The sequence below is a fragment of the Cornus florida genome, unplaced genomic scaffold (assembly GCF_030987335.1).
Source record: "Cornus florida cultivar Cherokee Brave unplaced genomic scaffold, ASM3098733v1 CherokeeBrave_3.0.0_Hap2_Chr04, whole genome shotgun sequence".
Taxonomy (NCBI): Eukaryota; Viridiplantae; Streptophyta; class Magnoliopsida; order Cornales; family Cornaceae; genus Cornus; species Cornus florida.
The window spans coordinates 2,928,155-3,000,243 of NW_026775574.1; the positions used below are offsets into that span (position 1 = coordinate 2,928,155).

Here is a 72,089-nt window from a genome sequence, read left to right on the forward strand (position 1 = left end):
TGAATTTGCATAAATTTATCTTTAACTTTTTTAATTAATTATTTTTTTAAAAAAAATTAGTAGAAATTTTCTTGAAAAATTAATTAATTTTTTAATTTTTAATGAATATATTACATGAAAAGAAGGTTTTTTTTTCAAAAGTATTTTCTTAATTTTTCATCAATATATTGTATGAAAACAATGATAATTTTTTACCATAAAAATATTTAAATTTTTTATAGTACGTTTTATTATAAATAACAAAGTTTTAATAATGAGTTAATCAATTTACAAAATGGTAGTTACAAATCTATTTATCTATTTTTTAATTTTTTTTTTAAATTGACACTAAAAATAAAATTAAGGTAAATAGTATAATTAATATTTACATAAGAGAAAAGATAATAAAAATAATTTCATAAGAAATAAAAATTTTAATGAAAAAGGGTAAAATAGTCTTTTGTGATTGATTTGTCCTTAATTGCAACAAATCAATAGTTCAGAGGGACAGTTTTTAGTAAGGGGTTATTTGTAAAAGCGTAATAGTTTAGGGTTTTTTTTTTTTTTTTTTACACTTAACCCTATACATAATATTCTAAATTAATTTTTCAGAACAATAAAACTAGGGGTACACACGGTCTGGTTTGGATCGGATTGAGAGTTTTTTTGAGACCAAATCATTTATATGGTTTCACTATTTTTAAAATCAGACCAAACCATAATGCCTATTGAACCAAACCAAACCAAACCATGAAAAATCGGTTTGGTTCGGTTCGGTTCGGTTTGTTGTTTCAGTTGATTTCCTTTTCTTTTTTTTTCTTTTTTAATTCAGAGGGGCAAAGTTTAAAAAAATAAATTAAAATAAAAAAATTCAACTAACATTGATATAACACGCAAAAAGAATAATTTTAAGAAGAAAAAAGGAAAGAAAATTGAGATATATATGAAAGGAAAAAAAATTGAGATATATTTGAAAAGAGAAATTTGACTTTTAAAAAAACAAATTTAAGGAATTTAAAGAACAAAAGAAATAAAAAGTTAAGATAATTTTATAAATTAAAAATTTAGGGGGGCACGTGAGATGTGAGAACTTTACTTGATTTAGGTTTAGGGTATGAGATATATATATATATATAACATAGTAATGGTTCGGTCCAAGCCGGTATAGTCTATCAGGACCCTAAACCAAGACTAGATCAAAAAATTACGGTTTTATAATTTTGAGTCCAGAACCGGACTAAACCGTTATACAACTAGTCCAAATTGTCCAATTCAGTCCAATCCGGTCCAGTTTTTCGATTTATCAAATTTTTTGAACACCCCTAAATAAAACCAGCCTATTATAAAAAAAAAATGAAACAGAAGCAATTTAAAATGTAACCTCCAGTATTGGTAAAACTCAGTTATGTCGCGGGCGTAACTTCAAATGAATAATTGCATTTAAGAGAATTCGATCTTGAGATGTAATGTTTCATGAGGCATTAAGTAGTCTGAGACTGCATCTTTGAAGCCAATTCCTTAGAGTTATGTCACGCACCAAATAGAGGGGGAAAAGGTAACTAACCAAAACTGAAGGAGATTTTGATATATTTTTATGCACTTTGAAAAATGAAAAACGGGATGTGGTGTGATAGCCTAGTGGTAGGGCATGTGATGCTTGTCACCAGTTGCCTAGGTTCAAATTCCCATTTCATCAAATATAAGTTGCTTTAACTTTCCCCCAAAAATAAAAAATAAAAAAATAAAAATTATGACCAGAAGAAAAAGGTGGATCTAAGTTACATTAAGTTGGCATGTTAATTTTTTACAAATTAAAGCAATTTTATTCTAACGAACCCAAAAATTATGAGAAAATAATATTAAATTAATTTAATTGAAATTGACGAATAATAATAATTATTTTTTTCTTCATAAATGTCTATCGTGGCCAGCAATTCTTATGCATATATATGTAGTTTTTTTTTTTAAGAAAAAAAAAAAAATTGTAGTCGAGTAGAGTCAATGTTAAGTCAAATCTACCTCCATGTGGGATGCTTACAGTTTCCTACCATGTGATTGCATTTATAACATGGACATAGTGTGAGGAGACGCTCAAAAGACCCAGTTCTTAAACTTCTATAAATCTCTTTCTTGAGTTTTTGAAAACTACTTACAAAAAAATTATATTTTATAGTAATTATTAAAATAAAAAAAAATTATATTTCATAATTTGAAAGCCCATAAATGGAGAGTCGGGCCCAAACAATATGCACATCCACATGACTCAAGTGACTTTAGGGAGGTCCCCTAATGAAAAAATGGTTTTAATAAAATATATTAGTAAAATAAAATAAATAAAATAAAAAAATGAGGAGGAGAAGGAGAAAGAAGAGGAGGAGCATAACCAACCTAAAATATAAGTAACAAATTATGAAATAAATATACCGAGGAGTCACACAAGCCAAAATAGGAGCGAGCAGTATTAAGAGAGATACATAATATTAGTAACACTTAATATTAAAAAAAAAAAACATATTTAAAAAAAAAAATGATATTGTTTACATTTTCCTACATGAAATGATTACTTTAAAAAGCTCTATAATTTACAACTCTTTTTATTCTTAATTCTGTAGATTTCAAATCATTTTGCTCAATATTAGGTCCATTTTAATAATTGCCATTCATAATAAATGTCAAGTATAATTTGTCATTAACTATGATTTTTTATTTTTTATTTTATTTTTTATTTTTATTTGTCATTAATTCAATGAATGAACAATCGTTTGTGAATTTGAGGATTCGTAACTTGAATTCATGGAAGGATTTGCTCTTAGAGCGCCAATTAGCATAAGATCGAGCAACACGAAAAACAATTGAACATCGCAACCCTTCCTTTCAAATAATATTTTTCAATACTAAAACAGAAAAATAAAGTGAAGATTAAAAAAAAAAAAAGATTAATATTTAATATTATTTGAATAAATTGATTATTCTCAATTTGAGAATTAAATATTACTCCACTTGTTTTATGATTTCCAAACAACAGACCAAAAAAAAAAAAAAAAACAAATGAGTTCAAATTTTTTTAATGAGACTATCACTTCTCAATTGAAATTATATTTTCAAATTTGATGGTTCCAACTTTAATTATTATAATTGGTAATAGTTGGTTCTTATAATTTTTAATTATTATTAACTGATTTATGTAGTTAGAGTCTGACGTCATTAAAGTTCTTGACGTTTTATTCAAGAACTTGCATTTTAGGGTTTGTTGCATAACCTCAACCACCAACCACCACCACCACAACCACAACCACAACCGACCCAATTTCCTCACTACCACCACCTTACGCGTTGTCAGGAACTTGCAAATTGTTGATAATCATGCCCTTTTAGGGTGTTGATGATGGATTCTGCACAATTCAGATCTGATCTGACTTCCTGAACAAAAAGAAGAAAAGGTGATCCTATAGGCACCAGTGTGTTACCGGTAGAGTAGGCTCCGACAAATAAGTTAGTGTACAGAGTAATCTCTCTGGAGAAATTAAGAAATTGAGTTAGGATCTATTGCATACCTTAAAACGTCGATTAGCCCCTTTCTTTGTAGGGCTTAGGTCATGATGTAACGTAGAGTTACAATCATCTTAATCCTTATCGTAATCTGTAGGTTTAATCCTTATCGTAATTCATAGAGCCTAACTCAATCTTATGAGATAACGCATTTAATTTAACGAACTTCCCGTATCCATGGGTATTTAAATATACATCCATCAGTTGCCCTCCGTTTCGGAGGATTGCTTGTCAAACCACCGGAACGTTAATTCCCAAATATTACATAATAATAGATATTTAGAATTATGGAGCTGTTCACCTGATATTTCTACAATAAGTTAGTTTAATTATTAGATAGTAGAGCCTTGTCCATTAGCCTGACTCATATTGCCACTTCGCGAACACAGTCGGGGGTCGAGCTCGTATATGTGGCAAGTCTTCCTGTTGGCAGCCTACCTTTCGGCACATAGGCAACTCATGTGGGGTTGCCGGTGAGGTTATCCTATTTGAGGACTGACTCCTAATCCCATTCTCTGACTGACATGTCTTCTACAATTCCACCTTGTAGAAGTAAATTCCTACGCAAAATAGCCCGCTGGAAGTTGATTGCCCTCACGAAGCAGATTTTTATTAGAACTCCACCATAAATCTCTTCCTTATCTGTTTACGTTTTTCTTCTATAAATCAAGATGGCTTGAGTAGAATTCATTCAAATTATTTGCATCTTCCAGAAAGCCAAGTAGTACCAGTCGTAATGATGTGGTAAGTTCCATGCCCTTGTTTTCCTCCTTCTTCTATTTAATTCGTTGTTATTTCTTCCTCCAACTTAGTATACCAAGACCAAAGTTAGAAAATTTTATAGGTCACCGTGAGGCTAGGCTCTTGTATACAGTAACGTGTGTTATTGTCAGTATGTTTCACCCGGAATCCAATACCAAGTCAGACGAGGAATACCACCAGTCTTATTCGTCTCCGTCAAAGACACATTTGGTACAGGATATAGCAGGCTCCCTTATCACACAAGATCTGGATCAGATCAGGTGAACTTATTCAATTCTAGACAGTGTTGCTCTCAGACTTCCTTCACTTGATGATAAAGTATCATTTTGTGATACACCCAAATTTTCACGTGTAGGTTGGCCAGGCCCATACCTGAAAATACGGGAATATCAAAATAATTTAGTATTTAAACAAACACAAAATACAAGAAGAATAAAAAGAATGAATAAATCGCTGAATGAAATTCTATTAATAAAATAAAACCTCCTTTACAAAAATAAATTTCATGAATTTAAAATTCTCAAATACAACTCGGGAATCTTATAAGTCAAGGACCCTTAAATCATAAACTATTAATCACCAGACATCTAAAAATAAATAACAATACTAAAAAGTAAACAAGATGAGTAGATGAATGACAGTCTCCTAGTTGCGGATACAACCTCGAGACTTGAACTTCTAATAACTTAAAAAATAAATCGTGGGTTAGACCCACGAGTAAGTTCCTTTACCAAACCTCTAAAAACCAATAAATAAAACATCTCTAACCAAAATCATCCTAATTAAAATTTTAACCTTTAATATAAGATGATACATATATATTATATTTATAAATATATAAAGAATATGTTCATTAATATATTTCTTGAAATCCAAGATCATAAATAATGATAAGACTACCTCCATATTTAAACTAACCATCAAGGACATTCCACTTTTAAAAGAAAACTCTTTTAAACCTAAATTCTATATTTAAATAGTTATTTAACCATTTAAATAATAAATAATAATCCAAGAAATATTTTCCTTCAATCCAAATCCCAATCTCCACCAATGTATGATTTTATTTATAAATATCACCTAACAAAGATTTATATTTTGGCAACTCATCCATGCCTTCACTAATATTATTTTATCAATACTATAAAATAATATATTATCTTTTAAATATTAGTTTATTATAATATAAGAATATTTATCACCTCCAATTTATAAACACAATATCCATAGATATATATTTAATCATCTAATTTACCTAGCAATTTATTTATAATTTGGCAAATCATCCATGCCTCCACAAATATTTATTTATGTTTTGGCAAATCAACCATATCTTTAGAAGTATATTTATTTATACGATAGCAACTCAACCATGCCTCTACAAGTAATACATTTATATTTTGGCAAATCAACCATACCTATTAAATGATAATCTGTTTATGTCTTGGCAACTCATCCATGCCTCCAAAAGTATGTTTTTTTTTATCCATACTATTAATCAGCAATTCATCCATACTTCTCATGTATGTATTTTATTCATACAATTAATAAGACAATTTATTTATGCCTTTAGCAACTCATCCATGTCTCCAATTTAATCATGTACCAAATTTTATAATTAACTATGAAATAAATCATACATAGGCACTCTAAGTTATAAACATATAATTAATTTAAATAAATAACTTATTATGATTTCATCAACACCACCATCACATATATAAACATGATAAATATCAATGAACAATTTATTAGTTGATTAGGGTATATTTATTTATTTATGTGTTGCAGTATAACACGTAGGCATATATAACACGTATGTTACACAATTTAGCAATGTCCAAATAACACGTTACACGTTAAATATAAATATTAAGAATTATTTGGTCAACACCCAACCAATACAAATTATCCAAATTGGTTAAAACAATTATGGGATATATATATATATATATATATATATATATATATATATATATATATATATATATATATAATTCGTATTATCTTCCAACCCAGTTTTGACAAGGTAAACATCCGCTTCACGAAATTTTTGTGAAATAAAAAATTGTAGATAATCGAATTTCCATTCAACCCGGGACTTGAGCCGTTTTGGCACTCGAGGAAAGAGATACAGACAGAATACTAAAACGGGAATTGGAGAAAGTTTCCTAATTGAAGAATGATTCTTTCTTTTCTTCTAATCAATTTCTTTACATGCATTTATCCTATGTTTAGGTGATTAACATGCCAATTTAATCTATAAATTTTGATACCCAAGGTGATAAACTTATGGGTTTTAAGAGGAGATTTTGAAAAGAACTTGCCTGAAGGTTTCGAAACGAAACCAACGCCTCAACCTTAGTTGTCTCTTCCAAATCCGATGTCCTCTTTCTCTGATCCGTCATCCTCTTTGTTAGACTTCCCTTCTTCTTTTTCTCTGCCTCTCTTATATTTTTCTAACGTGAAAAACCTTTTAACAATATAACTTTATGTGTATATTTATACATATTAATACCCTAATCCTATTCCTAATATGATTACCCAAATAAAAATAAAAATAATCTTAAATAAAATATATACACATATATTATATTATATATATTTAATTATTTATTATATATATATATATATATATATATATATATTCCTCACATAATAAAAAAAAATAATATATATTGCCAATTCAAATCCTCCTCCATGTAGAACTCTAGTTATATTAATATACATGACACATAAATATAAATAAATAAATAATATATATTACCAATTCAAATCCTCCTCCATGTAGGACTCCAACTATATTAATATACATAAAATATATAAATATAACTATATATATTATGTAATATATATTTATAAATCCTTTTTAACTATACTTACCATATATATGCATAAAGTCCTATACATATGTACTTACTATAAATATATAATTCTCTCTCTCTCTCTCTCTCTCTCTATATATATATATATATATATATATATATATATATATATACTCATGCTTAAATCCATGGGCCTATAAACCATCCCTAATCCTTTAAGGCTTCTTTCTCCAGCCCAATACCCAAATCCTTTGGCCCAAATAATCCAAGCCTAATCCATTAAATTTAAACAAATAATTAAATAAATAAACACTTAATATTAAAACAACTAAATACATGTAGCACATAATCAAATAAGAATTAACAACCAAGTCATACCATACAAATAAAAATTAACACGCCAACAAATCAATCAACAATCAAGCACATCATCATACCAATAAATCAAATAAACAAGTAAAAAATAATTAATTTAAAATAAATAAATTCATTAAATTAATTTAAAGGTAATTAATTCAATTAAATAATTCCTTTAAAATATAGGGGTATTACACCTTTTACCCAACTGAGATTTGTTTTTATGAGTCTGGTTTCATTACCGGTTTGCGTTTTTCAATCCCTCTTTTTATTAGGGAACTACTACGTCACCTTAATCTTGCTTTGACTCAACTCTCCTCGAATGCCTGCAGAACAATGATAGGCTGCTTAGTTCTGTGGCGAGCTTGTTGTAATACCTTGCTAACTATCCAGGAGTTTCTTCATTGCTACATTTCCAAAAGGGGTGACTGGTTGTACTTCTCCCCACGGGGTAGAATTCTTATCTTTGGAATTCCCCCCTAAGCATAAACCATGGAAAGGTCGTTTCTTTTTCGTTTCTGGTGATGGCCGGGAGTTCTTTCCTTATGAAAGTGCTTTCCTTCGAATAGGGACTTCAATTCTTCGTGCGTGGTGTAGTCAGAATTCCACTGGTGAGTTGTCCATAATAATACCCTCGTTTTTTTTTTTTTTTTTTTTTTTTTTTTTTTTTTTTTATAAAAATAAGTTCTTAATAGAGTTGTTGTCCTCTCAGGTTTTAAAGAGATTGACATTTCATCTGATGATCTCCAGCGAATAAAGGAAGCCTTTAATCACTCAGTGAGGGAATAGTCTTCACTCGTGAAGCCTCAGACTTTATTTACCCATGATCTTGGTCCTCAGCCTGTTGGCAAGCCCTCTGTAACTATACCCCGAAAACTTAATAAGATGCTTCTAACTCAGTTCAAATAAGGCTCAACTGACCTCCCACCTATTTCCCCAGCTAAGAAGAAAAAAGAGAAGTCCACTATTACAGCACAAGGAGTCTTACCTATTCAAGTTGTTTCTCCACATGTATCCGACTCATAACTCCCTCATAAGTTGGTGGAAGAGACTAGGCCACTCCTTACTGAAGTAGGGATACTCCCCTTATCGTGTCTAGCAGCGAAATGAGGGGAACATTACACCAATATCTTGGCTTTTATTCGCTTCTAACACCAAGTCAATTTACAGGTGGAGTGTGATAAACATGAGGCCGCTTTACAAGCAGAGCGAGCCTGTCATGCATCCTATATGCAAGAGCTCAACAAGGAGATGTCCCAGAAACTGATAGTGGAGAGATCCAATGCAGTTGATGAGTTTAAAGCCTCACCCACCTTCAAGGAGATTATGTCGAAGGCCTACATTGATGGCTTTGAAGATTTCGGAATCGTGCTGTTTCTGAATTTTCAGACCAAGACTTCTCTGCCATTCAACTGGATGAAGTGAGTGACTCTGAGTAGGATAAATGTGTAGCTATTCATTTATTTGCTTCCATTTTTCTCGTTGTGGTTGAGACTTTTCTTTCTTTGCAATTGGTTTCCATTTATATTTACATGGTTGATGAGTAGGATGGACAGTTATGTTTTGCCATTACGATTGTTGCATTATGTTATTTTATTCTTGATTTTATTGAGATCTTTAGTCAGCTTGTCCCTTTAATAAGGGAAGTAGATTAATACGAGTTTCACTCAGCTCGTCTCTTTTAATAAGGAAAGTAGATTAAGACGAGCTTCACTAAGCTCACCTATAATACCCCTAATTTTAAAAGAATAGTCTCGGTATTTATTTATTTATTTTAATTGTATTTTTAATTGTTTAATTGATTATTTGACTAATTGCTTATGTGTTTAAAGGAATTAAGTGTTACTTGATTAATTAGCTATTTGTCTAGATGTTATTTGTATTATTTGTTCATTAAATTGTGTGCTTAAATGATTTGTTTGATTAATTATAATTAATTGTAGATTAAATGTTTAAATATTTTATTTTATTTTATAGTTATGGTTAGTAGTATTGGGCCAACCAATTAAGTCCCATGGACTACTTGGATAGGAGGTTTAATGGGTATAGATAATTACTCACGGATAGTTGTATATATATATATAAAAGGAAAGTAATTTATTAATTAATATTATACTAACTTTAGTATTAATAAATAATCTGATGTATATATTTTATATATTTATATAATAAGGATATACATAGATTTTATACGTATCATGTTTTAAGTTACCTTTTAATATTATGGTAACTTTAGTATTAATAAATAATTTGATGTATATATTTTATTTATTTAATAAGGATATACATAGATTATATACGCAACATATTTTAAGTTACCTTTTTAATTACACATATATAGTTGTATATGTATATATATAGATATATATGTATATACATATATATATATAAAAAAAAATAATTTATTAATATTATGGTAACTTTAGTATTAATAAATAATCTGGTGTATATATATTATTTATTTAATAAGGATATACATAGATTATATACGTAACATTTTTTTAAGTTACCTTTTAATATTATGGTAACTTTAATATTAGTAAATAATCTGATGTATATATTTTATTTATTTAATAACTATATACATAGATTACATACGTAACATACTTTAAGTTACATTTTTAATATTTAAATTTTATTATTTTCTTTATTGAGTTGACTTGATTGGGAAAAGGAGTAGGGTTATTATTTAGTTGATAAATATATAACTATAGGTTTGTAAAAGGGGGTTAGAAATATATCACGTAATATATTTTAGAGAGAGAAAGTTAGAGAGAGAAGGAGGAAGAGGAAGGAAGGAGGAGAAGAACCTTTAGAGAAGAAGATCAAAGAAGAAGAAATTTAACTTTCGATCCAAAAATTTAAGGCAAGTTCTTCTTCTATCTCTCTCCCTTTGATTTGTGTTTCTATGCATGCCTAGAAGATTTTAGGATTCTTAAACACATAAGACTAAATAATTATGCATGTTTAATTGGATTAGAATATAGGTTTTATGAATTTGGTTCATATTTGTTCTCGTTGTATGAATTGATAAATTCGGTGATTTGATCTGGTTTTTTTTTTATGAATTTTTACATGTTTTAAATGATGTAATTTTATGTCTGTGTATTGATGGAACCTAGAAACATGCCTCAGAATCCTTAAACAATAAAGAATAAATTCACAGTAGAGTTTTTGGGTTGAATCGTGTAACAGTACTCGATCCATCGTTACAATGCTCGAGCCTTGGAAGCAAAGCTCGAGCCATAGGAGAAAAACTCGAGCTATTGATGTAAAGTTCGAGCCTTGCTTAGGAAATTTTTGTAAACAGCGTTAAATTGATCTTAATTGGTTTTGAAGGGTCCTGAACATTAAATAGGGACTAGGTAGGAGTTTAAATAAATTTTAAATAGACTAGATCATAACGATGCATGCTATTTAAATGTTTTAAAGAAATGAATGGATTTAATCTTTTAAATTGTTCTAGCAATTGAGATTAAATATTCATCATGAATTGAAATTAGAGAATGCTTATTTGGCTGTAAAATAAATATCAGCATATTTAAGATTCAGTTTGTGTAAGATACATGATGTAGGAAACTTAAAGAAGTTTATAAGTTATTCCTATTTTGTGATAGCATGATATTCTATTATTATGTTAATTTTTGGATTATTTGATGTATTATTTCATTTGTTACATCAATTGTTGGATTGTGTAGTTTAATGCACTGGTATGGGACGGTGGCATTCTAGGGACTGATTAACTTATCAGTTAAGTCCTACATATTTTGTATAAAGGAATGGATTAACTAAAATGTTAAGTCCTTCTTATATTCAAGTCAGGTCAGCTGAACAAGTTGAATGACTTATCGATGATTACTTTATACTGGATATGATGGATTATATATATATAATTATATGTCATGATATGAACTTGAGCCTCAAGATCAGTGGTTAGGGTGCGTATATTGCCAAGGATGTGTAGCTAGATATAGTATAGTTGTGTGCCTTGGTAGGTCTAGGTACTCATGCCCACTATATGTGCGTTTTACATATATATATATAATTATATGCCACTATTGGAAGATTGATTGTATCAAAATATTTTATTATTTATTGAAAATTTATTCTGAGGATTTATTGGATTATCATTTTAGTGTTCATTTCAGCATCTTTAATTATTTATTTTTTTAACCTCTTGTATTCTATATTCGATTATTACCGTTTTGTTTTTGATATCCTCGGGTATTCGGGCGTAGGCCTGGCTAACTCGTATTTTGGAAATCCGGGGGTATTACAGTTGGTATCAGAGCACTCCAGGTTCAAGTGTCCTTAGGAGTGTCTTTCGTTATGTGACTTCCGCGTTGCGTCTCTTAAAACTTAAAGCCCATATTAGGATTCGTTGTACTCTATTTACGGTTCATTAGGAGGAGCTGATGTCAATTATATTCTATAGGCACAGAATGGTTGGCACTAGGAAGAGGATGAGTGTAATGACCCGGTCATTTTTCCTTCTTTTCTTTTTTCGGTAATTTTTTTTTTCGTCTTTTATTTTGTCGTTTTCTTGTTTATTATTTTTCCTTGCATAACCTCACTTTTTGTGCTCGAATTTGATTCCGACTTTGCAAACATCCATGATATTTAATTTCTATGATATCTACATTTTTACTTTCGTAGGAAAGCATGGTAGATGTTTACGTTTCTTGTAAAGGGTATGGATGCATAACTTTTTGGTAATATTCTTGACTTTTGGGGTTTTAGTGTAATTATGCAAAGTAATTATTTTTCGTCTTAGGGACCATTTTGTAATTTAATTTGGAAGATATTTTCAAAAAGGACATTTTTGCAATTTCTGAAAAATGTGACAAGTGTCACATTCTCATGGTGCCACTTGTTGGCATTAGGGTGGGGAGACTTAGAAGCATAATCATGACACATGGAGGGTGGAGATTCAACCATTTGTTGGCCTAGGATAGGAGCAGTTGTTAGCATGGATGGTTGACAAGTGTAGGCTTAATATTAAGTATTGGAAGTTTACTTAGGACGATGACAAGTGTAGGTTTCACAATTGGCTGCATTGTATGTGTGTGAGAAGTAGTGCAAGAGCACCTAGTGAGTGGAGAATCCCACCACATTTAACTTAGGGTTTACACCTTTGTTTCATTTCATTTCTTTCCTCTCAAGAACCCTAACTTAGCCACCATTGGAGCAAAGCTTGACTTAGAGCTTTGACTTCATTTTTGATACCTTTCCACTCACCCTAGACCATTAAGCTTGGAATACTTTAGTTTCCTCTCACTCTTCTCTACAAAACCCTTGTTTGATTTTTCATTTTTAAGCTTGGTTGCCTTGGATTATAGAGATATAATTCTCTATTGAGGTAGGGGATGTTCTAATTTATTTTCTAAGTGAATAAATTGATTTAGTAGTGATATACAAGTTATATGCATGTTCTATGTTAATTTAAGAAGTAAATGACTAATGATAGCTTGCATATAATTCAATTTGGACTTGGTATATGGCATGTCCATGACTTGAATCTTGTTATGTATTAATTTGGCATGATTTAAATGAGCTTTAAGATCTAGAGACTTAAGTAATTTAAATTGATTTTAATACAATTTGAACTTGATATATGGCATGGCCATAACTTACTTCTTGTTATATATTAAATTGGAACCATTTGAATAACTCTTGAAATCTAGGGAAATTAACCAGTTAGTCTACTTAATTTTTATCTTATTGATCTAATGATTTAGTCATGAAATTCATGGAGCTTTATTGTGTTTTTATCACATATCATGATTTATTGCTCAACTTGTTGATTTTGGAAACTTGGGATATTATCAAGAACATGACTTGGCTAGGACTTGGTTCTAGTACGGGAGATAGAGAGCTCCCTACACTATAGTGCGCACTAGGGGAAGGTACCCATGGGTTGATAGCCCTAAAGTGATCCCAAGAGTATGGTTTTAATTCGGGCAATATCCAAGTATCCACTTTAGTTTGATTTTGCACTTTAATTTCCAAATTGATAACTTTGTGAAATTGCATCTAATTGTGCTATGTTAAAAGTTCAAATGTCATTTTAATAGTATGGATTAAATTATATTGAATTGCAAGTACATTAAGTTAAGCTTATGCATGCTCACTCCCTACGAGTAAACTTGTTTACTCACCTCGAAGTTACCGAGTGTTTTTTAGGTAAAGAAACTTTAGTGTGGGATGCACAACACTCTTAAATTTGCTAGAATTCTTGGAGTATTGTTGGTGATATTGAATATGCACTTGTTAGTATATCATGATCCTTTTTGGTGTATTGTATAAAAACTTGTATTTATTGTCTAAGCTATGTAATGTGCACTTAAGTGCATCTTTTGATACTCTTAGGACGTGTGTATAATGAGACCAATGGCCAAACATGTTTAACTTAGCACTTGCACTCATTTGATATCATATTTTGCTTTAAAAATCTATTTAACCAACTTTGGAGGTTGGGTATATGAGATTCTTGTAATTGATGTGTATGAGGCCGTGAACCATTGTTTTATATTCAAATATTCATATTAGGGTTGTTGACATGTTCACATACTCAAATCTCATTGAAAATCAGTTTTAAACTTTCATTTTTGAACCAATCCATGAGGGGATTTGAAGCATGGGTTGAACCTTAACACATTTGGCATATAGCAGGCCTTACAGCAGCTTTTTGAGTCATTTCGGTTGTCCGAAATGTTGGTTCAGTCGACCAATGGCTATTGGGAACTTAATTGCACAGTAAAAACTCATATCTAGTAGCCTTTTTCACTGTTCAGGATCATTTCGGTCGACCGATGGCCTATTTCGGTCTACCGAAACAACCTTCCCTTAAAAATATGATTTCATCAAAATTTCTGTCCAGTTCGGTCGTCCGAAACTCCAGTTCGATCAACCGAAACAGCCCTCATACACACAGCCTTCCAGATTTTGTTTCAGCATTGATGTTCCAACTTTAAAGGGTCATAACTTCTTCATTTCTAAACCAAATAGGGTGATTCTTGAGCCTAAACTCAAGGATTTTGAGTTATCTTTCCAATGGCACTAATTCCATTCTTAGATTCAAATCATAGTGGGAGTTATTCATATTTTAGTGAGATAGGGTCAGTTTTTGCTTAAACCGAGAAATGACATTTTTAGGGAATTCTTGACCAAAGTTCTTAGAACCTCTTGGAATGTTGTGAAATGATTAGATTAGGTTGTATTCAACTTATTTGACTTGTTTAGAGTCAATTTCGCTCTTTATATTTGTGAATTGACCATTTTACCCTTAATTAACAGATTTTGTCCATTTTAACTCTCATTTCCTTTTTCGTTCTCCTTGAGTTCCGTGACCTCATAGAGGGTCACTCTTCTGTCTTATAGATGAATTATATCTCTAGAGACCTCATTTACATCTTTTGCTTCCTCATTTTGGACTCGTTACCGGGTCAACTTTCGGGTTATCATTGACCTACTGGGTGAAATAAAAACTTGGGTCACAACAAGTGGTATCAGAGCTCATAGGTTTGAAAACCTTAGGATGAAGGGTTTTGGGTGCATATCATGCTTTTGTTGGTGTACTTTGATTTATTCATATGCCTTGATAACATGTTTTAATATTATAATATGTTTACGTGCTTAGTTTGATATCATATCTATGTGCTTATGTGCTTAAGTACCTAGAAATTTTAAGTATCTATTTAGCATGTTATATATGCTTATCTGCTTTAGCATAACCGTATGTTACATACATTGACTTACTTCTTGCTTTGTTCATTCAATATGAATACAATGAAGCACAATACTCTTCTAATGATATGGGATGTATAAATAGAAGAAAAAAAGCTCTTTGGATGATATGTGATGATTCTATATGGTAGCAACACTAAATCCCGAAGTCCCTAACTCTATTTATAGAGTTCTGATGCAGCTATTCAAAAATATAACTGTTGTGTACGGAGTTTAAGGCAAAATAGCCGTTCAGATTCAAATCTGCGCAGGTTCGGTCAATCGAAATGAAATACCATTGTCTTTTAGTCGTCCGAAATAGTTCAAGGTTGGCTGACATTCCTGTTTCGGTAGACCGAAGTATTCTTTCCTTCGTTTTGGTCGTCCGAAACTCCTTCCTCCTTTGTTCCAAAACATTCTGTGAGAATTGGTCGTCCGAAATAGCTAGAAGTTGGATTTCATGAATTCATTTCAAAGTAAATGTCTTTACAATATTTATATGTTAATTTACTTTAAGTTTACAATGTAAATAAGGAAGTACTCCCTATTTGGATTCAATAAAATATACTAGAAAATTAAAATCCAACTAAATCAAAATGTAGAATTTTCACTTTTAGTACAAATTTGGATTTCCGACAGTTTTGGTAAAAATGAATCCTTATGTAGACCAATGTAGACTTGGTTAAAAATTCTAATAAAATCAGTTTAGGCTAGTTTAAGTATAAAGAGTTATTACCGGGAAAAATTATTTTGAAATAATCATTATTTTAAAAATCAATTTTTCACACTTAGCCAAAAACACAGTTTTTCATGACGCGCATTCTAGGGTCCTAATGTCCGTTACCAACTCATGGTAATGAAGGCTTCTCATGCTTTAATTGTTGACTAATATGAATTATATGATTGATGTGCATTGTCTCAACATTTCTAGCACAAGTGATGAGTTCTTTCAAAGCTTATGCAAGCTTGAACTAACTCACTCTTTAGCAAAGATTTCATGTGCAATTATATATGAATAAAGTGCATAGTCTATTGCTAATATTTATAGGAACATATAAATGATGATATGATATGCATAGTCCTATAGAGATGAACTTTATATAGATTCATAAATACTTTGACATTGAATCCTAAACACTCACCATCCTATCTACCATTTTCTTCACGCTTTGTCCATGATCGTGTAGGCTTTTAGGTAAACTAGTTTTTTTCCTTTCTTTGAGTTGCTTTCTTGCTCTTTGTAGTCCAAGCTATCTTTGGATGGACTTTGCATTTGGTTTTTTGCAACTTCATGTCTTTTTTGTCTCCTTTACTTTCCATAGATGTGATCTTGAGTAATGAAATACTTGAAATGATCTTCCGTGCTTTATTGAGGTCATTCTTTGAATGTGAATAATCTATATAACACTCAATGTAAACATTAGTCCTCAAACACCATTAATGGTTTATTATCATTAAAACCTCTAGATTGTCCTTGGATGGAGTCTTTAAGTCAACAATTTCCCCCTTTTTGATGATGACAAAACATTAATGTGTTCATAAGCAAATGAAATAGCATTTGAAAAATGCTCCCCTATCAAAGTGCATTCAATGAACATAATGCTATAAAATAGCATGTTTGTACATTTTTCATGAATTTTAGACATTTATATGCATACAAGATCATTTTAAGCTCTAAGAGATTTCTATAAATCTCCCCTGTTAACATGCTTCCATTAAAAGATATATATCATTTATTTGATATGTAAGCACAATAAGATAATGATATATATATATATATATATAATATCAAGTATTGGAATCACATCACACATATTTCTCCCCCTTTGTCATCTCAAAAAGGTGAGAGGTCTAGACAACTTCATTTAACATTTATCAATAAGTAGAGTGAAGTGATGGCATCAAAAATTGGCAATATAGTGGTAATGACTATAATATGATTTGGAGTGCAACATATAAGCAATTATATCATAAGATACCAATTTCATTGATATTATGAGTTCAATAGATCATTAAGGTTCATGACATATACAAAAGTATACATAAGACATAAACCAAATATGAAACATAAACTCAAATAGGTAAAAGTATACATAGTAAAGCGTAACCAAATAAAAATGAAGCATGGACTAGAATGAACCAAAAGGCAAAAACCTTGTAAGGCAAATCTAGGAATTTAAGTATGTTTCAATCCTAATATATTTTTCCCATTTGATATTTTCAAGAAGAAGGGAAAAATTTATCAAAATCATGAAAGTTCATTAGTATGAGTACGGTGACTAACAAGTCATTTTGTAGCATGCTTGACAATTTCTAAAATGAGCCAATTAAGTATAACAAGTCATGCAATGAACATTCATAAGAGATTATCAATAATCTCCCCCTATGAGTGTGCTTTCATTTGCATCATATATCATTTAATGGATATACCTCATAAAAAGTAATGATATATAAATTAAGTCTATTATACCAAAAGATCCTCTTTTACAAGCATATGGTTGAATGATAAAAATCACATGTGGCATGTAAAGCATAAGGCATATGCAAGTAGTGTCAATACTCAAGTTATGTGCAATAAATTTCCAATTATGCAAAAGCATATTTTCTTGGACATGTATGATAAGAAACAATTGGTACATGATTGTACATGTGAATGAGCTCAATATTTCTCTTTGCACATATTTCTTTAAGAAATGAAGTCAAGAGATCGCATGAAGTGTATAGAATGATGCCTTGATACCAAACTATCTTCTTTAAGAGATGTGGTGAGAGATTGGCTACATGACTCTTCATGTAAATAAACAAACTATTTCTTTTAAACACATTCTTTAAGAATTGATCAAGAAAAATCATATGAAGTTCTGAAGTGCTAAAAATGAATATATCAAATAAATTAACACTTGTGATATCTCTTTAGTCATCAAGATAGAATAAAGTATATCAAGTTGAAATGATGATTTTATGATGGTTTAGGTACCTAGTAGAATGACGCCAAGTGAGGACAGTAGACTAAATAAATCTTCATCAGTTAATTCTTAATCAAGAATTTATTCACGAGGGTGTGTCATTAGGAGGAGTTGCCGGTGTTGCATATGGAGGAAGAAACCAAGTCTCTTCACTTACATAAATAATATGAAATTTTCTAAAAGGTTACAATTTGCAATAATTAGTTATTGCTAGGAAATCTACGACTTGTTGGATGGATGAAAAAGTTCCATATTCTTTTGGAAGTTAGATAAGAAATCAGATTGATACTTACTTTTGTTAAAGAAATAGGGTGTGTCAAAGACAAGATGGTGAGACCGATCACCTATAAATAAAGAAAAGGTGTACGGTGTGTATGGAAAAGTCGTAGTTTGTTGACTTTTGTAGAGTTAAAATGATAGTTGACTTTTGATGAATAAAATTACTAGTTAACTTTCATTATCGGTAAGTCTATCACAGGTCAATGATGCATGGATTCAGTTGCAGAGTTCGCTTTAGAAGATGCTCCAATTTAAACAATAGGTACAAACGAAAGCTAGTGGTATCGGACTGACGATACTTTCTGCAGACAAATTGGATGGAGGATGCAAGGACTGAGATTCACAACTCTTAGTTCTCTAGTCATCCAGGTGGAAATACGATGCATCACGATATAAAGTAAATGTGTGGAGGACAGGAAGGAGGAGGGACACAGTGATTTTTCTCCAAGACTAATATTTATTAGATAGTAGAGATGGACCATCAGAGGAATATTAGATAGTAGAGATGGACCATCAGAGATCACTAGATCCTTGCAGCTATTTCCTATACTTAAGTGAAAATGAGAGAGCATTTTATGGATTCGGTTGAGGGATTGCTAATTTTACACAAGGGTTAGGATTCTGGATGGGATATTGGTTAACTAATTAAATTAGGTTAGCTTAATTTTTGTCTATTTCGAATTGGTAGGACTTCAGTTCATACAAATAGAACGGATCACGAGATGGTTTAGATGGATTACAATGGTGATTCACACTTTGCATCAAGTTTTGTCTGTTAGAAACGAAGGTGGAAATGGATGCTTTCAACAAACGATAGAATATTTAAATCTTTCGGTTAGTTATTGAGTTATCAGATGAATTTATAGCATGTGTAATAATAACACTTGTTATTACTAAGGTAGTTGAAAAGGTTAACTTTGAATATCGGAGCTGCCCCTGGAGAAGGTGTTACCTTACTCAGATGGAGTTTAAGGCATTGGAGGAGCATTTAGTAGTTTCTCTAAATAGTGATATGACGGTCGAGCAACTGAGATGGAAAGTTTATAATTTTTCTCGGTGCACTCAGACGGTTAGAAAGTACATCATGACATTAAATGTCAGTTTTGGTGAACAGGTACGGATAGGGATATGTATATGATTGCCCTAAGTGTAACACCGTCTAGAAAAGTGAAAAAGTTGATCATCGGATATCATAGGAATCTTTAGCCACTTTCTATAATGAATATGGAAGTAGGACTAAACAAGAGTGGATGGTCGGTGGGAATTATTGACATTGAATTGGAATTTCAATTTTCATATGGATTAAGAGTGGTGGAAAGATCGTTTGAGGACATTAATTGGAGTAATGTTCATTTTAGAACTTCATAGTAGTTCAATAGTACAGTGATAGTGGTGTTATAACATGTGAATGTCTATTATAGTGGATGCAAAGTGCTATTTCGAAGGAGCTTTATAAAGATTTTAGAGTAGCAGCTTTGCTTCATATCTTTAGACGGAGGAATTGATAGAGAGATTAAATTAGACCATAAAGGATATGTTTGAGGTGTATATCCTAGGTTTTCATGGATAATTGGAAGCATTTACTTCGCTTTTCAATTTTTTCTGTGGTAATGTTGGCACAAGGAGGTTGGAGTGTGACAACTTTGGAGGTTTTGTATCTTTCATAATGCAGACCTCTCATTTGTTGGTTTGAAATGGTAACTAAGGTTGTATAATCAAACCTTGATTGTATTTAAAAATATGTCTGAGAGAAATACTCTCCTTTATAATGAACTGCGTGCAGTTTAGAGGCGTCAGTAGTAGGATGTTGTAAATAGTCGAACTCGTATACTAGAGTTTTCTATCAGGGAGTAGTTTGCTCGTTATGCTTCCATATATGAAGCAAGATGATTTTTGGAGAAAGGTCAGTTTTACTTATTACATTGACTTTTAGAGGGTTGTGTTTATAAATTTAAGTAGTCGCCTCTGGATTAGCGTTACCAAATCATTAGCGCTGGGCGCCTAGGAGTTTTGTGCGTATATTGTATAGCACTTTGAGGAATATAGATCAATACCTTATCAAGTTGGGTGGATTACGTTGTTGTTCGATACAACCTATGAATCGTATAATTATTGTGTTTCTTAAATATAGGACCAATGTATCTTACTTGATACATTGGAGTTAGGTGAAGCCATCATAGTGAGGCTGCCTCTACTTGAGAAAATGAGGATGTAATTCGCTCACAGTTTCTAGAAATAATGGAATAAAGTAAGGGTGAATTCCGATGATAGAATTCCTTTTGTTAGGGGGGAAGAATGTAATCCCCTAATTTTAAAATGATAGTCTCGGTATTTATTTATTTGTTTTAATTATATTTTTAATTGTTTAATTGATTATTTGACTAATTGCTTATGTGTTTAATGGAATTAAGTGTTATTTGATTAATTGTCTATTTGTCTAGATGTTATTTGTATTATTTGTTTATTAAATTGTGTGCTTAAATGATGTGTTTGATTAATTATAATTAATTGTAGATTAAATGTTTAAATATTTTATTTTATTTTATGGTTATGGTTAGTAGTATTGAGCCAATCAATTAGGTTCCATGGACTACTTGGATATGAGGTTTAATGAGTATAGATAATTATCTATGGATAGTTGTACATATATATATGTGTGTGTGTGTATATATATATATATATATATATATAAGGAAAGTAATTTATTAATTAATATTATGGTAATTTTAGTATTAATAAATAATCTGATGTATATATTTTATATATTTATATAATAAGGATATACATAGATTTTATACGTATCATGTTTTACGTTACCTTTTAATATTATGGTAACTTTAGTATTAATAAATAATTTGATGTATATATTTTATTTATTTAATAAAGATATATATAGATTATATACGTAACATATTTCAAGTTACATTTTTAATTACACATGTATAGTTGTATATGTATACATATAGATATATATGTCTATATATAAAAGGAAAGTAATTTATTAATGTTATTGTAACTTTAGTATTAATAAATAATCTGATGTATATATTTTATTTATCTAATAAGGATATATATAGATTATATAAGTAACATGTTTTAAGTTACCTTTTAATATTATGGTAACTTTAATATTAATAAATAATATGATGTATGTATTTTATTTATTTAATAACGATATACATAGATTATATATGTAATATATTTTAAGTTACCTTTTTAATATTTTAATTTTATTATTTTCTTTATTAAGTTGACTCGATTGGGAAAAGGAGTAGGGTTATTATTTAGCTTATAAATATATAAATATAGGTTTGTAAAAGGGGGTTAGAAATATATCACGTAATATATTTTAGAGAGAGGAAGTTAGAGAGAGAAGGAGGAAGAGGAAGGAAGGAGGAGAAGAATCTTTAGAGAAGAACCTTTAGAGAAAAAGATTAAAGAAGAAAAAGTTTAATTTTCGATTCGAAAGTTTAAAGCAAGTTTTTCTTCTATCTCTCTCCATTTGATTTGTGTTTCTCTACATGCCTAGGAGATTCTAGGATTCTTAAACATATAAGACTAAATAATTATGCATGTTTAATTGGATTAGAATATAGGTTTTATGAATTTGGTTCATATTTGTTCTTATTGTATGAATTGATAAATTCGTGAATTTGACCTGGTTTCTTTATGAATTTTTACTTGTTTTAAATGATGTAATTTCATGTCTGTGTATTGATGAAACCTAGAAGCATGCATTTGAATCCTTAAACAATAAAGAATAAATTTACAGTAGGGTTTCTGGGTTGAATCGCGTAACAGTACTCGATCCTCCATTACAGTGCTCTAACCATAGGAGAAAAGCTCAAGCTATTGATGTAAAGCTCGAGCCATGGATCGAAAGCTCGAGCCTTGCTTGGGAAATTTTCGTAAACAACGTTAAATTGATCTTAATTGGTTTTAAAGGGTCCTAAACATTAAATAGGGACTAGGTAGGAGTTTAAATAAATTTTAAATAAACTTGATTATAATGATGCATGCTATTTAAATGTTTTAAATAAATGAATGGATTTAATCTTTTAAATTGTTCTAATAATTGAGATTAAATATTCAGCATGAATTGAAATGGGAGAATGCTTACTTGGTTGTAAAATAATTATCAGCATATTTAAGATTCAGTTTGTGTAGGATACAGGATGTAGGATGCTTAAAGAAGTTTATAAGTTATTCTTATTTTGTGATAGCATGATATTCTATTATTATATTAATTTTTGGATTATATGATGTATTATTTTATTTGTTACATCAATTGTTGGATTGTGTGGTTTAATGCACTGGTATGGGATGGTGACATTTTAGGGACAGATTAACTTATCAGTTAAGTCCTACTTATTTTGTATAAGGGAATGGATTAACTAAAATGTTAAGTCCTTTTTATATTCAAGTCAGGTCAGCTTAACAAGTTGAATGACTTATAAAGGATTACTTTATACTGGATAGGATGGATTATATATATATATGCCATGATATGAGCTTGAGCCTCAGGATTAGTGGTTAGGGTGCGTATATTACCAGGGATGTGTAGCTAAATATAGTGTTGTTGTGTGCCCTGATAGGTCTAGGTACTCATGTCCACTATATGTACATTTTGCATGTTGCCTACTATTCAGGTTGAGGCAACCCTATTGTCTAGTGAGGTTCCTTTAGTGTGTATTTATATATACGGACTACTAATTATTGTTGGACTGACTAGGATGTATACGTGTATCGGATCTTTGCTTGGACTGTAGTAGAGTAGAACTTGTTTGTGAGCCTGACTCACCATTATTTTTAAGGTGTTCTTCAGGTGTTGAGGATTGCTCGTGTTGAGCAGGGATTAGTCTACTTCACTCTTCCGAGTCTACTTAGGAGATTCATTTATGTTTCATCTTTTAGATGTTGACAGTCATTATGGTTACTTATTCAATTGTTATTTTGTTAGGGGTCTACATAGTATGGATTCCTGTATTGTATTGGAAAATTGATTGTATCAGAATATTTTATTATTTAATGAAAATTTATTCTGAAGATTTATTGGATTATCATTTTAGTGTTCATTTCAGCATCTTCATTTTTTTTTTTTTGAGCCTCTTGTATTCTGTGTTCGATTATTGCCGATTTGTTTTTGATATCCTCGGGTATTCGGGCGTGGGCCTGGCTAACCTGCATTCAGAAATCTGGGGGTATCACATCACCCTTTAACAATGGACGCAGATTAATACGAGCTTCACCCTGCTTACGCTTTAACAAGGGAAGTAGGTTACTATAAGCTTCACCCAGCTCACCCTTTCACAAAGGAAGTAGATTACTAGGAGCTTCACCCAGCTCACCCTTTAACAAGGGAAGTAGATTACTATGAGCTTCACCCAGCTCACCCTTTAACAAGGGAAGTAGATTACTATGAGCTTCACCAAGCTCACCCTTTAACAAGGGAAGTGGATTACTATGAGTTTCACCCAGCTCACCCTTTAACAAGGGAAGTGGATTATTATGAGCTTCACCCAGCTCACCCTTTAACAAGGGAAGTGGATTACTATGAGCTTCACCCAGCTCACCCTTTAACAAGGGAAGTGGATTACTATGAGTTTCACCCAGCTCATCTTTTAACAAGGGAAGTGGATTACTACGAGCTTCACCCAGCTCACCCTTTAACAAGGGAAGCAGATTACTACGAGCTTTACCCAGCTCACCCTTTAACAAGGGAAGTAGATTACTACGAGCTTTACTCAGCTCACTCTTTAACAAGGAAAGTAGATTAGTATGAATGTCACTTAGCTCATCCATTTAACATGAATATCTTAACATATCAAAATGATAATGAATTATTTGAAACAACTGATCTAAGTAGGGAATACTTTATTAAAAGTAAAGTTGATAACAAGGTTATTGAAGACACTTATTTGTAGAGAATAAAACAATTATTGAAACTAGAAGTATGAGCAAAAGCAAATAATAAACTTAGATTAAATTGAAATTGTTTATTGATAATATTTCTTCAGATGCTCAACATTCCATGGGTGAGGCGGTGGCTTTCCCTCTAAGTCCTCCAACCAGTATGTTTCTGGTCTCTGACATCGCGTAACTTTATAAGGCCCTTCCCATTTAGGACCTAGTTTCTCTATGGTTGAATCCTTGGTTGCTTGAGTAACTTTACGGAGTACTAAATCTCTTACTGAGAACCTCCTAGGCTTGACCCGAGCATTGTAATACTTGGAGACCTTCTGTTAATAGGCAGCCATCCTAATCTGGGCTTGGTCTCTCCTTTCTAAGATCAGGACCAAGCTTGCTTCAAACTCCCTTTCGTTCTGCTTGGGCTCGTAGTGCTCTGTCCTAAAGCTTGTTAGGCCAATCTCTATAGGGACTATTGCCTCATTTCCAAATGCTAAAAGAAAAGGGGTTTGCCTGTGGGAGTCTTTACAGTAGTACGGTAAGCCCATAATACACTTGGCGGCTGTTCAGGCCATTGTCCCTTTGAAGCGTCGAGTCGAGTCTTGATCATTTGAAGGATTGTTCTGTTAGTGACTTCGGCCTGTCCATTCGCCTGGGGATGTCCTGGCGATGAGAAATGAATTTGAATGCCGAGTTCAGAAAAAAAAAAATTTTGAAGTGAGAGTTGTCGAACTATTTTACATTGTCTGTGACAATCACTCTAGGAATCCCAAATCTGCAAACTATTGATTTCCACATGAAGTTCCTTATATTGTTCTTTGTGATCTTGACCAGAGGCTTAGCGTTTACCCATTTAGTGAAGTAATCAACCATAACAATATCATACTTAGTCTGCCCTTTACCCTTGACAAGAAGGCCTATCAAGTTCATTCCTCATTGAGCAAATGGCCATGGTCCTGACATAGGAGTCATCTTCTCTGACGGTTGTCTCGGGATGTTGGCAAATCGTTGACACTTGTCGCACTTTTTAATGAAGTTAAGTGCATCTTTCTGCATGGTAGGCCAATAATATCCTTGTCGGATGGCCTTGTTGGCAAGTGACCTACCCCCAACATGGTTTCCACAAACTCCTGGGTGGATCTCCTTCAAGATGTAGTCAGCTTCCTCACTAGAAAAACATCGTAAATACGGCATGGAAAAGCTTTTCTTGTAGAGCACGCCTTTTATAAGCGTATACCTAGCTACCCGCATCTGGACCTTTCGAGCTTCTGTTCAGTCTGTTGGTAACACCCCATCCTTGATATATCTGAATATACGATCTGCCCATTCCACACTCAGTACTGCTTGTTGCACTTCAATTTGTCTCTCCTGAGATATAAATGGTTCGTCCAAATATTCTAGTGATATAGTATTATTGATCTCAGGTTCTAATGCGGTAGCTAGCCGAGCTAAGGCGTTTGCATTCCCTTTCTCTTCTCTTGGTATTTAATGAATTGAGAATCTCTGGAAGTGATTCTTTAATTCCTCTACCTTCTGTAGGTAACTTTCATCTTCTCATCCCTTGCCTTATATTCCGCTCGAACCTATCCAGCGACCAACTGGAAGTCGGTGTACACCTTTAATTGCTCAACCCTTAGGGCACTTGCCATATTTAATCCTGCTATCAAGGCTTCGTACTCTGCCTTGTTGTTGGTTGCTTTGAAACCAAACCGAAGTGCGTACTGTATACTTTCTCCCTCTGAAGAGACAAGAACAAGCCTAGCTCTGCTAGCCTGAGCATTAGATGACCCATCCATGAACAATGTCTAGATTACTTCTGGGCCATCTGCTCGTTTGAACTTGGTTCTGTCAGAAGTTGGGGTTGCTTCTCCTTTTCTGGAGGGGTAAATTCAGCTAAGAAATCAGCAAACACTTGGGCCTTTATTGTTGTTTTTGGCTTGTACTGAATGTCAAACTCTTCTAACTCTACTGACCACTTCATCAATCGACCAGAGTTTTTTGGCTTGTGTAGGACCTGTCGGAGGGGTTGATATGTTAGCACCACTATCGTATGCGCTTAGAAATATAATCTCTGCTTCCTGACGGACAATTGAAGTAAATGCCAACTGTTCCATCCTTAGATAATTTTCCTCTGCACCCCTGAGTGCTCTGCTCATGAAGTACACTGGCTTTTGGACCCCTTCTTCTTCTCGTATCAGAGCTGAACTGACAACTGTTGTGGAGACCGCAAGGTATATGTATAGTTCTTCTCCTAGTATGGTTCGAGACAGTAGTGGGGGAGAACTAAGGTATTGCTTTAGTTTTTTGAATGCCTGCTCACATTTTGGGGTCCATTCAAAAGCCTTCTTTAGCACACGAAATAAAGGTAGGCATCTGGCAGTTGACCGAGAGATTAGCTTACTCAAGGCAGCAATCTTCTCTGTTAGTCATTGTAGATCATTGGTTGATCTTGGTGATCTCATGTCAATGACTGCTCGGATCTTTTCTGGATTGGCCTTAATTCCTCTTCTGCTGACCATATATCCTAAGAACTTTCCTAAGGAAACCCTAAAGGTACACTTACTAGGGTTAAGTTTCATCTTATGCCTCCTAAGCACCTCGAAGGTCTCCCGTAGTTCAGTCAAGTGGTTTTCAGTTTTTAAACTTTTCACCAACATGTCATTAACATATACCTCTATGTTTCTACCAATTTGATGCTTAAACATTGTATTCACCAGCCTCTGGTATGTGGCACCAGTGTTCTTGAGCCCAAAAGACATTACTTTATAACAGTACAAACCTCTATCAGTGATGAAGGCCATTTTTTTCTCTATCTGAGGTGTACATAGATATTTGGTTGTATCCAGAATATGCATCCATGAAACTTAGTAGTTCGTGTCCAGCCGTTCCCTCAACGAGCATATTGATTCTTAGGAGAGGAAAGCTGTCCTTCGGGAAAGCTTTGTTAAGTTCAGTGAAATCCACACATAGCATCCACTTTTCACTTGCCTTCTTCACTAGGACCACGTTTACCAGCCAGTCGGGGTAGCACACCTCTTGAATAAAATTGGCTTTTAAGAGCTTTTCCATTTTTTCTGATATAGCCTGATTCCTCTCTGGAGCAAAAGTCCTCCTCTTTTGTCTGGCAGGTTTAAAGTTAGGATTTACATTTAGGCAGTGCTCCATGATAGCTGGGTCTATACTTGGCATGTCTTCATGCGCCCATGCAAATACGTCTCGATTCTTCTTGAGAAATTAAGTAAGTTTATCTTTGACACCTGGGGGGAATAAAGACCATATACTCACTTTTTTCACGGGTACATCATCACCATGGCTGACCTCTTCTAACTTCTCTGTAGGTTCTGCTTTATGACAGTCTTGCCTATCTCTCACTTCCAGCCCTTCAATCATAAGTGCCTCTTGCGGTTTTGTTTTTCTAAGAGAGGCAATGTAACATTCTAGAGCCATTGTTTGGTCCCCTCTTAGTTCTCATATTCAGTTGGGAAACTCATCAGGAGATGGTAAATGGAACTGATTGTTTTTATGGCATTCAGGGTTGTCCTCCCTAGGATAATGTTGTATAATGATGGGCAATCCACCACTAGAAAGTCCACTATCAAAGTGACCTACTTTGGATTGGCTCCTGCAGTGACTAGAAGGGTAACTGCCCCCAGTGGATATACTTTGTCACTTGAAAATCCCACCAGTGGTGACTTAATGGGTCGGAGCTTCTCTCGGCCGATTTTTAATTTGTCGAACACCCTAAGAAATAGTATGTCAGCTGAGCTGCCATTGTCAATCAGTATTCGTCAAACAGTGAAATTAGCGATGACCATGGAAATTACCAGAGGGTCATTATGGGGTTGGTGAATTCCCTTGTCATCTTCTTCAGAAAAGGTTATGAACGATTCCTCAACTCACGGTAATTTTGTTGGAGGAATTGTCACTCCAACTTCACTCACCTTTGAAAAACTCCAAATTCTCCTGGCATGAGCCCTCTGAGCCGAACTCATCTCGCCACCACCAGCGAAGCCACCCGATATAACTCTGATCTCACCTATTGGTTGGTGTTGAGGAGGGGGATCATCTAGGCCCTCTCGGGCTCAGTTGGAGCCTCCTCTTCCATTCCTAGTCGTGAATCTGGGTAAATGACCCTTACGAACAAGGTTCTTGATCTGGTTTTTGAGATTGAAACAATCTTTTGTGTTATGTCCATGGTCTTGGTGGAACCTACAATATTTATCTCAAGACCTCTTTGTTGGATCAGCTTTTAACTTTAGTGGCCATTTCAATGATGTGTCATCTTGAATCTGTAGAAAGACCTGCTCTACAGATGTGTTTAGGGGGGTGTATTTATTATACCTGCCTAGGCTTTCTGGATGGCGAGACGATCTGTCAGCCTTACTACTTGAGAATTTCTTGTACTTCGATTCCTTTTCCTCCCTAGTGCTAGGTGCTGGCCTCTTTTTATCCGACCTTTTATCTTCACCATCTTTGTTTTTTCATGCATTCATAGCATCCTCAGTGTTCATATGCTTCCGCGCTCTAACCATCAACTCTGTCATGCTCGTAGGGGCTTCCTTTGACAAGGAGAACATGAACTTAGAGGTCTGTAGTCCTCCCATAAAGGCTGTGAGGGCAACCTTGTTGTCCACCTCTTCTACCTGTATCATTTCAATGTTAAAATGACTTATGTAATCACGAAGAGGCTCTCCTTTCTGCTACTTCACATTCAATAAATGCGTTGCTGGTTTCCTATGCCTCTGCCCAGCGATGAAGTGTCCTATGAATTGTTTGCTCAACTCTTCAAAGTTTTCGATAGAGTCTGGCTTTAATTTATTAAACCAAAGACGAGCCCAATCCTTTAGTATGGTAGGGAAAGCCCTGTATATAATCTCGTTCGGTACGGCTTGCAAACACATAAGAGCTTTGTAGGTCTCCAAATGGTTGAGAGGGTTCCGTGTCCCATCGAAGCTCTCAAGAGTTGGCATCTTGAATTTGCTAGGTAGAGGACAACTTATAACAGTTGGGCTAAAAGCTAGGTTGGTCTTCTGTATTATACTCACCGTCGCCTGGCCCTTCCCTTTCAATATTGCTTGCATGACGTCTTCAAACCTAACTCTCAAATCTTGCATCTGTACATCGAAATGAGTGACGTCCTCAGTCTTATCGCCAACACAAGCAGAGGTATCTCCACGGAGCCTGTTGGTATTCCGTTCAGGAGATCGATGGTGATGGCTCCTCTGTTAACCCCCTATTTGACTAAGCTCAGCGTGGTTGTCAATCCTACGGGAGTCATTGTACTTTACTGTTCCCCACCTCGTTGGGGGTGGCTAAACGTTGTAAAATCATCCAATTTTGCTGAACTAACTGGTTCATTCCCTCGTTCAAGCTTTGAACCTGTTGTTCCAATGCTGCGATGCGTTCCTAATCGTTTGGGAGGACGGGGTGTTGCCTTGTTGAATCCCCTTGATCAGAAGCCTACAACGCTTCGTCATCGTCAGCAGCCAGACCAGATTGCAATCGAAGCATGCTTTGTTTAGAGAACTAAAATCGTTCCCACAGACGGCGCCAATTGTTGATGATGGATTCTGCACAATCCGGATCTGATCTGACTTCCTGAACAAAGAGAAGAAAAGGTGATCCTATAGGCACCGGTGTGTAACCGATGGAGAAGGTTCCGACGAACAAGTCAGTGTACAAAGTAATCTCTCTGGAAAAATTAAGAAATTGAGTTAGGATCTATTGCATATCTTAAAACGTCGATTAGCCCCTTTCTTTATAGGGCTTAGGTCAGGATGTAACGTAGAGTTACGATCGTCTTAATCTTTATCGTAATCTATTGGCTTAATCCTTATCGTAATCCATAGAGCCTATTTCAATCTTATGAGCTAGCGCGTTTAATTTAACAAACTTCCCCTATCCACGGGTATTTAAATTATACATCCATCATAGGGTTTGTTATATTTTGAATTTAAGGACTTGTTTGGACAAGTCCCATTGTACTTCCTTTTTATTTTCCTTTTATGAAGCCTCTTTTGGGCTGTCTTTGTAAGGACTGGATCGCTCTCTGTGGCCCGTATGGATTCGGGCCTCTAATGCTGGACTTGGGTATGCCCCAATTACTTTTGTAAATTCTTTTCTGTATACATACTCAATTCTTAATTACCTTTAAAAAAAAAAAAATTGTAGGACAAAAAGAAGAAAGAAACTACTGCTGATTGGACATTAAAGAAAAAAGAAGGAAGAAGAATCATCTATTTTCATTCGGACCTGCAATGTCTTACCATGATAACCTAGATCGATAAAGATAGTAATTTTTTTTTCTTTTCCCAAGACAAAGATAGTAAGTTATTGTACCTTTAAATGGTCTCATATACCTCAAATGTTCATAATTTTTAGTATGTACTTGGTAGAAGGCACATGAGCCAACACTCTTGTTACCAGAACTCTCTTAATAGAATTATTCCTTCGTAATATACACACAATTAGATATGTGTATATATAGAAGTTACTCTTAATTTGGTTGCGAAGAGTATAAAGATAACTTTAAAAAAAAAAAAAAAAAAAGCTTATTTGACTTGTATAAATCTTTTCTTAATTTAGGAACACAAAACAATGTTGACTAGGGCTCTCTTGTGACTTGGGCACAAAAACGAAAATTGGACCACAAACGAATTTAATTTACTAGTCCACAATCAATTCCTTGTGATTTAACAAACAAGTATAAGTAGATCATGCAAAATTGGGCCTCCTGACCATACATAACATAACCACTACTATCGAGTTTTATTATTTTTTTATTTATGACAATACTCTATAACAAATTAATCGTAAAATATAATAATTCAGCATCGCTCACGCTTTCTGTTTCTACTTTAACATTGGAAACTGAACAAATCCAAAATGAAGAGAATTTTGCCACTATAATTAGCAGCCCAGTTAAGCAAACATTTCACATTCATGATCTACTCATTCCTCCTCCAAACACCGGCGGCAATTCCATTCCACGATTTTGTCTCTCCGCGTTTCCTTGCCATCCTAAACATCAAGAAAAGGCAATATACCCATCAACAATAATCCATGAAATTAAAAATATATCTAACTACAAATGTATATAGAGAGAGAGATTATATATATATATATATATATATATATATATATATATATATATACCAATGGTCATGTCGACTCCGCGGTTTTTGAGCTCGCGGTACTCTTGGCACAAGGCGCAAGACTCGCAGCAGCAGTGAACCAAGCAATCTCCACAGGGGTTTTCTTGCAGCATGTATTGGTGCCTCATTTTAGAACGGTAGCAGCATGAGAAACAGCACGCACAACCAGTCACAACTGCTATTAGCGTGTAAATCGCCCCACTCACGGCACAAGCTGCACACAAAACGTCACCCACCACATCAAGGTTAATATCAAACTTCTACATATAATATATATATATATAACATGCATATAAATGTATTACTCCCTTGGTTTCATAAAAAAATGTTATGTTTGGAGAGTCGTGCATATAAAAATTATCATGTTCACGATTTCTCAAACATAACCCTTTTTTTTTTTTTTTATGAGAAGGAGGAAGTATGGGCCAAGCTGCACACACCATTTGTTATTGTAGCTACTACTTACATGTTGAACCTCTGTCCACAATCTCTGCAACCCGTCCAAAAGTAACACATGGACACCAGCATGTCATGCAACCTGTAAAAGGACAAAAGTCAAATAGACTATATAAATATATATATATATTTATATATATATGAGCTTTAATCTCTTAAGACGGCACGTGTCATTCACGCCCCGCCTTGACTAGCAAGGTATTGAGAAGAAGAAGGCTTACAGTTCGGGACATCGTCGAAGCAGTCACAGAGACCGGTGGACCAAGGAACCTCGCTTTTGGGTTGATGGTGAATTGGTGCGTGTGTGTTGTTTGAATAGAAATGGTCAGTCGAGCTCACCGGAACACCGGTTGCCATGGGTTGATTAACACCGACGTAAAGTGGTGCTGACGGTGGCGGAGAAGAAGAGAATTTCTGAAAGTCATTTGGGTTGGAGGATTTCATGATGATTCTGCTGGGCAAAGAGGAGGAATAGAAAGAAAGAGAGAGAAACTGTCTGGGGGATAAATTAAGATAGAGATACTTTTGGGATACATGTATAGAGTTTGTGTCTTTATAATATATATAGGAAGTGTCAATGTTGTCAAGTCAAAGGAATTATATGTATAAAAATATTGTTAAAAAGAAAAATATAACGTAAACAAGTTGATATCTAGGAACAACACGGAACACCGGTATGGAAACAATGATACAATATATATATATTTTGATGTAATCTAGGTAGTGTCTTTATATATATATGTATTACGTTATATTTTTCTTTTTAACAATATTTTTATACATATAATATATTTATATATATATATATATATATATATCTATGTAACAGATTTTACTTATTTTATGCATATAATCATTGCTGAGATCATTAATTTGAAGCTGAGAGTTAGTTGTTCGTTATTTTTGTTTTATTAAATTTTATATTATTTTTAATTAAATTATAATATATGTCGAATTGCATTAAGTTTCACTCTTTTTATAAAAAAATTATAAAATCATCTCATTGTGTTTTGAAAAACATGTCCACGGACCCAACCATGTATAATAAAAAAATAAAATAATCAAATTGGTTTATTGGAATGAGGAATTTATAATAGTTCAAGTTTTAGGAATGAAAAATATGACTTCTATTAAATAACGTACCTTTATTAAATTGATGACTTGGTGAAGGGTGGTAGCAGTCCATTCTATTTATTCAATTTGTATTGAAATATATTAAAAAAACAAACAAAAAAACAGACAATGCTATATATGCTAAGGACTTTAATCGAAGTTCTTATATCTAACGTTTTATCTAAATGTAATTGTTTCTGCAGAAGACTTCTTAAAGTTTAAAACAAAATTTTTAAGTCCGTCAATTAAAAAAAAAATATATGTATAATAATTACTGTGCATATATTAGGAAAAATATTAGGAAGGAGTCGATGTTGATTGTTGACAAGTCAAGCGGCCTCATGGTCCATCACAACATTTACAGGAAACTTTCCTCACCGCGTGGTGGCAGCCAAAGCCTCAGCAGGGTGGGACTTTGTCGTTGTTGCGTGTCAGTGTCTAATTTTTACTAGTATATTGTTATTTGACTATGAGTTAGCGAGTATTAAAGTAACAAATTGTTTACTAAGAACTTTTTGACCCAAATAAATGATGAAGGTTCTTTAGTCTTCAAATGAGAATGGTGCGTGTATCTTAATCTTGTCAAAAAATATTAAAAAAAAAAAAAAAAAAAACTATTTCGGACTCCAAAGTTTTGAAAGAGAGAGAGAGATAGATTTTGAACAACAATAATACATAGTAAAGGTATTTTTAAAATTTTAATAAAATTATAAATAATTTGGAAAAAAAAAAAAAAAATAGTAAGGACGGTTTTTTTCCACTAAACTCTTAATACGTCAGTCACAAGTTTTGGTAATAAAAGCAAGTATAATTAGGAACGGACCTATGTATGCATTAGTGGGGTAATTGCCTCAACTGATTATTATTAAAAAAAAATTAGTATTATACTTTTTTTAATTTTCTGTTTTGTATTATATACCTATAAAATTTTACTATTGTCCCTCTCACTCACATAACTTCTCCCATAACGATCAACTTCTCCCATAATGACATAAATCATTTATTAAATGAGTCATTTTCCTTTGCTGAAATCCAATACATAAATAAAAAATGCAATGTTTTGGTAAATATATATATATATTTTTGGATCGAATTATTACATGTCCCAATTGATTCAACAACTATTGGATCATTAGATTTATAGTGTTATTAGTCTAGGGTTTATTTTTTTAACCATAGAGATTCTTTCGGGAGCAATATGTGCTAATGAGGCATAGGGATCATATTGGAATTCGGGACGTACCCATAGGAAACTTGGGCATTTATTACTTGGACTATATTTGCGATTTACTTACATACTCAAAAAAATAAAAATTTACAGGGTGCAAATTCTGTAATTTTGGATTCTATAGGCTCTCTTATAATTTGGATATGCTATTTTGGAGTCAATCAATAGGAATAGGGCTGCATAGTTATGGTTCATTTACATTATCGTCTAGTACGTTGAATTCAAGAAGAGCCGTGACGAATACAAATAGAGTACAGTGTATATAAAAAACTTTGTGTAAGCCGGCGAGAATCATTTGAATCAAGTAGTGTAGTGATTCACATGGTTCTCACAAACACCAAATATATATGGTTAAAATTAAAGGCCATTTTTCATCATTTCTTCACATGTACCTGCAGTAGCATTCAAGTAATGCTCTTTGATTTCACTTGTTTCAGCATGTGCTTTATAAATTGCTTATGCATAAAATAAGAAATGGTCTCTCCAACGCATAAATGGTTGGGAGGTCACGTTCTCATCATCTTTGGTAAAATCAAGTTCACCGTGTAGACATTCATAAATTGCTCTATCGTAGTTTTTAGCGGATAACCCCAACAGGAGACGACCATACTTCTTCAATCTAACTCTCTCAACTTAATTAGATGCCATGAGGCGGGCCTTGGAAAGTTTTAGCATAAGCAGTAGGAATTCTTAGATGTTCGAGACGTAGAACACGCAGGGCTTTGAACCCTAATACATTACCCACAATGGAAGTAAACATATTAGTAACAAAACTTAACCCAAATACATTACCCACAATGGAAGTAAACATATTAGTAACAAAACTTTCTTAAAAAAGGTCTAAGGGGTAAGCTCCATAAGCAATATATTGATTTTCTTCTCCAACAACGGGCCCGATATGGTAGCATCGCCCTTTGTAACAACCAAGGCTAGTAAGTCCATCGGTCCACATAGTTGTCCATGTACCGGTAGAAGATTCGACAACTACCACGGCCCCCACTTCTTTAAGTGGAATTCCAGGTTGAGGAGTGTAATACCCCTAATTTTAAAAGGGACAGTCCTGGAATTTAATAAATTGTTTAAATAGTATTTTTATTTAATTAATTGTTTAAATTGTATTTTATGTAATCAATTGGTTAAATTGCATTTGTTTATTTCTTTGGTGTGGTTTAATTGTTTTAAATTGTTTTAGGGCATTTAATTATTTATTTGCTTTAATTTAATTATTTTATTTTATTTATCTGAATTTAGGGTTTTATGTTTTTAGTTTAGCCGACACTGTTTTAAACCTAGAATATTCAATGGGCCAAGTTATTTATGGATTATGGTTAATGTTTAAGTCTATAAATATAATCGCATGTGGGTTTAGGGTTTTAGAAAATTCAATAAAACCTATTTACGTAACAGAGTTCTACAAAGAATAGTGAGATACAGAGAGAGAAAAGAGAGGAGGTTTAGACCAAGGTTGGACCAAGAAGGAGGAAGGAGAGGTGTTTTTGGGGTTGAACCAAGGCATTGGAGGAGCAGACTTGCAGTATAGGACACGAACATAGCTTACAGAGACGGTGAATTGAAATTTCAAATCTGAAATTCAAAGGCAAGTTCTGTTCTTCTCTCTCCCGTTAATTCGTGTTCTGTGCATGACTAGTTGGACTCCAGGGATTTAATAAATGCTAAAACGGTTGTAAATAAACATAATAACATGTTTTGTGCATATAGGAATTTATGTTTAATCTCGTGAATTAATTGTTTTGCATGATCTTACTATTCTGTTTTTGTTTCCTTCTATGGGTTACGATTAAGCTTTGATGGTTGAGATTAGGGATGCGACTTGATGCCTTGTAACTAATCTGGGACTGAGTTTGAACTCTAGAACAAATTCTTAGAACATGATTTAGTTGCACTAAATTAAACTGAAATAAATTTCTGTTGGAACTTGCTTAAAATTGGACAACAGAGGTTTTGTAATCGTAGCTTTAAAGCTTGTGTTCCATGCATGTTTTAGTTGAATATCAGTGGTTTAATATGTGCCTAGGACTGAGCTTGAACTTAGAACAAAGTTTTAGAAACACCTCAGAGGCTCTGTAATCACCGGAGCTAGAGAAGATGAAGCTAGAACGGGCAAAAGGCTACTGAAGGGGATTGAGCAGGCTCTAAAAAGCCTTAGAGCCGGCTCAAAGGCAAAGGAGCCGGCTCTATCTTTGTTTGGAGCCGGCTCAATGCTAATGGAGTTGGCTCCAAGTGGAAAATTGAGCAGGCTCAATGTTTAATTTGAGCCTGTTCTCTTTTATTGCGCACATATTTGGTTTTAAGGGGTTATTTGGCTGTGCAGTGTTTTCTGAAGCCGTTTAAAAGCTACTGTGAGATGTAATTAAATGTTAGGGACTTAAATAAATGTTTAAAACATTTAATACCATAATGGTTTAAGGGTAGGAGCAATGAACAGATCAAATAATGGCTATACGTTGCACTGTTTTTGCTAGGTTTATATAACTGAAACTTGGCAAAGTTTTTATATATAATTCAATTATATATAACCCTATATTGTTACTGTGTTATAAGTATGGTAAATTAATTATATTTATCTATACTTAGTTGGATTTAAATTGACATTTAACTTGTTTAATATGTATCAATTTATTGGCTGTTTTGGAGGATTCAAATGCTATGTCTTATTCTAACTGTTTAAACGATTGGAGCATGATATTTAGGTTCTGTAGTGAATACCTAATATTGATATATGTATGAATTTATACCAATGCATATACTGGAGGATGGTTGTTGATTATATAGTGTTGTTTTAATAACTATGCTATATGGAGAATTTGTATGTACCGGTATGGGACGGTGACATAATAGGTATGGATTAGTCAAACACTAAATCCTACCTAATTTGGATTAAGGTATGGATTAACCATATAAGTTAAGTCCATCACCTACTTGTGTCATATTAATCAAATAATTGAATGACTTAATATGGTTTCAGGATGGATTTGCTTTACATTTATCAAACCACTTTTCAAATGGTTGATATTTTGTAATAGGAGGACACGGACTTTAAATATTTATTATATGTGCCATGGTATGAGCTTGAGTCTCAGGACCATGGTTAGGGTGCGTATATTGCCTAGGATGGATAGTTGGACAGAGGTGTTGTTCCCTGGTAGGTCTAGATACACATGACCACAGTATGTGCGATTTGCATGGTATCTCTATTCAGGCTGAGACAAACCTTTTTGGACTAGTGAGCGTCCTATAGTGTGTACTTATACATATATGGACTACTCTAGATATTGTTGAGTCTTTCTAGTATGTATCTGCGTATCGGATTCCTGTTTGGATTGTAGTAGATCGGGACTTGCATGTGGGCCTGACCCACCCTTATATTTTTTAGGTACTCGTCAGTTCCAGGGTTAGAGTTTGATCGTGCAGAGCAGATACAGACTTCTATTCTACCGACAACGTGGGACTTCTTTCTAGATATTAGATTTGGATTTTATCTTCAGTTTTCTTCCATGCAGTTTAGGATTTTATTAGGGGTCCACTAGAGATGGATTCCCGAGTTGTTAAACTTATGGAGTTTGGATTGTCAAGGTTTAAATATTTATATTTGAGGATTTATTTTAGTTTCTTTCAGCTTAAATTTTATCTCTTTAATCACTTTTGTATTCCGTGTTCGTTTTAAAATATTAATTGTTTGATATCCCTCGGATTTGGGCCTGGGCCTGATCAACCCGTGTCTCGGATCCGAGGGGTATCACAAGGAGTTACTCGGAATGCTGCCAAGATATCAATATCTTTGGTTTCATAGTTAGGAGTATAATAAGTCAATTTGTACTCTTTAACACCAGCTTGGAATCCAACACTTGCTTTAGTCTCTGTTTGTGGTGACATAAATCCCTCCCCATAACTCATGAATTAAGAATTCTCATAACAACAAGATCTACTCGATATAAATTAGGCGTTAATGAAACCCTTCGCAGAAATTTTTCACAAAATTAGGCTGCGTTTAGTAACGAGAATCGTTTCTTGTTTTCTGTTATCCACCTTTAAAAAGGCAAAACGAAAACAAAAATCGCGTTCAATAAAATGTTTTTGTTTTTCTATAATAGAATACGTTTTCAATTTTTGTGAAGAAAAGAGAAAATATCAAAATGATATTTCTTATGTTTTCGGCACTGTAGCGCAGAAACGTTTTAAATATTGTTACTGCACAGGTATTATTCATTTCAAATAAAATTCATATTATTTGTGTTATATACTAAGTTGCATATTAAATTTTAATAAAAATATATATTTTAAATATAGAATAAATTAAATATTGTATATTATTTTTTGTTTGATACAAATATATTTTAATATATAATATATTAAATAATAATGTAAATTATTTTTTATGACAAAATAATTTTTGACATAGAATATAATGTTATTAAATTATTAAGCAATAGATATTTTATATTATTATATATCATATCTATATTATATTATATGTAAATATCAAATTATAATTCATTTACTATATTATAACACAATATATATTTTATTACATATAAGATATATTATTTAATATTTTCTATTCATAATAAATTATCATATGCTAAATATATTATATATCACATAATAAATGTTTACATCATGTATATACATGTATTTATTTACATAATTGGTGGGAATGTTTGTCTTTGTATATCTAATTTTGTACTTATGTTGTATTGGGTATTTTTAAGATTTATAATTTTAAATTAGATTTTCTAGATTTATGGTTTTTTGATATTAATGGAAACAAGTGTCGTGCTTGAGTGGTTGGGTTACTCTCTATGTCCGAGAGTTCGTGTTTAAGTCATCTACCCTCCCCTTTAATCAATAATTCCTAAAATTCTTGCTATAAAAAAATTAAAGAACATTATGTACATTTTGTAACAAATATGTTGTATTACTAAACACAATTATTCTATTTTTTACTCAAGAAAGCAAAATCATGTTTCTACTTTCTTAAGACTGTAAAAACGGAAAACGAAAACGTTACTAATTGGTTACTAAACGCACCCTTATCTATAAATACTAATATTATCAACAAATTAGAATGCTTCATTATTAGACCATGGTATTTGATTCGTCAAATACATCATTATTATACTCTTTCGTATATATGGCGCAAACCAATTATTCTTCTTCTACCCTTTTTTTTAATTTAAAAATCATAATACCTAAGCAATAAGAAATAACCTAACTAATAAGAAATTCACTCTTGACAATGGTACATGTTGTATATGTAAATCCTAAATGTGAAAATATGCAGAAGTCGTATATAAAAAGGTATAAAAAAGAAAAGAATAGGCTCGGCGTATATCGAGATTTGCTGAAATAAGAAAGAAGAAGGGCCGATGAGATAGTAATAATGAATCATAAATAGAGTTCCAATTCCGTAGATAATCTTAATGGGATTGTCTATAATCATAGACAAATGAAAGATTTTATCAAGATTCTTATTCATCCACTTAGTAGTTTGAAAATGGGTTGATTGTGCTTGAAAATGAATTCATTGGATAAGTAAACAATTGAATTAGATTCAGTTGGATGGTATCAACGAAATCGAGTGCTAACTCCCTTTTCTTATTGAATTAACCGATCAACTCGCTATCGAATATTGATTTTGAATTCGATAATTTTCGAAAAAAAAATTGACATATTTTTATTTATTATTATTAGAATAAATCCTACTACTTCTCGTCCTGGAATTTCCACGCTTGAAAACAAAAAAACTTGGGGCCTATCGCTTAAATTATTGGTCCGGTACTGGATGTAGCTTTTCCCCTGGATAAGATGCCTAATATTTATAACGGTTTGGTAGTTAAAGGTCAAGATACTGACGGTCAACCAATTAATGTGACTTGTGAGGTACAACAATTATTAAGAAGCAATCGAGTTAGAGCTATAGCTATGAGTGCTACGAATGGTCTAACGAGAGGAGTGAAAATAGTTGATATGAGAGCTCCTCTAAGTGTTCCGGTTGGTGGGGTTGGTGGGGCGACTCTCAGACAAATTTTCAATATGCATGGAGAGCCGATTGTTTAGTCTTAGATTTTTTATTTTAAATCTTGTATTTCTAGATAAGTTCGTATCTGTCCAAAATATATGCATTTATGATCTTTGTATTCAGCTCAATCCTTTAAGTAAAAGATTGGGCTAGTAAATGGAGTCAGCTGCTGCTTGTGAGGTATGGAAGGAGATTAAATTTGAATTTGAAGCAAAGGATACTTTGTAAACCAATAATTATTGCCCCACTAAAATTACTAAAAAAAATTTCACTATTAAGTATTACCGTTTTCGCATAATTTTTTAGGTTCGATCCTTAATATGATTCATACTATTACGTAACATAACTCGTTTGACGGGAATAGTACAATTTAAAAGGCCGTTTAGAGTCTTTAGACTCCATTAAGTTTCTAACATTGGGCAATCCCTTAAAGAATAGAATGATTACACTTAAACTCCAGCCTCATACAATTATTCAATTTATGATCTTGTTTTGTTTCCTAATATTTTTATTAGTTAGACTATGATTGTTCACTTTTTGGGCTTTTTGGCTTAACTGTTATGGGCTGGATTGTTGCCTTCGTTTCGTTCATATTGTCTTTAATGGCCAGGTCCTTTTAAGTTTCATTGAATACACTTGTGACAAAAATATGAGTCGACTTTAGAGTCCAATTCTTTTTCACACACTTTAGAGTTTGGGCCTTATTTGACTCTTGACAACTCATAATTCATAAACTATTTATTATTTATTAATAACATATTGCAATACATTTCTTTCAACATTGTGAATTTTTTGGATTCTTCATCAAGCTACTATAGAATGGATTCACGTAGGCATACAAGTAATGTTGGACAAACGCACATACTAAATTTCTTTCAATTTCTTTAATTAAATTTTCTTCACTTCCAAATTTAAAGTGTCGATTCGATACTCACAAACAAAACATTTATAAACTTATTCTTTCCACGTCTGTGTACCACATATGGAAAAAGATGAATTTCAGACCATTCAGAAATTGTCTCACTGTCAAAAGAAGAATTTCCACATATGACATGCTCCCCTGGAAAGGGAGTTCTCTTCTCCATGGATTCGACCTCCTCCGATGCCTCCGGACAGGTTTGTAACAATCCAAAACCATGATTGAATCAATTACAAACTTTGGTAGGTGGTGGATACATGTACGATAGAGTTCCAAAAACATTGTTAAAATTTAGATGTCATTCCTATTCACATAAATCAGCCGAATACATCTAAAAATCCGACCGCTTATCATAATTACAAAAATAAAAAATAATGGTACCCACTAAGTTCAATAAGAAAACATAAAGCGCCACAAAAAGAGTGGAACATTTTATTAACCGAAGAAGACACTTTTACGATTCAATAAGGAAATAACATGAAAACAAACACATCCAGATGACCAAACTAATTATGGTTTCCATCATATATGCATGCATTCACACCATGGCCATGCAATATATATATATATATATATATATATATATATATATATATATATATATATGATGGAAAGAACACATCTTTTACAAACGTAGTTGTCCTAAATATTATTTAATGAACTAGCTAGCAAGGACAAGACTAGCATACAATATTTAGTAATTAACATATATAATAACCACGTTTAATTTTTTGCAATTAACGTTTCATGCCTTCAGTACCCATCATTGGAGCCATAGTCGTCACTCCGCGAGTTTGTTTCTCCACATTCTTTTCCCATCCTAAACAATTAAGTCCAAGAAAAATCAGAATTTAATGTAAGTTGATTAATAAACTGTATAACTTACCAAAAAAAAAAAAACCAACTCTGTATATAGATATATATATATATATATATATATATATAGAAGTATCAAGTGGGGTTCTAGCTAACCAATGGACATCTCGAATCCGCGCTGTTGGAGCTCACGGTACTCTTGACACAGGGCGCATTTTTGGAAACACATGTGAATCAAACAATCCTCGCACTGGTTAGGCTCAATCGAGTAGTGTTTCTTCAACTTTGTACGGTAAGTGCTTGTGTAGAAGTTATGAAATGCCAAATGGTGGGTACCCCCCATCAGTGTACACATTGTTCCGCTTACGCAACAAGCTGCAACATACATACATATATATATATATATATATATATATATATATCAGCATAACACGTTTCCATATGAACAATACTTGCCTTCAAACTAGTGAAGAGGAGCTTCTTTTATAACATAACGTTGACAGAATAACGTACGTCTATTTTGAAATTAAAATGACATGTTTCATTTTTTGTTTCACATTAGTGATTTGAAGGTGTGAAGGGAAATATATATATATATATATATATCGGTCTTAGCTTCACTTCCCCATTTAAGTTAATATATAATGATACAACCAACCAATTAGTATACTTACAGGTTGAACCCCTAGATAAAATTTCTGCTATCCGTCCAAAAGTAATGCATGGACAGAAGAATGTTAGGCAACCTACATATAAAAGCAAAAATTAAATGAGAAAAAGAATATATATATAAAATTAAGCATACATGCTATCAATTTTGAACTATATATGCAACTACAATATATATTTTGGAAGCACAGAAGGATTAGGGTTTCGGCTGAGAAGAAAAAAAAAAAAAGGGTTGAACTTACAAACACGACAATCGGAGAAGCAGTCACAGAGGCCGGTGGACCAATTTGATGAATCCATGAGTGAGATGAGTTATGGTAATGTGCATGGACAATGAAAAAGGGATACAATTTATAGCAATAGATCGGGGGGACCAATGTAGCTGCTACATGATGTTTCTAGAAGTGATGTTCACACGTTTTTATTTCAAGGTAAGGTAAGATGTTCACACTCTTGCCCTTTTCTCAGTTTTGGCATGTTAAAAAGTGAAAAAAAAAAAAAAAAAAAAAAAGAAGAAGAAGACTTTTCTAAATTTTCTTTTGATTAAAAAAGATTTTGCAAATTAATAATTTAACATTTTAACTTTTGGAGGGCTAGTTTAAGGATTTCAAAGGGAAAATGCAATAAATATGTGATTTTTTTTTTTTTTCAAAAAAATGGAATTTTCGAGGATATTAGGAAGATAACTTTTGTTAGTGTTACATGGGAATGTATGGTGGAGAATGAAATAGGGCAAAAGATCAATGATAGTTGTAGGTGACCACAATAGAATAGTGCGTGATTACGTGAATTCCACTATCACCGTGTTCTATCTTATTCTTCTTGGGTCACCAGCCAAATGCTAAATTCTGGAGAATAATTATTAACTTGTTAAATGATTGTGCCGCCAAAGCCCGATAAAAAGCCACACTTCTACTTAATTCCAAGGTGGTTTGATCATGCTATTATTCATGTCTATTATCATTTTGAAGAATTATGGTTTAGCATCGCAGCGAACTGATGCAGATTGATCATTTTCTTCTTTCAAATTATTTTGGTTTGTTTTTTCGGGTTTCAAATTCAGTTGCCGGATAAGAATTCAGCCAATGTATTATCCTCTGAAGGACAAATCACAGACCTTAAACAAAAGCAAGCACAGAAAAATTTAGTCATGCTGCACTTGTTCTGGTCTCTAGTACGTTGGGAGTGATGTACAAACTTGCACTATATATAGGGTAAAGTGCAAAAAACCCCCTTCAACTATTGACCATTTTGCAAAAAACCCCGCTGATCTACTAATTTGGCATATAACCCCCCTGAACTAAAGAATTTGGTACAATTAACCCCGTCCGGTTGAATTTGACCGTAAAGATGCACAGATGGTGATCGATTTCTGTCAATCTTTTACACCCCTAGTGATGGCGCCAACAAAGCACAGAGACCAACCAATCAACACCAAGCACAGGCGGTAGCTTTCTCCTCTCTCTTTTTCGTCGACATCAATTTGGACTGATTTGATCTTTAGTGTTTCTCGCAACCCATTTACAGTCTCGTTGGCAACAGCCAAGCTCTCCACCAACTGAGCTCTCCTCCACAATCACCTTCAGAAACCCGAGCTCAGATCGGCGGTGAGCAAAGATGGTGTCACACATTGGTGTTCAAGGATCGGCGGCGATGAACGGCGATGTTCGAGGGTTAGTGGATCGATGACCTCCTGCTCCACCGACGAGCTGTTCTTAAATGATCCGCGCAAGGCAACAGAGGGTGTGCGTCAATTTGTATGGCAACAAGGATCAAATTTGTAGAGTGTCAAGACCCCAGCAAAACTCAACCAAACAAAAGACGGGCGCAAATTGAGGGTGTTACAGAGCCACCATGAGAGAGGGTGTTGGTTAGAGAGAGAAAGCGTGTGTTTGAGAGCGAGTGTGTATTGGCTGCCATGGTGTTTTTGTTGCTGATATTTTTACTGAAACGATGCAGTTTTATAAGGGGTAAAATTGTCTTTCACTATTTTCGTTTTCACGGATTGGCTGGAAATGTCACATTGGGGGTTAATTGCACCAAATTCAATAGTTCAAGGGGGCAAATTGTAGTTCAGGGGGGTTAATTGCACATGGCCAATAGTTGAAGGAGTTTTTTTTTGCACTTTACCCATATATATATATATATATATATGTTGGCTTTTGCTCTGATACTACTTTCTGACTTTGCTCTCATACTACTTTGTTGGAAATAGTGGGCTATACAAACAAATACAACTCTATATAATTTGAAAGAGAAATGGAGGAAGAAATATATTATTTCACTTATTCTATTATTTGACTACAGTACATGAATATATAGGCTCTAAGATATATGTAACCAATTACATTTCAATGCCCAATTACTCCCATTACTCCATGTAAGTGCAAAATTTCTCTCTATAAAAGAATTTAAAAGAAATAATACAACTCACTGAAAATAAAATTATAAATAACAAGAACTACTCAGAGAAAAACGTATATTGCTCAATGATCTTTATTGGAGGTCTAGGCCTCTATTTATATACAAAAATGTGGTGGAATTATAGTAGGACTCACCTTGCTTGTTCTCTAATTCATTCCATATATATCATTTTTTACAAATAGAGTTCTTTCCTTTTCATAATTCCTTCCATGCCAAACTTTCCTTTCATAGAGTTTTCCTTTTAGGATGAATCCTTTGATTAGTGGGATTTATTTATTCTCAAATAGTTTGGACCGGATACATCTTGGGCTAGCTGAGCTTGAATAATGGGCTGGATGACTAGTGCCATCGATCTTGGTCTAAAGGTGGACTCAATTTGGGCTTGACCCGGATTGGGCTTCCGCAACTTGGGCTCGACCCGGATTGGGCTCTCGCAGTATATCAAAGGATCGAAAATATAAATTCGTAATGTGATGACGTGGAAGACTCTCACTGGAGGGGGATTTTTCCTTCCACACTTTGCCCCCAATTCCCTCTTTAATTGGATTACGACTCTTAATTAAAAGGAAATTGAAGTTGTACGGTTGCCTATTTTGTAAGAGGCGGTTCAAGGAGTGTCCGTTGCCATTCTGTCCTAAGAGCTTCTTCAAGACCTGCTTTTGCTTTCGCTGTGCTTACTGCATTCTTTATTTCGTCATTAAACCAGGTTAGTTCTTCACCTATTTCTTTGATTTCATACCATGAGTACTTCACCCACTCACGATCATATAGAGACTATAGACTCTGAGTCCACACCTTCATCTTCCCCTATTCTCATTAGGGTTCCTCCCTTTAGGGTTTTTGATCCCCTTGCATCTGTGAACGATTCAGTCATTCGAATGGAGGATTCCCTACCACAAGCCGAAGTATCAACTTCTGGGTCAGATAGCGTTTTCACCAAAGAGGAGAGAAAGACGATTTTGTCTATTCGGCTTCTCAAGTTCACTATTGAGTTTGTAATGGAGGAATTTGAAATTCCTGAAGGGGTAGAAATTGTTGAATACCCCAAGAAGGCTGATTTCAGTTCCGGTGAGGGCGTCGGAGAGAACGAATTGCTTTCATCAGTTGGGCACCTTAATGCTCTTCGATTTCCTCTTCACCCCTTCTATCACTTAGTTTTCAATAAGTTAGGTCTTGCCCCTCTTCAAGTAAACCCTAACTTTTTTCGGATAGTCTCGGCACACTTTTGGTCCGTTGAAGGTTAGAGAGTCTTAACTTGACTTTTGCTGACCTATTGATTACTTACACCATCTCCAGGCATGGGACTGAGCCTGACCGTTTTTATTTTACTTCTTTTATTCAATAGAGGATATGTACAGACCTTCCTAATTTCGAGAAGAAATAGAAAGAGAGGATGATAATTGTTGAAAGGAACTGGGCTGTGTCTCAATTGAGCAAACTCCCAATCCCACGCAAATTTGGAAAGTTAGGTATAGAATGTTTTCCCTTCCTTTATGATAAGTGCTCTAGTTGCTTTCCATGTTGAGTCTTACTCGTTTGTCACACTTATGAATTTCTTGGTTTTTTTTTTTTTCCAGTGATGTTCCCCTCATCCGCAGCCAAAACAAAACTTGTTTTTTCTAGAAAAACAAGTCTGGAATGACCCCCTTTAGTTGAGGAGTTACTTTTTTCAACCAATCTCATGGAAATCGCCTTCAGTGCTGCAGCTGCTGACCTGATGGATTTGGCATTCCCCTCATTTGACAGCTTTTCGTTAACTAAGGAAGAGAAGAAAAGGGCTGAAGCCCTTAAAAAAAGAGCTGCAGAAAAGGAGCCTCTTGCTATTGTACGCTCTACTGAGCAGGAGAAAGAGGTTGAGGAAGCTTTTTTACACAAAAAAGCGAAACTGAACCCTTCTTCAACAGTAAAAACCAAGGGAGTTACTCCTTCAAAAAACAAGGGTAAGAAAACTGGAGAAGCTGACCCTGAGGAGGAGGTGAGGGCTTTTGTCCTGGCTGAGAAAGGTGAGCCTTGGAGGCTGACCTTTTCTAAGGCGGATAAATCAATCCTTTCACTTCGGGGATTCGGTTGTTACAGACCCTTCTGCAGTGCTGGCAGTTGCACGGGGAGTATGGCTGCCCAAAGATGAAGAAATTATGGGCAATATAGGGCTAGACCAGCTTCTTCCTTCTGCTCCAGTTCGTGCTGTGGAGGTTTATTCTTTTCCCTTCGTTGTTAGTTCCTTATCTTTCTTTCTACTCTACTTACACTGTTATTGTTATTGTTGATTGTGTAGAGCCTATACCATACTACGGCCCTATGCACCACTGTTGAGGCTCAGTCTTTTTTTATTAAGAAATTAGAAAAAGGACATTGCCAATGCTGAGAAGAAGGCTTTTAATGCAGCTCTGAATGTAAAGATAGCCTCTAAGGCAAGGGATGTTTACAAGAATTGCTTGGCAGCATCTGAAGCCAAAGGGGAGGCATTGGAGGCTGAGAACCAGCATTTGAAGGATGCAATTGGCACCTGCATCACTACTGGGAAACAGTCACAAGGACACTACTCCACCTTGGTACGCTTATCCAGTGTAAAGGCCTTCAGGTTCGGCTTCAACCAGGGTTCAGGTGACAAACTGAAGGACCCAGAGGCTTTTGATGCTGGCATGGAAGTGTCTTTCCCTTACGCTGAGGGTCCACAGGCCCAAGAAGCTGAGGTGTTAATCGTTGAGATGGTGAAGTCTCACCAAGAGGACCATTTAGCTCTAAGTTCTTCAGCTCATCCATCTTCAAACCTATTAACTCCTCCAGCCTCAAGTCTGAACGTGGTGGCATCAAGGGAACCATTCTTGCCCTTAACTTGTATGGAGTAGGTATATCAATATTTATTTTTTCTTGTATCATTTCGATGTGGGACAAATTTCCTAACACTATCGGGCCAAATATTGGGCCTGAAAGTAAGGTGTCCATAAAAAATATTTGCCCCCCTTTGGATTTGAACCCATTGGAGTACCTTCGGACTTATGAGGTCCGAGGTGTTAAATTCTTTGGTAGTTGTGTATGCCTTAGAGGAATATTTCATTGTTATCTTTGGCCTCTTAGGATCCGAAGCATAGGGTTCCTTGGCAACTAGAGGAATTGTATTGTACCGAACACTTAGGGTCCGAAGCATAGAGTTCCTCGGCAATGAGTTAGAGAGGAATTGTATTGTACCGGACACTTAAGGTCCAAAGTATAGAGTTCCTCGGCAATGAGTCAGAGAGGAATTATATTGTACCGGACACTTAGGGTCCAAAGCAATATATTCTTCGGCTATGACCCTAAGAGGAATTGTATTGTACCGAACACTTAGGGTCCGAAGCATAGAGTTCCTTGGCAATGAGCCAGACAGGAATTGTATTGTACCGGACACTTAGGGTCCAAGGCGCTATATTCCTCGGTTATGAGCCTTAAATGAATTATATTGGCCCGGACACTTGGGGTTCGAGGCAATATATTCCTTGGCTATGAGCCTGAGAGGAATTGTATTAGGCCGGACACTTGGGGTCGTGATATTTTCCTTGGCTATGAGCTTGAGAGGAATTCAGTGATACTGCCGGATTCGTGGGATCCGCAGCAGGCAGCGTCCTCAGCTTCTTGCTTTAGAGGAATGTTGCTAACGTCTTCAGACTAGTAGGTCCAAAAATTCAAAAACGAGAGAAGGGCAAGGAAAAGAATGACAATGACCTAGCCAGACTCCCAAACACTTGGTTGGGACCCTTTATTTCATGATCATCCCTTCTTTAGCGATTGTTTCTAATAAACTTCGCTTATATTAACCATCCCCACTCCTCATTTCTATTCGATGTGGGAGAAAAATAGAATTCATATTTTGGGCCAGATAATCTAGGCTTTTGTTAAAAAGAGAGAATTATTGTAAAGAATGCCCGCTGGTACTATTAATTACCAGCGTGCCCTCTTTGCAATACACCCAAATACATTCACTGTTCCTTATATAAAGGAAAGCTTAAAGCTATGTCTAAGCGATGTGGGACCACAACAAAATATATGCCTTGAGCTATATACATTTGTGCTTTGTGTCCAAAAATGAGAGAAAATATTGCAAATAGTGTCCTTTGGATATATGGCCCAAATACATGCCTTAATTTCCAATGGGCACTCATTTCAATATAGTTCATGCTAAAGTCCGCCCCTATGTAAAAGGACTTGCGGAATAATAGATTATCAATGTGGGACAAAAGCACAACCAAAAAGCGAAAAAAAATATAGCTTCGTTTGTCATAATATCTTTCTTTTGTTGTCGTAATATCTTTCTTTTGTCGTAATATCAACAGTAGGGTATATGTATTTCCCCTTATGATAGAAAAGAAAGTAGTAACAAGTAATATCCTATATCAATAAGTTTTAGAAAAAAGATGCAAAGAGGTATAGTTAATAAGGATCTTTTATTATGTGGGCCTATAAGCAACTATATTTGTAGAAAGACAAATATATTGTCTATTTGTAAAAGAAAAGCAAGTGGACTATATTGTCTAATGATAGTACCTTTTAAGGTGTATTGCATTCCATGGACGTACCACTTCTGTGACTCTGTAGGGTCCGGTCCAATTGGGTTGTAACTTCTTTACGTGAGCTGTTTTCTGCTTCAGCACCTAATCGTCTACCACAAAGCTTTCGAACTTGACGCGCTTGTTATAACTGTTACACAACTGTTGTTGGTATGAAGCGAGCCTAATTGTTACAGCATCCCTCTTCTCCTCCAAGAGGTTGAGGTTATGCTCAAGTTATTGATCATTGTTCCCCTCAAGCAACAAATGTGTGTAGGTATTGTTGACTCCGTGGGGATGACAGCCTCAAACCATAGGACATTGTAAAGGGGCTTTCCCCCGTTGGACGTCATGGGGTGGTTCGGTATGCCCAGAGTACCTTAGGTAGATTCTCGTACCACTTCGACTTGAACTGCTTTAACTTTTTCTTCAGACGGTTGAAGATGGTTTAGTTAGTTATTTTAGCCTGCCCATTCCCTTGCGGATGACTAACCGAAGCCAACTTCTGTCTGATCCCATGCCTGGTGAAGAACTTTCTTGTGCTTCTGTTGTCCAAGTTTTTACCGTTATCCATCATGATAACCTTCGGCACTCCGAATCGACAGATTATATTATTCCATAGAAAACACTCACGCTTGAATAAGCCTCTGCCTCTACCTATTTCGTGAAGTAATCCGTGGCTAGCAATACATATTCCCTTTGCTCCATAGCTTTAGGTAAAGGTCCGACCATATCAATCCCCCAGTGTGCGAATGGCCATGGATTCGCCATTGTGTACAAATCCTCAGCAGGCTGATGTTTCATTAGCCATGTCACTGGCATTTGTCGTATCTCCTGGCATATTCATTAGCATTCCGAGCCAAGTATGGCCATAGGTAACCTTGGGTTAAGACCTTATGTGCTAAGGATCTATCGCCGGAGTGGTTGCTACAATCCCCGTCATGAATTTGCTTTAATATTACGAGGGCCACAGTGTGGCTTAAGCACTTCAGGTAAAGACCTGAGAATGACTTCCTGTACAACTGATTATTGATAATAGAATATTGGCTGCAGCGGACTTGAGTTTCCTTGCCTCGGCTTTCTGGTTTGGAAGATTTCCATATTTGAGGTAAGCTTCCAGCTAATCCATCCAACATGGTTCTCGTTGAATGTTCGGGATCACCATTATCTCTTGCCAAGAACTTATACTAGGTTCATCCAAGATGTCTATTGGCACTATCCAGACCAAATCTTCGTCTGAGGAAGATGCCGCTGTGGCCAGTTGATCTACTTCAGAGTTCTCCTCACGAGGTACTTGGTGGAATTCGATATGATCAAATCCATGTGTAGCACTCTCTACAACCTCCTTGTATGCTTTCATTCTTTCTTTTTTGGGCTGATATTTGCCCGTCACTTGATTCACAATAAGTTGAGAGTCACTAAAAACCTTTCGACACCTTATCAGGAGCTGGTTTGCCAACCAGAGCCTGGCGAGCAAGGCCTCATACTCGGCTTCGTTGTTAGTGGCAGGAAAAGTCAGGCGGATTGACTGCTGCAGTTTGGTGCCTTCATGGGTTGTGATAATGAATCTGGCCCCGGCACTAGTTAGGTTCCAAGAACCGTCTACCCGAAGCTTCCATTGTGGTTTGGGAGGGTCTGGCTCTTCAGGCTTATCTTCATACTCAAGGAGGAAGTTAGCCAATGCCTGGCCTTTATGTGACACATTTGGTTCATAAGATATATCGAAGGAACTGAGTTCAATTGCCCACCTAGTTATTTTTTCGGACAAGTCTGGCTTGGAAAGAATAACTCGCATGGGGTAATTGGTTAAGACTACAATGCTATGAGACTCAAAATAGTGCCGAAGCTTCCTCTTTGCATACACCAACGCTAGTATGATATTTTCTACTTTGCTGTACCGCATCTCAGCATCTGTCATCGTCTTACTTGTGTAGAAGACTGGGTACTGGTTCTTTCCTTCTTTTCTGATTAGTACGGCACTTGTGGCTATACCGGAGATTGCTAAGTACATGATAAGAGTTTCACCAGGCTTTGGAGCGGACATAATTGGAGGTTCAGCCATGTAGCACTTTAATTGATTGAGAGCCATTTGCTGCTGAGGTCTCTATATATCTTTGTTCTTGGATCTTATTGCATTAAAGAATGGTTTACATTTATCTAATAATCGAGATATGAAGCGGCTAAGAGCTACGATTTGGCCAGTTAGAACCTATACTTCTTTGCGAGTTTTTGGTTCCTGATTTTGTATGAGGGCCTGAGCCTGAGCCGGGCTTACTTTTATTCTTCTCTTGTTGACAATATGGCCAAGGAACTGCCCTGAAGAGACTGCAAAGGAACACTTGGAAGGATTCAGCTTTATGTTATACCTTCTTAAAGTGTCAAAGACTTCTTAGAGGTGCTTGGGATGATCCTACTTCTTCATACTTTTAACCACTATGTCATCGATGTAGGCTTCGACCGTCCTTCCCAGCATCTCGTCGAAGATCTTGTTAACGAGACATTGGTAAGTTGCCCCAGCATTCTTGAGTCCGAAGGGCATGACTTTTTAACAATAGGTGTTTTTCTCAGTTATGAAGATGGTTTTCTCTTCATCCTCTGGATTCATAGGGATTTGGTTATACCCCGAATATGCATCGAGGAATGTGAGTCTCTCATAGCTAGTGGTAATGTCGACCATCTGATCTATCTTGGGTAGTGGAAAGCTATCCTTAGGGCAAGCCTTGTTGAGATTGGTAAAATCCATGCACACTCTCCATTTTTCATTCTTCTTTTGAACTACCCCCATGTTTGAGAGCCATTGTGGATAGTGCACTTCTCGGATGAAGCCTGCTTGAAGCAGTTTGTTTACTTCTTCACCAATGATTTGATTGCGCTCAGAAATGAACCTTCTGTGTCTTTGCTTAACTGGTTTGAACGCCGAATCCACCTTCAGGCTATGACATGAGATTGAAGGGCTGATTCTTACCATGTTCGAATGATTATAGGCAAACGTATCTGTTTTCCGTTGAATGCCATCAACTAATTTTTTTTTCTTTTCGGCTGTGGGGGAAGAGCCCATATAAGTGATTTTTTGAGGATCGCCAAGGACAACTTTGACGGTTTCAAGAGATTCATCGGTAGGCTTTGTAGCTTCGGCTTCTTCCTCTACTTTCAGACACTTAGGAAAATGGCTCTATAATTGCTATTTGGAAGTATCTCCGGGGATCGCATTTGGCTGGGAGTGCTTGATCATCTTCTTTGCTTTATTTAGTGTCAGCAGGTAGCATTCTTTGGTAGCGACCTGATCTCCCCAAAGATTAATAATCTCCTTATCGTCCAGATACAAGCATCGCATCACCTGATGATGGGTAGACTGGACCCCGTTCATTCGGTGGATCCAACCTCTTCCTATAATGAGATTTCAAGAATGATGGATTTCTGTTAGAACAAAGTTTTCCTTCGATGTCCTTTTTGCCGCAGTGATGGATAAATCAATAACCTCAAGGGGGCCCACATTTGTGCCATCGAACCCCATCAAAGGACTAGAGGTGGGCCGAATTGATGATGATGGGATTTTCAGTTGCTTGAAGACCGCCTTTGTGATAATATTGGTGCTGCTACCTGGGTCTACCAAAACTCTTTTGATCATGCAATTTGCCACCAGAAGACTGATGACTAGCGGATCCTCATGGAAAAGCTGAACTCTGGATAAATCTCCATCACCGAACCCAATACTGATACTACCTGAAGTGATAGTATTTATTAAGGACAGCTTCCTTAGCTTATGGGTTGTCCTCAGTCTGGATCGGTATACCTCTTCTGACTCTTGGTCATCTTCTGACCTCCCATGTATCGCATGGATAACTTTCACCTGATTTCCCTCTACTTTTCGAGGATTGACCTCCTGAGGCTTCACGTACTCTTTTGGTGTGAGGTAGTCTGCCAACTCACCTTTGGTTATCATATTTTTCACTTGCCGCCTAAAGGATCTGTAATCATTGGTTGTATGCCCGTAATCCCTATGGTAAGCGCAGTGTTTGCTCTTGTCCCTTTGTTCCAAGGGTTACCTGATAGGCTAAGGGGCTGCGAATCTTACCTTGTTTTCTTGGAATAGCCGAGCCAAAGTGGTACGAAGAGGTGTGAACTTTTCCTCTATCCTTTACCTCTTCTCAGGTACCTGAGCGACCGGTGTTGAGGCATGCTGGCTTCTTTGACTTTTTGAACTTGAAGCTTTTTCCCGAGGCTTATTTTGGTGGGCTACATTCTCCTCAAGTAGAATGTAGATCTGTGCCCTAGCATTGTAAGTCTGCATGTCTGGAGGGGAATATTTGACTAGGGAGGTATGGAACTTGGTACCCTGAATCATACTGATCTTGAATGTCTCTATAGCAGTCTCAGGATGACAATCTGCTATTTCTGAGGCCTCCATATTAAATCTGGATAGGTAATCCTGTAACATTTCTCATCTCTTCTGCCTTATGGTGAAGAGGCTAGAGATGGTCTTCTTCTGCTTCTTGTTTCCGCAGTATTATGCTAGGAACATAGCACACAAAATTTCATAGTTCGGGATGGATCTGTGTGGCCTATTCTTGAACCATTCAATGCGGCTCCTATTAAACTAGTCGGGAAAACCTTACACATGAACACATCGTTGTGCTTGTCTAGCGCCATCTTTTATGAATAGTGGTCGAGGTGGTGAGAAGGATCTCTTGTACCATCAAACTGAGTGAAAGAAAGCATAGTGAATTTCTTAGGTCTGTCAACAAGGTATATGTCATCGGTGAACGAAGTCCTCACTAGATAGTTTTAATGCTCTCTGGCCATCTCGGCGGGTGTCTGAATCTTAAGGAGTCTCTTCTTACCAAAGGCTTCCTGCATGCCAGCACCATCCGAAATACCATTAGTCCATACTGTAAACTTACAACTAGACTCGGCCTGTTTGTCCTGCATGCGACGAGGATGATTGTCCAAAGCGACCACCTCAGTTCTTGTCCTCTGCTCTTGTTGAACTTCGTTAGGCCGAACTTGATTAGGCTGAACCTCATTAGCCTGTGGTTCGTTGATCAAATGAATGTTTTGGTTTGGAGGAGGTGCTGCTGCATCACTAGGTGGTGGCTGCGGTGCTATTTGAGCCATTGCCGTTTGAAGGGCATCATTTCTCTGCTGAAGCAATGCAATCTGAGCCGTACTGGCCTCGTTCGCTTGATGAAGCGTTTCAAATTGGTGCAAGAACTCTTCTCGCATGTTTTGCATTAGCTCCATCTGTTGATCAGCTGCTGCTGCAGATCTTCCGATTGACATTCCAGATCGTAGTAACATAAGAGATTTGAATCAATTGTGGGAGTATATTTCTATACGGTTCCCACAGACGGCACCAAAGTGTAGGTGCAAAATTTCTTTCTATAAAAGAATTTTTAAAAAAATAATACAACTCACTCAAAATAAAATAATAAATAACAAGAACTACTCAGAGAAAAACGTATATTGCTCGATGATCTTTATTGGAGGTCTAAGCCTCTATTTATATACAAAAAGGTGGTAGAACTACTCAGAGAAAAATGTATATTGCTCGATGATCTTTATTGGAGGTCTAAGCCTCTATTTATATACAAAAAGATGGTGGAATTATGGTAAGACTTGCCTTGCTTGTCCTCCAATTCATTCTATATACATCATTTTATACAAATAGAGTTCTTTCTTTTTCATAATTCGTTCTATGCCAAACTTTCTTTTCATAGAGTTTTCCTTCTATGATGAATCCTTTGATTAACAGGACTTATTCTCAAATAGTTTGGACCGGATACATCTTGGGCTAGCTGAGCTTGAATATGGGCTGGACGACTCGTGTCATTAATCTTGGTCTAAAGGTAGACTCAATTTGGGCTTGACCTGGATTGGGCATCCACAACTTGGGCTCGACCCGGATTGGGCTCTCGCAGTATATCAAAGGATTGAAAATATAAATTCGTAATGTGATGACGTGGAAGACTCTCACTGGAGGGGGATTTTTCCCTCCACAGTCCCACTAACATAACCATTAGTGGTATAACTCCCACTAATATAGTATTTAGGAGACTTAATTCCCATACCTCTTAGGCCTTGTTTGGATTAGCTTTTGAAACGCAGCTTTCGGCTTTTCAAGTCCAAAAGCTATTTATTGAGGTGTTTGGATAGTCCAGATAAAGAGCTTTTAGCTTTTGAAAGCTCTTCCGGCCGAAGCTGGCACCCACCAGCTTTTAAGAATCGCTCTTCCTGAGAGACACGGGAAGCCGATTATGATTTTAATGAATTTTTTGTAATTTCTATAATACCCTTTCTTTTATGAGTAAACAAATTTTGTTCCAATCGTATCCCATATAAATATCTTACCATTTCACGATTTGTGTCTTCTAGGGTTTCTCTGCTCACGTTCTCTTGCGATTCTCTCATTGTTCAACTTCCTCAGTTTCCTCTTGACGACAGTAGCGACACTATAAGATGTCAAGCATCTGGAAACCTCCACCATGGAATAAAAACCATCCTCAATTCTTGGGTCTCTGTTGTTTTTTTTTTTTTTTGGTTGTGGGTGTTCTTCAATTTTGGGTATAAGCAAGGGAAGAAATAAAATATTAGCAGTTAGTGATATTTTACCTAATAATTTGTCCCAAAATAAAATATGCCGGTTTAATGGTCTAAAGTTACATGTTATTCTTTGTTGGTGCGATGATTCTGAAGGCGAAGCTCAGTTGATACCCAAATGACAGATTACTCATCTTCCTTTGGTTTCAAAGTTTCGTTTTTTTCATTTTTTTCATGAGTAGTTTTTTCATTCACCAAGTTTTCAAATGATACCCAGTTCAGATATAGCATTCAGCACATGGGGTATATGTATTTATTTTGTTCATTTGTTACTCTGTTTCTTCCATCTAATCAATTTTTCTTTTTTCTTTTTTTTTTTTTTTACAGTAAGAATCAGCCCTCTCCTCATTTTATTGTTGTAAATTTTGTTATCTTTCATGAATTAAGATGGGAGGTTGCATGTTCTGAATTTAGTATGGATGGATTGCACCTTTTTGGTCATCAAGAATTGAAAATTGCAACAAACCTTCCATGTGCTAGATGACGCTCTAGTTTGCTTTCATATAATTTTTTTTAGAACATACAGAAGATTACCTAGAGCATACTAAAGTAATATGGAGTTGTCAAAAAAAAAAAAAAAAAAAAAAAAAAGAATAATTACCATTGTGATTTAATAACTACATTTTGATACTTTAATAACATTGTAAATGGTACGTTTTGTTACTTGCACAGTTGAACTTGTTAATTGATTTATGAAAAGTTATTTTTTACTTGTTTATTATTATATATGACCTTTATATATATATTTCAGGTTTACATGCATGGACACTGATACTGAATTCAATACTGAATTCAATAATGAGATAAATGATGCAATTCTAAAATAAAATCATAGATGAAAATGAGAATTATTTGCCAAATGAAGACATTTCATTGTGGCATGTGGCTAATAGTAGATAGGAGCTGCGCAGGATAGAATTGTCAGCCAAGTAATGTTTAGGTAAACAAAATGTAGGGTAGGGTAAAATTGTTATTTCAAGAGTAGAAGAGCTCAAGTAAATATTTTGCCAAACAGATTAAAAAACACTTCATACATTAAAAACTCTTTTAAAATACAGTTCTCTAACGCTAACATATTCGCAAAGTGGAAGTGATATGTTCTGCTTCACTTTTTCTTGCGTAAAAGTAAAAGCAAAAGCTTTGCCAAACAAGCCCTTAGTCTTACATAACCTTCTCCATCAAGACTATTTACTACCCCACTAACATGAAATGCACACATGAATCATGTAGACCAAATACTTGAAAATACTAATTACTATTAAAATTCTAAAATCAAGTTTATTTTCAACAATATATATATATAGACATATATATATCTTTGGGATTATTATACATACATGGTGTTATGGACCTATATTTATTATTTGATGGAATCAAAGTGATGATGTTTCGAAAAAATGAAGTTGGCCAAAATGCTTAGGAAAAAAATAGTATTTATTTGCCCAAACTACCCTACGTACTACTTTTTGTGCACGCATGTACCACTTTCTGTCATCGGGTTTGATCTAGTAATTATTCATGTCTTGAAGAATCATGGTTTAGCATTGCAGCAATCTGATGCAGATGGATCATTTTCTTGTTTCAAGGTTTTTTTTTTTTTTTTTTGGTTCCAAAATTCAGTTGTTGCAAATGCTGTATAAGTAGAATTCAGGCAATGCATTATCCTCTTAAGGACAAATCACAAACCTTAAAAAAGCAAGCACAGAAAAAATTCAGTCATGCTGCATTTATTCTGGTCTCTTGTTGGGAGTGGTGTACAAACTTGCACGTACTGTGTATATATATATATATATAGAGAGAGAGAGAGAGAGTGTGTGTGTGTGTATATATATATATATATATATCTTTTTCAATGTTTTTTTTTTTTTTTTTTTTTTTTTCTTAGTCTACTTGACTATTGGGAATATTTTCTTGTTCTAACAAATTAACTAGCTAAACGATAATGTGAAATGTATACCATTTAGTACATATGTCAAAGTATTAGCCCTACCATTTATTTATTTATTTTTAAATAATTTAAAATAACTTGCTTTGAGGATCTCATTTTGAGGACTAGAGTCACTAGATCCAAATAATTGGTTCATATGATTTTTTTTAAACTGTTCGGAAGAAGGAAAAAAAAAAAATCTTCTGTAATTTCTAGAAAAATGCTGCCATCTAGGGTATTAGAATTATTACCTTGAATTCTCAAGTTTTGTTTGTTAACAAAAAAAAATGAAAAAAATCAGAACAATACCCTCTTCTTCTTCATTTTTTTAAAATAAAAAACAATTGTTTTTAGTCTGAATCATTTACTCTCTCTTATGTCACCTATCTATACAATTTTCTTCGCCAGTTTGGTGCAAAAAGAATTTCAGACTCTCTCTCTCTCTCTCTCTCTCTCTATATAGCATTGCTTTATAGCTATAATTAAAATGTGCATGGTATAGTACGTATAAGTTTTATACGTACGCTCTAGTGGCGTAGGTGAAAAACAAATATCATTTGGAATCTATGTGAGACATATTAATGTGACGTAGTTCGAGTTTTCTTTATCAATCAAACTTTTTTTATTCCATTTACGTTTCTTTTTTCGTTTTGGTTGTCTAGTGGGATCGAGACGAACCTCTTTCATGGACTGTAATCTGACAATAATTTGAACAGATCGACATTTGAAGTGCCATATCATAGAGATATACAAATTAAGCTATAAATGTATATATTATTGGCAGATCATCAATAAATGTAATATAAGAGATGAAGGTCTTTTGAGCACTTAATTAAATGAAGTGCGATTGTGATAGCTGAGTGGTTTCCATAATGGTTAGATTTGAATAAAGGCACAAAGTAAATAAGTGCCATATATATATATATATATAGCAAGCCTGGTATAGCATTTGCAACAATGAAAAGGAGAAAAGATTGTGTAGTATATATGGCACTTATTTACATATATCTATAGATATCTTGATGACAAAACTATAGATATATAGCTATGTAGGTATATTCGATTTGCTGGGAATGATTTTTCTTACCGGGATGGATGCGCCATTTCTTCTTGTAACTCATGAAAGTTCCTCTCAATTATATTAGGCGGGGTATTTTCAACCTCCTCCTTCAAAAATCAGATGTAATGTACATTACACACCTAGTTCGAATCTCTTGTATTAGCTAAATAAGAAAAGAAGGGCAAGATGTACGCAGTTTTGATTTAGTATGGAGAGTCCATAATGTGAGTTGTGTTTGGTTTAAAACAAATCTGTATCTTTACCAACTTTCTTTATTTTAATAATTAATAAATCAATATCATGCAATATAAAATAAAGCAAATAAAAGTTAGAAATGACACCAGGATTTTAGTTAGGAAACCCCAGTTGATAAAATACGTCAACTGTTATGGTAAAAATCTCGTGGACTATGCAGTCCAAAGTAAACCAATCCACTATGCTTAAAACAAAGTATACCGAACTTTGACTCTGGCTCACACCCTATCGTTCTACCAAACACCAACTGCTGACAATCCTCTGACTTTGCGACTTCCCGTCCAATAGCAACTTGACTTCAGGCTTGTACTTGATATTTGTAGAAGAGTAACAGGTAGATCAGACAACACTCCATGAATGCTCTAACCCTTTCAAAGTGTGATTGCTTTTACTTTTGTTCTTTAATTATCTGAATGATATAAAAGAAGATTTGCTTTGACTAATCGATGTAAATAGAACTGTATGATCACGATCAAGATTCGAACTCCACAACTCTAACCTAACTAGGTGAATATGTGCATGTTCTAGGAAGACAACAGAAAAATCAACTTTGATTTTTTGGGAGGGATGAACTTCCTAAGGCTTTGTATAATATATGAATAATGAGTAAAAGCCGTTAATAAACCAATGTATATGACATGGTTTATATAGAGGTTTGCAAAGTCCTATTCTTTCTGAAAATAAAGGAAATTTTGTGCATAGGACTTGAAAGGAAAGTTGGATAAAAAAGGAATCAAACAGAATAAGAAAACTGGAAACTTTTTACAGTCAGGACTTCTGGAACCGGTTCCCACATTTGGTACCCAAAGGACAGTAAGAGTTTCTCGGATTGTAGCTTCTGGAACCGGTTCCCAAATCTTGGTACCGGTTCCCACTTGACAGAATTCAACTAGAACTTTGATTTTCTGTATTTTGGTAACTCTGAACATATATCATGTAGGTAATTGTGTCCTAAGTGGGAAATGATGTCCTAATGTCTTGTTCTTGCCTTTTCAATGATCAACAATACTTTTCTCTTCTGAACAAACTTCTAATTTCGCAGTCGATGTCGAGTCTGATATGGTAATTGAAATTACAACTCGACTAGGACTTGTTTTGTTACAGAAATTTGCCAATTTACAAAAATATAACTCACAATCTCCCCCTTTGGAAATTTCGTGACAAAACCCTAAAACAATTTATAATCTACCCAAAGTAGAAAAATAAATTACAACTGTTTAAGGAAATACGAACTTTTTTTATTTTATATATATATATGTATCTCTGTTCTTTCTTCTCTTGGATAAAATCTCACCTGATTTCCTGCACATGAATCAAGCAAAACTACCAATGAAAGCTTAATAAAACAAATTTAAAACCCCCCCTGAATAAATTTTAAATTTTAAATTTTCTCCCCCTTAATAGAACCTGTTATTCCCCGTTTTTGGAACAAATTGTCAAAGTAATTTAAACTGTTATATTAAGAGTAGAGATTATATGAAACAGAGAAAATCATAAATCAGTTTATTATATGTCAGCAGTCAAAAGATAATATCCAAAAATATCAAGTCATGACAATGTAAAAACTGACAAAAAATGATGCATGTATGATATGAATATAAAATCAAGCATCAGTATCATCTCCAGCGAACGGAACTGTAGATGTCAGAATGTCCTCATCACCATCATCAGTATCACTCTCACTCCCATCCTCATCATCCTCATATCTGTCAGCCTCAGGAACAAGTGACAGATCTGGAGGGGCTGGTCTGTAGACGTCCTTAGAAGTACTGCCCGTTATCTGCTCCTTAAGCAATCTAACATCTTCTTAAAGATCTAGAACAACATCCATCAAGGTTTTCTGATTCTGAAGAATTAGTGAGTAGAGCAGATTAGCATCCAAAGTGTAAAAAGTCCTTTTCGTCGGAAAGAGCTTAGTAACCTCAGGAAAAGATGATGAAGACGTAGCTGCACCCCTGCTAGCTTTCCTAGATGAAGCTCTTACGGATTTAGACTTATTAAAAGCTCTAACATCCATCTCTGATATAATCTCAATATGATGAGCACGAGGTGGAAGTGGAATCTCAAAATGCCGATACAACTTCATGATGATCATAGGGAATGGAGATGACTTCTTTTTGGAATTGTTCTTATAGTGTGCTACCATCAATCTATATATAGAAAAATCAAGATGTATTTGTGCATTAATAGATAGGAGATATAGTACCTCTGCACGATCTGAAGAGATCACATCTTTTTTCCCAAAGTAACCGAGATTGGAAATGGCAAACAAATTCAGAAACGCCGCCTCATCTGTAAGCTAGCGATTTAAAATGTAGTCGGGGAACATTGGTGAGTATAGAACACACAACTCATTACAAATATCTTCCCACTTCAGCCTAGAATTTTCAAGTGGAAAACGATAGCCACTGCTTGTAAAACTCTTGGGAATGCCAAGAATTTTGCCAATAACATCAATATCAACTACATAGTCCTTGCGAAATAATGACAACTCAAAATATCCAGAGTCATGAACTTTACGAATATTTGAGTAGAAGTAGTGAACTAAGTCTGGACTATAGGAACTTGCCATTGTGGTAAAGAATAACCACTTGTGCTTCTCAATGTAGTTAACCAGTTTCTTCCCCGAACTGTCTCTAAGCTTCTTCAAGTTCACATTTCTTTCCGACTTAATCAGACCGTCATACACTTTAGTGTATACCTGCCAAGCATGCTCATTATAGAAGTGTTTGTTTGTAAACAGAAACTTCCCAACATCAGATACTGAAGGATACCCAGATGATATTTCAATAGAAGGAGAGCTAGAACTCATAGGAGAAGTCGGAGCGTCCCTTGGAACGGTTGAACCCTCTTGTGGTTCCCGAATAGAAATTATGGTTCTTGCTCTTTTGGGAGGTGGAGGAACTGTAATACCCTTGTCTTTGGCCTTCTTGGATAGTCTCAGAGGCATCTTGTGTTCGAAAATTTTTGGTTTGAAGCTTCGGAGTTCACTCGGTAATTTTCACCAACACTTGACGTGCGCTTCAACAGTTGTTCTTGGACAAGCTTGAAGAGATTCTTTAAAACCCCCAAAAATCAAGAACAATACAAGCAAATTTCTTTAATTGCATGTTTAACCCCAAAGAATCTTCAATCACAATCTCAACTAAATCCACTAAAACTTTTGCAAACCCAAACCCCTCTTTCAACCTTCAAAATTTCTCCTCAAATCCCAATCTTCAATCTTCAACTCTCAAGTTCAAATGAATGATTCCATGTTATTTTGCAATAAAATAGTGAGAATGATGAAAAATTAAGTCAAAATATATGATGTATAGATGTATGGAGTTTTGGAGAAAAAGAGCATAAAATAGATAGTGAGAATAGGTGTATGCAACAAAACCCAATAGTGTAAAAATAGGTTATTTAAACCCTAAACCCGCTGCCAGGAACCGATAGCCAAAGTGGGAACTGGTTCCCACTTGGCAGTGAGCAAACGTGGAATGTGGACCAGTGTTGAACCAGTACCAAACTTGTGGTACCGGTAGCCAAGCTCCAGAGACTTTAACCTACTACTTGGCATCTTGAACCAGTAGGGAATGTGAGAACCGGTAGGAACATAACAGACCTGAAATTTTTAGACTTAAAATTTTTCCAGAAAAATTTTCTAACAGACTTTTTGAAACACTTAATGATCAAATAAAAAAATAAATAAATAAAAACTACGGTCTAAAATAAAAAATCTTTTTGAATTTTTTTGTTTTTCCATTTTTTTTAATTTTTCAAGTAATTTTTTAAAAACAAAATAAAGAACAAATCATTGAGCAGTCAATCAAAGTCATTCAAGTCCACATATGATCCAAATTTCCAAAAAATTTTCAGAGATATCCATGAATGAAAATTTTGACTCCATAAAATATTCAATTAATTTCAATTCTCAGGAAATAAGCGCAACATGAATTTAACTTGCAAATTTTAATGAAACATTTAAAAATCAATCTAGCAAGTTCAAGTGTGTGTGTGCAATCAATCTCATCAATTTTTAATCAATTACCAATAAATCATTGTCCAAACCATATTGATCGAAAAGCATCACGATAAAATTGTCTTTGAGCAATTTTTTCTAAGTAAGGTGGCTTTCACTCTAAAGAGCAGATAGCAATTCCCCAATTCAACTTGTCTCCACCTTTCTTTTTACTCATTTAACTCCACTTCAAAGTCTTATGGGAGCTTTCGAACACATCTCAATAGGTAGCCTTTTCCTAAACAAAGAATTCAGCAAAAAAAAATTTTACATTTTTCTTTTCTTTTTCAAGCTGAATTTATTCAAAATTTTTGAACTCCTATTATTTTTTTCAGACAATAACCTGCATAGCTTTTGTGATTAATATACCATACTCAACAATTCAAAGATTTTTAATTAAATTTTTCAGATTTGGACTAATGCATAAAAGGTTATGAACTTAAGAGATTCAAAGTTAAAAATCCCTTAATCAATGCAAATTAACTTTCATTGTATAGATTACAAGCCAAGAATCTATTTTTAATCAAAAATCATGTGTCCAAATTTGCATTCAAAGATAGATCATAAATTCAATGTACAAATTTTCTCAAATATATCATGAAGACTATGATCAGAAATCATAACCCTAACCAACCCCTAACAAGTGATCTAATAGCAACAAAGTTTTTTTTTTTTCTTAAACACAAGCCATGATCACTAACTTTCATAGGACTCAGTTTAAAGGTGAAGTCCTTTTGGAAACTTGTTCCATGGACTCAACAAGCACATAATTGATCAAATCAGTCTTTTTGATCCAAACAGTTTTCACTCTTACTTCCCGAAATTCTCTTTCAATCTTTACCTCTTTCTTAGGCAAATTTTCAGTTCTAGAAATCTTCGGTGCTACATTCTTTTTCTTCCTAGAACGCATCTTTTTCTAAGCATGTGAATTTTGAGAATGATTTTTAGAAAAGTCTTTCTTTTTCCTGTGAAGGCATGAGTTACACTTATGTCCATTCTTTCCACAAAAAGTGCAATGTAATAATTTAGGCACATAAGACATATCAGAAAATGATGCATCAGACAAACATGGTTTAGGCATAATAGCAGGTTTAACAAAAGTTGTTTTACCTTAATAACTAGAAGAACCTTTAACAATTCCTAACCCTGTTTTATCATTCACATCCTTACCCATATTGATTATCTTATTCAAACTGTTTTGACTCATATTGAACCCTTTTAGTTTATCTTTTTCAGATTTCAATTCAATTTCAAGATAATCATTTTTCAAAGCAAGACATTCCTTCAATGAGTTAACAATACTTACCTTATCCTCAAGAATGATGATCTGTTTCTTAAGCTCAGTGACGATAGAATTGCTTTCAAAAGCTTTCCTTTTGCCTTCATCAATGTATTTCTTTAGATCTTTATTCTCTCCTTGTGCTTGGATAAGCTTTTTTGCTAGCTTATTGATTGCATGTTTGACTTCAATGGTTTCTTTGACCATCTTCTTCAACCTATCATCTTCCTTTTCAGCCTCTTGCACCTGTTCATCATGAACTTCATTGTCTTCATTATCTGAAATATCAGAGTCAAATAAAGAAATGACATGAGGACCTCTATCAAGAAAAGCGACATAAGAAAAATCATTAGTATCATCCAGAGGAGAATCATTATCACTTAAAGTAGAATTTTTAGACATAGAACTTTTCATTATTTTTCCTTTATTCCTATTGGTGCTGTGGTTTGTCGGGACCCCAAACCCAAAGTTTGTGCACCACAAGATAGTGGTGTAGAGCTATGATGAATGTGGCCAAGTTTTACATTTAGAAATTGCCACTACTACCTTTCACTAAAAATATAGTTAGGGCAAGTAGGGATCGTCCCAAGGGATTGGTGGGTCGTATTAGATTGTGGAATCGAGATTAGGGTTAGTAGGTCAAGTGATCAAAAGATTGGTTGGTGGTTGAATTATACTAAGATGCAATTTAAACTAAAGTAGGCAATTAAATATAATAGAGAGAAAATAAGAGAGAGATCTTGGGGTTTAGAGATTACCACTAAGCATAACTTTTCTACACGTTTAATGAATGATTAATGAGGGGAAAAACATGTATTACAACATAGTGTGTGTGTATGGTTGTTTCAACAAGCATGGATGACAAATTAAGTATATATTGTCTAAGTAATATGGTGGATAACACAATATATCAAACTAAGCCATTAATCCTTTCTTTAAGCTCACAATCCAAACACATCACAAGGTTAAAGATATATGCTACTTGCTTTCATAAGTATGGAATATCAAACAACAAGCATGGATTGTCATCCCATTTAACATCTAAACTACAACTACACTACAATTAAGCTAATGACATAAAATTAAATTAATTAAACTAAGGGAGAGACACAATCCATCAAGAAATGAGTATGAACCATCAAACAAACCACAATAACATTCCATTAAGTACTATGTCTTGACAATCTCTAGATCTATAGCATTAATACACATAGACATGCATCAATAACACAAGAAATAGAGATAAACACATGAACATCTATTCTAGCATACATAGACATATGAATAGAATGAAATGATCAATTGGAAGCATTAAACCACACAAATCATTGAATAAACAAGATCTATATATATAAAAGTGTCAAAACATGTATCACAATACAAATCCCCTAAAAAATACATAAATCAAGATGTAGAAAGCATGCTTAGGGCTAACTCTAGCCCCAAGAGGATGTCTAGCCACTCATGGATGGTGTCCTCCAACCCTCAAGGGCTAACTCTATGGTAGAGATTGCTCCTCTTCTTGGTTGATGGAAGAACTCCAAGCTTGTGTCTCTAGCCTCCTCCTTTCTTTTCTTCTTCCCTAAGAATATGAAAATTGTGTCTCTATCTACTCTCAAGTATATCTCTCAAAAAGTGGCTCATATTCTTTATATAAGTAGGTTAAATATCACCCCAAATGAGCTAGGCTCGTACACCAATATTCCTTCCAATGATTGGATATGAGACAACTTTTAGTGAGCTAAAATTTGGATTTTCTCGGGATTTGGGGAGTTTGATCAATCGAACTTGTGGTGAGATCGATCGAACATGGCTGAGATCTATCGAATTGAAGCTGAATCGATCCTCCATGGCGGCGCCTTTTTGGATAAAAACAAATCTGAGATATTTTGAAGATATTTTTGGGAAAGAGACAAATGTGGTAGGTAGGGTTGTACAAGTAGATAAGATGGAATCTTTTCGATCGATTAGAATAGAGTTAGATCGATCGAACTTTGTGGGATCTTTGGATAAGGAAAAAAGAGCTTGGATCCATCTTGGAATTCTGAGATCGATGAACTTTCGATCGATCGAATATTTGCTAAGATCAATCGAACATGCTAAATTTCAACCACTTGCTTCCTTTTGTTCCCACTTTGCTCCTTTCTTTTATTCAGATTTATCTCAAGATTGCTTCAATTATGCTCTTATTTAGCTGAGTTAGTTTATTTTGTGGATAAGTACCTAAAAATGAAAATAATACAAAATTAATCTAAAGTGGAAAAATAAGATAGATAAAGGTTCTAGAACACCTAAACTTAAGGGGTTTAAATGCGCATTTTTCAGCGCTCATCACACCCCCAAACTTAAATATTGCTAGTCCCTAGTAATGAACTAGAAAGTAAAGGAATGAAGTGAACAACTATACAACTATGAACTAGAAAACATTAAATGGATAACGCCACTTTCGTAGGGAACACGAATGTATTTAGCGTATGCAATAAGCCTTTTAAACCCCTAGGTTACCCCTAGTGGATGAGTAAAGTCTCGTGAGGGTTTCTAGAAATGATACTCACAAACATTAAGCTCATTCTTTCAAAAGAGGCACCAATATTGCAATCAAGCATTGGGAGAAAACTATCTCAAGTATGCAAATTTTCAAACATTTCCAAGCAATCTCCCAAAATTTCAACATTAAACAAGCAAATATGGTCCTCCACACATCAAGAAAATGATCATGCAAATCAAAACAACTCTAGAATCCTTTTTGAGTGGACCGGCATAAAATATATTGCTATCTTAGCCAACTAAAGAAATGATCACATCCTTATCCTCAAACTAGCACACAAATCTAGTACCGATTATCAAGACAAAGAGTGAACCTTTTATTAAAGCTTTATTGTTCCAGGTGCGCTTATTCTTTTCACTCAATTTTTTTTTTCTATCCCTAAGGATCAAAGATGGAAGCATGGTGCAATATGTTGATCTATTAAGCTTTCTAGCGATTTATGAGGTCGAGCGTTAGGTCAATGACTCCCAAACCAGATGGCTTTAGGGCACTAAGTGTTCAAACATCCCTAAGGACTTACAAGCTCAAATCAACTAGGCTACAAATCAAAACAACCTCCATCTAATCATTTCCCACTTCTCACTTTTTGGGAAAAGTCTTCATTTTTTATTGCTTTTGCAACAATTTTTTTTTTTTTTTTTTTTTTTTTTTTTTTTTTTTTTTTTTTTTCAAGTTCAATTATTAACCTAGAGTTTGGGCCCTCTACCTTTCAGCGCGAGAAATTCAGTACTTGATGAGGCTAGAATCCCGGCTACTTAGTGAAAAAGGGTTGTTATCCACCTTTATCAAAATGAAAGCTTTTAATACGCTACTAGCTCAATTGGGATATAACCAATTCAATAATCAACAAAGCATGTACCCCACAAATGAATACTAGTGTGCGTCTATGCTAGTATAGAATACTAGAGTGAATTTCAAAATAATCACAAAATCAGGATGATGTGGACCACAAGTGCAAGCATGATATCAATTTTTTTGAAAAATTTACTCCTAAATGGCATCCACAAGGCATACAAGGAGTATTGGACTCTCAAGTCAAGCAATTTTTAAATTTTAAATAATATAGTCCTCAAAAAATCGAAATCATAGCTAGTTATGGACTAATCATAGAAAATCCCTCAAATACACAAGTCATGCTTAAAATTTGAATTTAAAGCAAACACTGCAAATCACACTATTACCCCCAAACTTAAATGACACAGTGTCCTCAATGTGCAAAGAGAATAAAAGGAAAGAGTATATCAGTACAACTATAGCAAAGAATAGGCAGAACAGAAGTATCCAAAGTAGGTGGCATAGCCCCCCCAAACTTGGGATTGACTGTGGTCTTAAAAATTTGGCACTTGGATAAAACTCATCAGATAACAAAAGGGATAATAACAGTGCACAGTGGACATGCAAGTATAAATGGGATAGCAACTGAAAATAGAGAGAGGTATAAGGGTGGTCCTGAAAATTTTGGGCAGTACTCTCTCTCACTGAAGTCACTAGGATGCACCTATTGGAGTCAATCACAGACAGATATATCAATAGAAGAATATGACATCCAAAAGATCATGGATAAAATAGAAAAATAGAATAAAGTACAGTACATCCCGTGAGATATCAAGGCCAACAAACTGGCCGCAAAAAATAATATAACAGTATAAAAATATGCAGATATCACAGATATATAAAAGGAGTAAGAAGATATGGAAATCACGAAGAGGGGGTAGGACGAGCAGGGCGTACTCCGCGGATGTCTTTGGATAGATCACGTAATGCAGCTATGACATCCGTACGGAGTGAAGAAATGTTAGCTCGGATAGAGACAGTGTCTACTCGGATAGAGACTACGGCATCCTCTAAAGCCTGGATGTGGTCTCCAAAGCCGGGTGTCTGTGCTGGAGCCTCAGGTACCGCTGGAGTGGGAAAAAGATGATCCTGAGCCTGCTTCTCATCCTGAATGGGCGACCAAGCCGGAGAGTGATGCTCTTGGTCCTCTGCGGGCTGCTTCAAGTCAATATCCATGTGCATGGCAGGCGGATTGACTGGTATATCGTCCGCCTTCTGCTCTACTGCTGCTGCTGCCTACTCCATTTCCTCTCTCTTAGCTCCTTAGTTGCCTTAATAGCGTCGTCCTACAGACTCTTGATAAGAGTGTTGTAGCTCTTATCCCAATCTTTCTTCTTGAATGTGCAGGCCCAGACTCAGTATGCTCCTGTGGCTAGAAGGGATAGCGCTGGTCTCTTAGAATCTGGGTGATGAGATGGCCAAATGGGAGATACTTAGCCCTTTTGGGCTTGGCCTTGCTAATATGGTCAACATACAGCTTCATCATAACGATGAGCGCAGAGTTGTTTTGATTTGCATGATCATTTTCTTGATGTGTGGATGACCATATTTGCTTACTTGATGTTGAGATTTTGGGAGATTGCTTGGAAATGGTTGAAAAATTGCATACTTGAGGTAGTTTTCTCCCAATACTTGTTTGCAATATTAGTACCTCTTTTGAAAGAATGAGCTTAATGTTTGTGGGTATCATTTCTGGAAACCCTTACGAGACTTCACTCGTCCACTAGGGGTAACCTAGGGGTTTAAAAGGCTTCTTACAAGTGCTAAGTGCAATCGTGTTCCCTACGAAAGTGGCACTATCATTTCATTGCTTTCTAGTTATAGTCGTTTAGTTGCTCATTTCATTTCGTTACTTTGTAGTTCATTGCTAGGGACTAGCAATATTTAAGTTTGGGGGTGTGATGAGCGCTGAAAAGTACACTTTTAAACCCCTTAAGCTTGAGTGTTCTAGGACCTTTATCTATCTTATTTACCCGTTTTATTACTTATTTGTGTTTTTGTCTATTTCAGGTCAATAATGTTAAAATTGGCTAAAAATGAATTCTTAAGGCCTTTTTGGAGTCAAACTAAGTCTTAGTGATGATCCGGAGTAAAAAGAGGCTGATTTGGAGCAAAAGGAGGCCAATGCTGAAAAATTACCAAGTTAGATCGATCCAACTTTTTCTCTGATCGATCCAACTTTTTCTTTGATCGATCCAACTTTTTCTCTGATCGATTGAACATTGCTGGCAGCGAGCTGTCTTATTCTGTGCGTGCCCAAAAGTCTACCTAACACATAATACGGGATTAGATATTTTTGGGGCTATATTCTTGACTTAGTGACTAAGAAAAGGACCTTCTATATAAAAGGAAGTAACCCATTTGTAAATAAGCTTTTTATCATTTTATTTTTACAGTGTAATTTTATATTTCTCTCTCTAACAAAGTTAGAGATTAGGGTTAGAAGAAAATGGGGAAGTGGAGGCTTATCTCAAGAACACATCTCTAGACCCACTATCTCTTCATCTCTAGAGCTTCAAAGAAGAAGAAGAAGAAAAGGAAGAAGAAGATTGAGCTATGTTTGGAGCTTGATTTCATGACCACATCCACCTCCTCGATGATTGGATAGATCTACATTTAGGGCTCGGATGAGCCCTAAGTTTGGGGATTTATATATATATTGTTGTGATTAATGTTCTAGCCTTGTGAATTTCATAAATCTTGGTACATTTCCACAATTTTCATGGTTTAATACTTCCTATTAATTCTCTAGTTTATTTACATGTTTGTGTGTGATTAAATTAGAAATTATGTCTCACATGATTCATATGGTTTAATTCTTCCTATTGATTCTCTATTTTAATTACATGTTGTCTTATGTGTGATTATTTTGGGAATTGATCTCTACACTAGTTTTTCTATATTAATTGCATGTCTATGTGTGGTTGATTGAGAATCTAGTGATGGCTAAGCATGGGTTTTCATTGAATGGGTTTGTCAATTAATTTGATGGTTTATACTTATGTTTGATGGGTTGTTCTACAATTTAATTCATACTTGTAAGTAGGTAGACAATCTATGCTTGCTTAGATATTCCATGGCTTATTATTGCAAATTCTATGATTCTCTAGATTGATGTGTGCTAAAATTGTTGCTACTTAGATGGGTCATGCTTAAAATTGATGGGTTGTGCAATACTTAGTTTAGGTAGACAATTCATACATAAATTAGATGGTCCATGCTTAATATTGCAAATTTCATGATTCTCTAGATTGATGTGTGCTACAATTGTTGCTACTTAGATGGGTCATGCTTAAAATTGATGGGTTGTGCTTCACTTAGTTTAAGTAGACAATTTATATATAAATTAGATGGTCCATACTTAATATTGCAATTGGTAGTCGCATTTTGTTCACAACAATGTATTCCCCATTAATGGAAAGTAAGTGGTTAATTACATGAGCTTAGTGGTGATTCCAACACCCTAAGACCTCTCTTCATATCTCTTAAATCCCTATCTCTAACTAGTTTACTTTACTTGTATTTTAATTTCATTGCACCTTAGTTTAAACAAATCAATCTCTCTCTTTGCAATCTTGTGATACATTAGAGTTGAAGTTAAATTCCAACACGTATAATCCCTTGCGACGATCCCTACTCACTCTTGCTATGTTAGTAGTAGTGTTGGTAGTGGTTTTTATAAATTTAAACTTGACTTAAAAGGCTTTTCTTGAACTGCACATTCACTGAATCAATTTGGCGTGTAGGAACGGCCGTCATCACTTGGGAAAGACTACAAGATCTCCTTAAGAAATGTCCCCACCAACTAATTCCAAAATAGCAATTGGAGCAAGCTTTCTATGTTGGTTTGATCGACACCCATAGATTCGTGGTTGACTCATCATGTGAAGGGATG

General features: G+C 34.7%; 2 protein-coding genes and 1 pseudogene across 2 annotated transcripts; all 3 read right to left on the reverse strand.

The window, feature by feature from the left end:
- Positions 1 to 30,360: 30,360 nt before the first annotated feature.
- On the reverse strand, positions 30,361 to 32,480 carry LOC132305552 (protein PLANT CADMIUM RESISTANCE 2-like). Its single transcript, XM_059803182.1, has 4 exons — positions 32,181 to 32,480; positions 31,970 to 32,041; positions 31,505 to 31,717; positions 30,361 to 31,369 (listed from the first exon to the last, which is right to left on the reverse strand). The coding sequence occupies exons 1-4, from the start codon at positions 32,401 to 32,403 to the stop codon at positions 31,290 to 31,292; spliced, it is 588 nt and encodes a 195-aa protein (XP_059659165.1). The 5' UTR covers positions 32,404 to 32,480; the 3' UTR covers positions 30,361 to 31,289.
- Positions 32,481 to 34,657: 2,177 nt separating this feature from the next.
- On the reverse strand, positions 34,658 to 38,215 carry LOC132304617 (ribulose bisphosphate carboxylase large chain-like; annotated as a pseudogene).
- Positions 38,216 to 41,648: 3,433 nt separating this feature from the next.
- Positions 41,649 to 43,089, reverse strand: LOC132302498 (cell number regulator 2-like). Its single transcript, XM_059799380.1, has 4 exons — positions 42,987 to 43,089; positions 42,750 to 42,821; positions 42,232 to 42,450; positions 41,649 to 42,079 (listed from the first exon to the last, which is right to left on the reverse strand). Exons 1-4 carry the CDS (start codon positions 43,042 to 43,044, stop codon positions 41,997 to 41,999), a joined length of 432 nt encoding a protein of 143 aa, XP_059655363.1. The 5' UTR covers positions 43,045 to 43,089; the 3' UTR covers positions 41,649 to 41,996.
- Between the last annotated feature and the right edge of the window lie 29,000 nt (positions 43,090 to 72,089).

Excerpts from the sequence above, each read along its gene's own strand:
- LOC132305552 (XM_059803182.1), bottom strand. The coding sequence starts at position 32,403 with ATGAAATCCTCCAACCCAAATGACTTTCAGAAATTCTCTTCTTCTCCG. Across the intron at positions 31,718-31,969 it reads TGTGGACAGAGGTTCAACAT|CTTGTGCCGTGAGTGGGGCG; the intron begins GTAAGTAGTAGC and ends TTTTGTGTGCAG. Across the intron at positions 31,370-31,504 it reads CGGAGTCGACATGACCATTG|GATGGCAAGGAAACGCGGAG; the intron begins GTATATATATAT and ends CTTGATGTTTAG.
- LOC132302498 (XM_059799380.1), bottom strand. The coding sequence starts at position 43,044 with ATGGATTCATCAAATTGGTCCACCGGCCTCTGTGACTGCTTCTCCGAT. Across the intron at positions 42,822-42,986 it reads CTTCTCCGATTGTCGTGTTT|GTTGCCTAACATTCTTCTGT; the intron begins GTAAGTTCAACC and ends TTTTATATGTAG. Across the intron at positions 42,451-42,749 it reads TTTATCTAGGGGTTCAACCT|CTTGTTGCGTAAGCGGAACA; the intron begins GTAAGTATACTA and ends TGTATGTTGCAG.